This window comes from Oryctolagus cuniculus, chromosome 19 (assembly GCF_051225735.1).
Source record: "Oryctolagus cuniculus isolate XC-2025 breed Fujian yellow rabbit chromosome 19, ASM5122573v1, whole genome shotgun sequence".
Taxonomy (NCBI): Eukaryota; Metazoa; Chordata; class Mammalia; order Lagomorpha; family Leporidae; genus Oryctolagus; species Oryctolagus cuniculus.
Window position 1 is genome coordinate 31,218,840 of NC_142885.1, and position 72,089 is coordinate 31,290,928.

Sequence of the window (72,089 nt, forward strand, 5' to 3'; positions counted from 1 at the left end):
GCTCATGTCATCACCCTCCAGGGCTGGACCCCGCTCCCTTCCTCGCTATCCAGAGCCTGGGCCCCGCTCCCCTCCTCACTCTCCAGGGACGGCACCACTCCCACCTCACACTCCAGGGCCGGTGCCGTGCTCCCCCCACCGCCCTCCAAGGCTGGGTCCTGCTCCCTTCTTTGTCCTCCAGGGAGTGGGCCCCACTTCCTTTCTAGCCCTCCAGGGCCTGTGCCATGGTCCTTTACTCGCCCTCCAGGCACTGGGTCCTGCTCCCCTCCTTGCCCTCCAGAGCCCAGCCTGGATCCCCTCTTCACCCTCCAGGGCCTGAGCCCTGTTCCCTCCTCTCCCTCCAGGGCCTGGGCCCTGCTCCTCTCCTCACCCTCCAGGGCCTGGGTCCCGCTCCACTCCTCGCCCTCCAGGGCCTGGGCCCCGCTCTACTCCTCACCCTCCAGGGCCTGGGCCCCACTCCACTCCTCACCCTCCAGGGCCTGGGCCCTGCTCCCTTCCTCGCCCTCCAGGGCCTGGGTCCAGCTCCACTCCTCACCCTCCAGGGTCTGGATCCAGCTCCCTACATCGCCCTCCAGGGCCAGACCCCGCTCCCCTCCTCACCCTCCAGGGTCTGGGTCCAGCTCCCTTCATCGCCTTCCAGGGCCAGACCCCGCTGCCCTCCTTGCCCTCCAGGCACTGGGCCAGCTCCCATCCTCCCCCTCCAGAGCCGGACTCAGCTCTGCTCCTCATTCTCCGGGCAAAATCCCGCTCCCCTCTGGCCCTCCAGGGCCTGGGCCCCACTCCCCTCCTTGCAATCCAGGGGCAGACTCTGCTCCCCTCCTCAGTCTCCAGGGCCTGGGCCCTGCTCTACTCATGACCTCCAGGTCCGAAGCCCGCTCCCCTCCTCGCCCTCCAAGTCCTGGGCCTTGCACCCCTCCTTGCCCTTTTTCATTTTACCTGCTCTGACTCCCCATACTGAAGGCCTCAATGAACGCCCATGCAAATACAGCCTGTTCAGGCTGCACTGCTTCACTCTGCAGTCTGTTCATCAGGAACTCCATGCAGTCACTGCCACAATTCTCCTGCTTCTTAAAGTTGTTCTGACCCACAGCTGATTTTAATTTCCTCCCACTCTACCTCGTTAATGAGCTCTACCCTCTTCCCACCAGCCCTCCAGCCCACTACTCTCCTAAGATAGAGAATCTGCAACAATCTTGCCTCACTGCCAGCCATTCACAGCCTGTCTTCCTACCAGGTGTGAGAAGAGCAATTTTTAACTAGAAAAAATTATATCCCTCTTAAAACCTATCACTATTCACCAAATCTATCGATTCAGATGTAAGCAATTATTTTATTTCGCTCTCAACCATTCAGAGAACATACAGATGTATGCACATATGACATTCCTGATGGATGTATCTAAAAATAAATTTCTATTTAATATTAACCTATGAAAACAGATCGTAACAATATGCTCCTGAATTATTTGGAAACAGATTCACTAAGTAGTTTCTATAGAAGTGTTACCTATTAAATCTCCTTTTTATAATTTCTTTCAGTGCTAGTTGTTTATAGCACTCGTAAAAGTATATAATCTGTGGCCAGCGCTGTGATGTAGCAGGTAAACATATCACCTGCAGTACTGGCAACCCATATGGGTGCTGGTTTGAGTCCTGGGTGCTCCACTTCTGATCCAGCTCTCTGCTATGGCCTGGGAAAGAAGTAGAAGATGGCCCAAGTCCTTGGGCTCCTGAACTCCCATGGGAGACCCAGAAGAAGCTTCTGGTTTCTGGATTTGGATCAGCTCAGCTCCAGCTATTGTGTTTATCTTGGGAGTAAACCAGAAGATGGAAGACCTCTCTCTCTCTCTTTCTCTTTCTCTTTCTCTGCCTCTGCCTCTCTGTAACTCTTTTAAATAAATAAATAAATAAATCTTGAAAATATAAATCATCTAATATGGTTTCCTCCTCCTATCATGAATCTGAAACATACTTCATTGTAAATGTTCACTATCTTGTGGTTAAGAATGTTCATTATTCACGCATTTATTCCATAAATGGCTATTCCGTAAATGGTAAATAACATTGTTAAGTTTTAATAAGTAGCTAATAAGTAAAACATAGGAAGAGAGTCAGTAATAAACATAGTAATTGAGTCAATAATACAGCGCAATGGTGAATCTGGGATTTTGCACACTTGTAAGTTAAGAAGTTGCATACCCTATAGCCTGTTAGTGTTTGATAGCTGCTGGCAGAAGACATGAGAGTCCTGGGTCAGAGACACAGCACAGCATGAAGATTATTGTCATGTCTTGTTTCCCCCTTGGGAAATTGTGCAGATGGGCCCAGATGGGTGCCATGCATTCCATGGGTTTCTGTCACAACTGAGGAACACTGAGTGTGGGGAGATCACCTTCTTAGGACAAGCAGAGTGCGGTCATCTCTTGGTCTCAGAGATGAACATTCAGTTCTCCCTCACGAATGTTTGCGATAAACCTGACTTCAAGACACATCCCAGGTAAAAGAAAATCAGGCTTTGCATTCTTGGCATAACCGGTGAGATGTGTAGAATCACAAGTGGCCCGTGAGAGGTAGCAATGGATGTGAATAAAACATAAGCTGGACAGTGGCCATGGGGTAGGGAATGGAGGGAGAGCTGATGAGCTCAAGGTGGGAAGGCTAGGTTAACACTGTGACTCGCAGGGTTTTATAGTAACAGATTGCTGGTTTACTCACTGTACAGGTCCATCATTTGTGGCAGGGGACTCTGCTCACAGAAGTCATACTATCTTTGTTACCCAGGCGTGCCAAGCAAGAATAGTAGAATCCTGTCCCATGACAGCACAAGGAAAAGGGAACATGGTAACACAAAACCTATCCCTTTCAACTTCTGCCTCACATGGCTCTCATTAGTCAACACAAGTTAATCAAGCCTAACCTACACCTGGGAGGGGAAGTGGCTGCTGATCAATGTATCTTTTTAAAATCGAATTTATTTCTTTGTATTGCAGATCAAAAGCAACATTGAGAGAAAAAGGGAGACAGAGATTTTCCAACTGCTGGTTCACACTCCAAATACCTGCAACAGCTGGGACTAGGCTAGGCCAAAGTCAGGATCCAGGAACTCACTCCACAAGGGTGGCAGGAACCCAAAGACTTGGACCATTTTCTGTGTCTCCCGGGCACATTCATAAAAGCTGGAAAAGAAGAGTAGCAGGGACCCAAACTAAGCATTTGATACGGGACATGGGCACTGTAAGTGTTGACTTAACCTACTGTGCCACTACGCTCACCCTAATAAAGTTTATTTTATGAAAGATTCTATGTGCAGCAAAACTCATGTTCAATTCATATGAATATGAATTATGAGCATGTTCTTAATTTTCGTTGTTGTTTTCACCTGAATCTTTTCTGTTTCTGAAGATAAGTTCTTTCTCTCACTAAATAAAAAGCTTAAAATTTTAAGAAAAAAAAAGGACAAGTGCTAAAACTCTTCCCATATTAACCTACATAAGAATTTAGAATTCTATATCTTCCCACTGAATTGATAACTATATCATTATGAAATCTCTCTGAATATATCTAGTAATAGTTCCTGCATTAAAGTCTGTCTTCTCAGATCACAGGAGAGTCTTCTATTCAAAATGTGTAGGTATATTTTCAACATTTTTACTGTTAAACATTTAAGGGTTGTATCTTAAATAGCAAATAATTAACTATTTTTCCATTGTAGGACCCCAAAAGCGGTGTCCTCTTGTGACGACCCCAGAAACACAGACTCCAGACCAGACGATGCAATAGAGCAGGAGGTAAATTTTTTATTTCATTTGCGCAAATGGGCCCCCTACTGTTGCAAACAGCAAGCAAGTGAGAGGAGCCCCGAGCAGTTATCTTCTACAGCTTTTATAAGGCAAAAACCACAGAATTAACATATTAAAGAATTTTCAGTAGCGGGCCTTTTATGGCAGTCTGAAGTGCTAATGTCGGTGGAAAAGTACTAGGTCAAAGGGATACATTAGGGGAGGGGGTTTCTAGGAGACAGGAGTAGGTTGCTACATGCCTTGTAACTTTCTTAGTTAACCTTGAGCAAGAGGAAGGAAGGGGGTTTTATCTATAAGGCAGGTGTTCTGCGTATCTCTGGTCAGTAGCTGACTGCTTTCTCTGTGAACCAGTTTACTCCCCATTTTCCAAGGCCGTCTCTGGAACAGTTTGTCTCAGGAGTCTTATTATTTTATTTCTAAGAGGCTATTTTTATGGTGGCTCATAGCCGCCTCTTTCACCATTAAATAAGAAAATTTTGATTTCTAGCTGGATCACTTAATTTACATTTAAAATTTTGTGATATGTTTTACCTGAATTTAGCATCTTACTTTGTTTCCTGTTTTAGTAGTTTCCTTCTTCTCGCTCATTTTGAATCTATATAGTTTGTTATTTAATTTCCTCTCCATTGGTTTGTTAGTTATGTATTCCTTAATTTTTTTTCTTTTTTTAAAATTTTTTATTTAGTAAATATAAATTTTCAAAGTACAGTTAATGGATTACAATGGTTTCCCCCCCCCATAATTTCCCTCCCACTCACACCCCTCCCATCTCTTGCTCCCTCTCCCATTCCATTCACATCAAGATTCATTTTCAATTATCTTTATATACAGAAGATCAATTCAGTATATATTAAGTAAAGATTTCATCAGTTTGCACCCACACAGAAACACAAAGTGTAAAATACTGTTTCAGTACTAGTTATAGCATTACTTCACATTGGACAACACACTAAGGACAGATCCCACATGAGAAGTAAGTACACAGTGACTCCTGTTGTTGACTTACCAATTTGACACTCTTGATTATGGCGTCAGTAATCTCCCTAGGCTCTAGTCATGAGTTGCCAAGGCTATGGAAGCCTTTTAAGTTCACCGTCTTTGATCTTATTCCAACAGGGTCATAGTCAAAGTGGAAGTTCTCTCCTTCCTTCATAGAAAGGTACCTCCTTCTTTGATGGCCCCATTCTTTCCACTGAGATCTCACTCGCAGATATTTAGCATTTAGGTCTTCCTTTTTTTTTTTTCCAGGGTGTCTTGGCTTTCCATGCCTAAAATACTCTCATGGGCTCTTCAGCCATATCCGCATTCCTTAAGGGCTGATTCTGAGGCCAGAGTGCTATTTAGGACATCTGCCATTCTATTAGTTTACTGTGTATCCCACTTCCCATGTTGGATCATTCTCTCCCTTTTTGATTCTATCAGCTAGTATTAGCAGACACTAGACTTGTTTGTGTGATCCCTTTGACTCTTAGACCTATCAGTGTGATCAATTGTGAACTGAAATTGATCACTTGGACAAGTGAGATGGCATTGGTGCATGCCACCTTGATGGGATTGTATTGGGATTCCCTGGCACGTTTCTAACTCCACCATTTGGGGAAAGTCAAATTGAGCATGTCCCAAATTGTACATCTCCTCCCTCTCTTATTCCCACTCTTATATTTAACAGAGATCACTTTTCAGTTAAAATTTAAACACCTAAGAATAATTGTGTGTTAATTACAGAGTTCAACCAATAGTACTAGAACAATAAAAATACTAAAATGGATAAAGTATTACATTGTACACCAATAGTCAGGACAAGAGCTGATCAAGTCACTGTTTCTCATAGTGTCCATTTCACTTCAACAGGTTTCCCCTTTGGTGCTCAGTTAGTTGTTGCCGATCAGGGAGAACATATGATATTTGTCCCTTTGGGACTGGCTTAATTCACTCAGCATAATGTTTTCCAGATTCCTCCATCTTGTTGGAAATGACCGGGTTTCATTGTTTTTGACTGCTATATAGTATTCTATAGAGTATATGTCCCATTATTTCTTTATCCAGTCTACTCTTGATGGGCATTTGGGTTGATTCCAGGTCTTAGATATTGTGAATTGAGCTGCAATAAACATTAATGTGCAGACTGCTTTTTTGTTTGCCAATTTAATTTCCTTTGGGTAAATTCCAAGGAGTGGGATGGCTGAGTTCTATGGTAGAGTTATATTCAGGTTTCTGAGGAATCTCCAGACTGACTTCCATAGTGGCTTAACCAGTTTGCATTCCCACCAACAGTGGGTTAGTGTCCCTTTTTCCCCACATCCTCTCCAGCATCTATTGTTGGTAGATTTCTGAATGTGAGCCATTCTAACCGGGGTGAGGTGAAACCTCATTGTGGTTTTGATTTGCATTTCCCTGATTGATAGTGATGTTGAACATTTTTTCATGTGCCTGTTGGCCATTTGGATTTCCTCTTTTGAAAAATGTCTATTGAGGTCCTTGGCTCATCTCTTAAGTGGGTTGTTTGTTTTGATGTTGTGGAGTTTCTTGATTTCTTTGTCGATTCTGGTTATTAACCCTTTATCTGTTGCATAGTTTGCAAATATTTTTTCCCATTCTGTCGGTTGTCTCTTCACTCTCCTGACTGTTTCTTTTGCAGTACAGAAACTTCTCAATTTGATGCAATCCCAATAGTTGATTTTGGCTTTGACTGCCTGTGCCTCCCGGGTCTTTTCCAGAAACTCTTTGCCTGTGCCAATATCTTGAAGGGTTTCTCCAATGCTCTCTAATAATTTGATGGTGTCGGGTCATTGATTTAAGTCTTTAATCCATGTTGAGTGAATTTTTGTGTATGGTGAAAGGTAGGGGTCTTGCTTCATGGTTCATCACGTGGAAATCCAATTTTCCCAGCACCATTTATTGAAAAGACTGTCCTTGCTCCAGGGATTGGTTTTGGATCCTTGATCAAATATAAGTTGGCTGTAGATGTTTGGATTGATTTCTGGTGTTTCTATTCGGCTCCATTGGTCTATCCATGTTTCTGTACCAGTACCATGCTCTTTTGATAACAACTGCCCTGTAGTATGTCCTGAAATCTGGTATTGTGATGCCTCTGGCTTTGTTTTTGTTGTACAAGATTGCTTTATCTATTCAAGGTCTCCTGTGTCTCCATATGAATTTCAGCATCATTTTTTCCAGATCTGAGAAGAAGGTCTTCGGTATCTTGATTGGTATTACATTGAATGTATAAATTGCTTTCTGGAGAATGAACATTTTGATGATATTGATTCTTCCAATCCATGAGCATGGAAGATTTTTCCATTTTTTTATATCCTCCTCTATTTCTTTCTTTAAGGTTTTATAATTTTCATTGTAGAGATCTTTAACGTCCTTGGTTAAGTTTATTCCAAGGTATTTGATTGGTTTTGTAGCTATTGTGAATGGGATTGATCTTAGAAGTTCTTCCTCAGCCATGGCACTGCCTGTGTATACAAAAGCTGTTGATTTTTGTGCATTGATTTTATATCCTGCTACTTTGCCAAAATCTTCTATGATTTCTAATAGTCTCTTACTAGAGTTCTTTGGGTCCCCTAAACAAAGAATCATATCATCTGCAAAGAGGGATAGTATGAGTTCTTCCTTCCCCATTTGTATTCCTTTAATTTCTTTTTCTTGCCTAGTAGCTCTGGCTAGAACTTCCAGAACTATATTGAATAGCAGTGGTGAGAGTGGGCATCCCTGTCTGGTACCAGATCTCAGTGGAAATGCTTCCAACTTTTCCCCATTCAATAGGATGCTGGCTGTGGGTTTTTCATAAATTGCTTTGATTATATTGAGGAATGTTCCTTCCAAACCCAGTTTGCTTAGAGTTTTCATCATGAAATGGTGTTGTATTTTATCAAATGCTTTCTCTGTGTCTATTGAGATAATCATATGGTTTTTCTTTTGCAGTCTGTTAATGTGGTGTATCACATTGATTGTTTTGTGAACATTGAACCATCCCTGCATACCAGGGATAAATCCCACTTGGTCTGGGTGGATGATCTTTCTGATGTGTTCTTGCATTCTCTTGGCCAGAATTTTATTGAGGATTTTTGCATCTATGTTCATCAGGGATATTGGTCTGTAATTCTCTTTCAATGCTGCATCTTTTTCCGGCTTAGGGATTAAGGTGATGCTGGCTTCATAGAAAGAATTTGGGAGGATTCCCTCTTTTTTGATTGTTCTGAATAGTTTGAGAAGAATTTGAGTTAGTTCTTTAAATGTCTGGTAGAATTCAGCAGTGAATCCATCTGGTCCTGGGCTTTTCTTTGTTGGGAGGGCCTTTATTACTGTTTCAATTTCTGTCTCAGTTATGGGTCTGTTTAGGTTTTCGATGTCTTCCTGGTTCAATTTAGGTAGGTTGCGTGTGTCCAGGAATCTATCCATTTCTGATAGATTTTCCTGTTTGCTGGCATACAAGTCCTTGTAGTAATTTCTGATGATTCTTTTTATTTCCGTGGTGTCTGTTGTTACGTTTCCTTTTTCATCTCTGATTTTATTGATTGGGGTCTTTTCTTTTTTTTTTTTAGTTAGTTGAGACAATGGGGTGTCAATTTTGTTTATTTTTTTAAAAAACCAGCTCCTCGCTTGGCTGATTTTTTGTAATGTATTTTTGGATTCAATCCTGTTGATTTCTTCTCTGATTTTAATTATTTCTCTTCTCCTACTAGATTTGGGTCTAGTTTGGTGCAGATTTTCTAAATCTTTGAAATGCATTGAAAGCTCATCTATTTGGTGCCTTTCCAATTTCTTGATGTAGGCACCTATTGATATAAACTTTCCTCTTAGCACTGCTTTTGCTGCGTCCCATAAGTTTTGGTATGTTGTGCTGTTATCCTCATTGACTTCCAGAAAATTTTTGATTTCTCTTTTAATTTCTTCTATGACCCATTGTTCATTCAGGAGCATGTTGTTCAATCTCCATGTGTTTGCGTATGCTCTAGGGATTCCTGAGTTGCTAATTTCCAACTTCATTCCCCTATGGTCTGAGAAGCTGCATGGTATGATTCTAATTCTTTTGAATTTGCTGAGACTTGCTTTATGGTTTAGTATGTGGTCAATCCTAGAGAAGGTTCCATGTACTGCTGAGAAAAATGTAAATGCTTTCTGTGTAGGATGAAAAGCTCTGTATATATTGTTAGATCCATTTAGTCTATAGTGTCATTTAAATCTACTGTCTCCTTGTTGATCTTCTGTCCTGTTGATCTGTCTATTTCTGAGAGTGGAGTATTGAAGACCCCCAGTACTATTGTATTGGGTTCTAAGTCTCCCTTTAAGTCCCTTAACAAATCTTTTAAATAAACCAGTGCCCTGTAATAGGTGCATATATGTTGATAATCGTTATATGTTCCTGTTGAATTGATCCCTTAATCATTATATAGTGCCGCTCTTTGTCTCTCCTAACAGTTTTTGTGGTAAAGTTTATGTTGTCTGATATTAAGATGGCTATACCCGCTCTTTTTTCATTTCTGTTGGTATGGTATATCTTTTTCCAGCCTTTCACTTTCAGTCTGCATGCATCTTTGTTGGAGAGATGTGTTTCTTGTAAGCAGCAAATAGATGGGTTTTGTTCCTTAACCCAATCAGCCAATCAGTGTCTTTTAACTGGACAGTTCAGGCCATTAACGTTCAATGTGACCATTGATTAGTAGTAACTTTGCCCTGCCATTTGCCAAAGATATTTTCTAATATATGTTTTGAACTTCCTGTTATCTTTTGCTGTGAGGTTTCCTTCCTTTACCTTCTTTCATATTGATGACCATGTTTCTGTGTTTCTGTGTGTAACACATCTTTAAGCATCTTTTGCAGGGATGGATGAGTGGCGACAAATTCTTTCAATTTCTGTTTGCTGTGAAAGGTCTTTATTTCACCTTCATTCAAAAATGAGAGCTTAGCAGGATATAATATTCTGGGCTGGCAGTTGTTCTCTCTTGTACCTGGGCTATATCTCGCCATTCCCTCCTAGCTTATAGGGTTTCTGATGAGAAGTCAGCTGTGAGTCTTATTGGAGATCCTCTGAGAGTAATCTGACGTTTCTCTCTTGCCCATTTTAGGATATTTTCTTTATGTTTCACTGTGGTGAGTTTAATTACAACGTGTCGTGGTGAGGACCTCTTTTGGTCATGTTTATTAGGGGTTCTATGAGCTTCCTGTGCTAGGATGTCTCTGTCCTCCAAACCTGGGAGATTTTCTGCTAGTATCTCACTAAAAAGTCCTTCTAAGCCTTTCTCCCTCTCCATACCTTCAGGAACTCCTAGAACCTGAATGTTGGTTTTTTTAATAGTGTCCTGTAGATTCCTGACAATATTTTTGAGATTTCTAATTTCTTCTTCTTTCCTTTGGTTTGACTGTATACTTTCCTGTTCTCTGTCTTCTAAGTCCTATATTCTCTCTTCTGCTTCACCCATTCTGTTTTTAAGGCTCTCTAATGTGTTTGTCATTTGATCTATTGCATTCTTCATTTCATTATGATTTCTCATCACTATCACAGTTTCATGTTCTACTAGTTGTTTCATTTCATTTTGATTCCTCCTTAATATTTCATTTTCATGTGAGAGATTTTCTATCTTGTCTAGTAAGGATTTCTGTAGTTCAAGAATTTGTTTTTGAGAACTTCTTAATGTTCTTATCAATTTTTTAGATCCACTTCTTGCATTTCTTTTATCTCATCATCTTCATAATCTTGAATTGGGGTGTCTTTTTCATTTGGGGGTATCATAGTGTCTTCCTTGTTCTTGTTACCTTGGTTTCTGTGTTTGTTTGACATTGTAGAGATATTCTCTGGTTTCTTTGCTGTGGTGCTTTTTCTCATTATACTATGACTCTAGATTAAGTGGACTGTCTGCTTTTGATGGATCCTTAGAGGCTGTGATGGGTGTGGCCAGAGAGCTCTGTTTGGTTCTTCAGGGTTAAGGTCGTGCCAAAGGTGACTCACCCAGATTGTTCTCTCACTCGCTTGCTCTCTCTCTCTCTCTCTCTTTTTTTTTTTTTTTGACTCAGTTGGGAAGTAATTCTGCACAGCTGAACAGCTGAGTGGAATTGAGGGTAGTTGATGTATGAAATCAGGCCCCTGTGGATATTCATTTGCTCTACCCCTGGGACCACGCAAAGAGTTTATGCAGCCTCAAATTTCTCCACAGTCTCTCAACGGGTTGCCAAGGTTACCGAGTTTGTGTACTCAGTGAATTCTCTCACCCCCCTCAGATTTTCACAGTCTCAGTTCGTTAGCTCCACACTTTCACTAGGTCCTAACCTTCTGTTATTTCTCCCCACCAGAGTCAGGTTTTTCTGCTTGGCTAATGGCAGGCGCCGCTTTACATATGTAAAATGGCACCTGCTCTTTGTCGTGCTCGGCTTTGTAAGGTGAGTGGAGAGAGAGGCTAGTGTCCGTGCCAGTTCCCCTTATTTTATTTGTTTTTTTCTCTCCTCCAGTCAGCCTGGTGAACTTTCTCCAGTGGGGCTTCAGGCCTCGTTCCCTCTAGGCTCTTTCTGCTTTTCCCGCCAATGTCTTGGGTTACTGAGGTTTTTGTCTCACCTCCCCTTCCAGCGCTGGCGTGCAGATTCTGTGGCTGGGCTTCCATGCGGCGGGTGACCTTGCTCTCCCTGTAGGTCCTCTGTGTCACATCCACTAGATCTGGAAGAGTTCCCTCTGCAATTTTTTCCTGAGCCTTTTCCTGAGGCTACAGTAACTCCACTTTTATTGAACTATCTTTTCCCAGACTATCGGTGCGCACCCTCACTATTCTGCCATCTTGGCTAAATCTTAAAAAAAAATAGCCTGCTGTAGCTGTATTGAATTTTAAATTCTGCCTGCAGTTGCATTTGCATGGGCGGACACAGTGGTTTCACATTTGAGGCCTGACATTCCCCAAATGCCCTGCCATAAGGACTGTTTGAAAAATGCAAACTGGGCTCCCACTATCCCCCACCTCACTCCCACCCTTCTGGTTCAAGATGCAAATACCAGCCTCGACACATCCTCCAACCATTGCCAGTGCCATCACCACCTGCCACAGGGCCCTCTCCAGAACTGAGATGATGCAGCCATCCTGCCCTTAAAACTCCCAAACCATGAGCTAAATAGATCCCTCTTCTTCCAGTAGTACAAGCTCACTAATTTTGGGCAGGTGCTCAGCCTCATAGCTTTGATGCCTGCCTCCCATATCAGAGCTCCTGGGTTTAGATCCCCAGCGCTGGCTCCCAACTCCAGCTTCCTGCTAATGCACACTCCGGGAGGTAGCAGTGATGGCTGTGCTAACTGGGCTCCTGCCACTCATGTGGGAGACCTGGACTGAGTCCCCAGCTCCTGGTTCTGGCACTTGAAGGCTTCTGGGGAAAGAACCCAGCAAACGGAAGCTTTCTCCTGCCCCCAACCTCATACACAGAAAGCTGACTCATACAAAATCTGAGTTTATGATGTATTTATGTCTTCTTTTTCCCAAAGCGAATCCTGCAAACTGACTGAGCTGCAAGCCTCACACATTCTCCTGCTGGTTTCCCAAATCTTCATTTTAGTAGATGCTGAGCCATGGCACTGGGGGAGGCCCCTTTCAAAGACAGGGAGCCCCAAACCTCTGAGAGGCAGCTCGACATGATGGACTGGAGAAGGCACCTGGAGTCTTCAGCATGTGCATCATCAGCATGCCATACGTGGTACAGCTCCTCTGGCCCTCCACAAGGCAGCCACTGCTCTGGGAACATCCACTTGGCTGGACCAGTCATGTTTCTCCTTCATTTCATTGAAGGGAGAGACTCTTCTCTTTTAATAACACATGTCTACATGTTCCATTCCAGGGACATTTTTGAGCTTAAGAAAAAAAAAAACTTTGAAAATGGCTTTCAGAGTTGAATCATGAATCTTTGTACCTCCCCCACGAAATTGAAATACTGTCTCTTTTTGCGAACTACAGAAACATCAGATGTCTTCCCTCGGTCATCTGTCTGACTGACACATTTTAGGGACAGACAGTGACAGTGCTTGATTTATGCACTGGTACAGTTTAACAAGCTTTGCACAGTCATTTGGACATGGGAGTTGCCACAGAGCCACGGATGCAGCTCTCCACAGTCTGAGTGTTTGTTCGCAGTCTCAGCACCTGTGGAGGTGCCGTTCCTCTTCCTGCTGCCCATGCTTTGTTTTCTATCTGCTGATTCCCTTCCCACACCACCCTGGTATTAGCTGTGCTCCATATGGGAGCACTCCACGAGCCTGGTCCTCCCTTTAGTATCATGTCTGTCAGGGCTGCACCTGTGCAGGAAGTGCTGCAGCTTGGGCACCGTTGCCATGTAAATGGGTGGCAGGGCCCTGGATTCTGCAAGCTTCAACAGCACAAGTCAACCTCTCTCCACCTTCTAGGGTCTGCTTCCTCCAGCTCTGCTTCCCCTGCTTCCTCACCCAAAGTCAGGGTCCTTCCCTCCCCCACCCCACCACAGACAATGCCAACTCCTCCCTTTGCAAAAGCCACAGCCACTTCCGCAAGCAGAAATCTAATGCATGATTCATAGGACGCTCTTGACCAGAGAGAGTAGGTGCCAGTGGACAGGATTGGGAGGCCCACAGAAGCACTTTGGTGCAGGGAACATTCTTTCATTGATGAATATCTGTGCTGCCTGGAAGTGCATTAGAAAGAATCAGATGTGCTGCCACTTCTAAAGTAGCTTTTATCACTGTGTTATTTGTCTAGCAACTCATCTTTATATCTCACCATTGTATAATGCTAATCTCCAGGATTCCAGTCTTGTTAACTATTCTATTTTCAAATTGCCCAGTGCCAACACATAAATAGGTACTCAATAAATAGTTACTGAATGAGTGTGTGCTGGTGTTTGCCTTTCTGTTTTTAAAAAGACTTTTAAGTTTGAACCAATTTATACTTATAAGAAGGCTGCAATATCATGTTTCTGTATCCCACTCACCTGCTTACCCTAATGTTAACATTTTATATATCCATGGTGCAATGATCAAAACCAAAAAGCTAACATCAATACAGAACAATTAACTCAAGCTATTCACACATTTCACCACTTTCTCCATTAATGTTCATTCTCGGTCCAGCATCCTACATCACATTTACTTGATTCTGTAGTTGCCTCCAATCTGTAACAGTTCCTCAGGCTTTCTGTTTTTCATGAACTTGATACTTTGGGGGGGATTTAAAAGCATTTGATGAGATGACAAATATGAGGGGGCTTCAGAGTTTATGGAAAATGGAATTAAAAGCTGTTTAGTTTGAGGCCAGCACCATGGCTCAATAGGCTAATCCTCCGCCTGCGGCGCTGGCACCCCCGGTTCTAGTCCCGGTTGAGGGCCGGATTCTGTCCTGGTCGCTCCTCTTCCTGTCCAGTTCTCTGCTGTGGCCCAGGAGGGCAGTGGAGGATGGCCCAAGTCCTTGGGCCCTGCACCCACATGGGAGACCAGGAGAAGCACCTGGCTCCTGGCTTTGGATCAGCGTAGTGCGCGGGCCGCAGTGCGCTGGCCACGGCAGCCACTGTGGGGGTGAACCAACAGAAAATGAAGACCTTTCTTTCTGTCTCTCTCTCTCTCTCTCTCACTGTCTACTCTGCCTGTCAAAAAAAAAAAGCTGTTTAGTTTGGTTAGTACATAAACATTTTGAAATCTATACAGTTTTTCATGAAACACCTTTTCCATGAACTTGTTGAATATGTCTGATAGTTGACAGGGCAAGAATTGAAAGGTACATGTGGGGAGCAATCCGGACTAGACTAAGTTACTCGAATTAAGACTTATTCTATGCATCTGCTCTCCCACAATATGGCGCTGGGAGAGAAGTAAACAGCTTCCGCACAGCTGCCTCCAGTTCAACCAATTAACTGTAGGACTTGCTCCTGATTGGAGAGCAGCGTACTCGGCGTGTGGGCAGCCGAGTTGGGATTGGCAGAGAAGGACTATAAAGGAGGAGAGAAACGGCATGCACCGGGAACATCTATGGGGAACATCTAAGGGAACCCGTGCAGCCCCCAGAGAGCCGGCCGGCGGTGTGCCGCTCCCCTGCGGAAGTGGGGAATGCGGCCAGGGGGAACTGCCCTTCCACGGAGGTGGAAGGGATAGTAGCCAACCCGGGAAGAACCAGCAGCGAACCCGGGGAGGGCCGAGCAGACGAAAGAACAGCGCAGGGTTCAGTGTTGCTCCTCCACGAAGAGGGGGAGCGACATAATGGTGCCGTGACTCGGATAGGAAACCTGACTCGGATAGAAAACCTAGGACGGATAGGAAACTTAGGACGGATAGGAAACCTAGGAGGGAAGAAACGGGAAGAACTGGGAAAATATCGGAGAGAGAGACTAGCAAACAGCCTAGGGAAAAGCCGGACGAAAAAGGAGCCGGAAGAAGCTATTGAAAGCCTAGGCATAGACTCGGATTCGGACTACGGGGGGAAGCTGGGAGAAATCTCTAAGGTCGAAAGCGAAAGTGAAAGCTAGAACAAACAGACTCGGACGCGGACTGTGGGGAGAGGCCAGGAGAAATGAGGGAGGAGTATTGTTGGAAGAAAGCTTGGGGAAACATACCGGGTAGAGAAAAATGTTAGGGAAATTGAAGCCGCGGGGGGCAGGCCAAGGCGGAAACGAAAGCCACTTTGGGGTTCTCAAGTTAGCCCGGGAATAGGGGGCGAAAAGTTGAAGCCAGAAGCTGAAACGTGAGCCAGGTTGGGATCCGTCTGGTTAGCCCGGGGAGCAAAGGACGGGAAGCCAAACCGTGGGGCGGAGACGTACGCTGGGTTGAATTCGCCAGGCTAGCCCGGGGAACTTAGATTGAATCCTAGTGGCGGAGACGCAAGCTACGCTGTGTTACTCGCGGAAGCCGCCGCGTGCAGAGAGAGCACGGGGCGTGAATAGATAGGGAACGCTGGCGTAGGCCGTGGTTCAGACGCGAAAGGGTTAAGCGTGGAGACCGCGAAGCCGAGCCGCGCAATGCCGGAAAGCTGCGGGGATAAGAGAAACAGAAGTTTTAGAAGTAAAGTGAGAGAAATAGGAATGCTGGAAGATAGAAGTAAAATGGGAGAAATAGGAATGCCCGGAGATAGAGAAATAGAGAAAAATAAGGCCTCCCCTCAACATGCCAATTAGAAGGCTTGGATTCGGTCTGCCTGATTTGAGGCGGTGGGCGCCAGCAAAGCTCGACCAGAGTATGAGCTGCAGGTCACCGAAGATAGGCACGAACCAACACTAATAAGTCTCCCCCACAATACGGCAATGAGAGGGCTTGGATTCGGTTTGCCTGATAGGTTTTGTAAACACCTGCAGGCAGTTCTAGCAGAGTAGAGCATGCGCTGCAGGGCACCGAACACAGGCACGCATCAGCGCCTAAAAACCTCCTCACAATGGCGGGGAGAGGACCCGGATTCGGTTTTCCTGATTGATAGGACTTGTGAGAGCCTGTGGCAACGCTAGCAAGTAGAGCAGAGTGTGTGCCGCGGGACACCGAAGACAGGCGCGTATCAACGCCAAAAATAAAAAGAAAGGGGGATCTGTGGGGAGCAATCCGGACTAGACTAAGTTACTCGAATTAAGACTTATTCTATGCATCTGCTCTCCCACAATATGGCGCTGGGAGAGAAGTAAACAGCTTCCGCACAGCTGCCTCCAGTTCAACCAATTAACTGTAGGACTTGCTCCTGATTGGAGAGCAGCGTACTCGGCGTGTGGGCAGCCGAGTTGGGATTGGCAGAGAAGGACTATAAAGGAGGAGAGAAACGGCATGCACCGGGAACATCTATGGGGAACATCTAAGGGAACCCGTGCAGCCCCCAGAGAGCCGGCCGGCGGTGTGCCGCTCCCCTGCGGAAGTGGGGAATGCGGCCAGGGGGAACTGCCCTTCCACGGAGGTGGAAGGGATAGTAGCCAACCCGGGAAGAACCAGCAGCGAACCCGGGGAGGGCCGAGCAGACGAAAGAACAGCGCAGGGTTCAGTGTTGCTCCTCCACGAAGAGGGGGAGCGACAGTACAGGTCAAAGAACTGAGCACCAGGCCTGAGTCACCACCTCCTGGCCTCTTGGGTTAATTCCTTCCACAGCATTTTGAAAACCCGTCACTGCAATAACTGAAGCCACAGAGAATTGCCAGGCTATGTATCAAATGGCAGAGTGATGAAGTAAGTTACGACCATGGGAATGCAGGAGCCATTAACACTCAGTCACATTACTTTGTCTAGTAAATGGCTTCGGTTCCACTTGTATACTTACCAAGGACTTAAAGAGTTCATCATTCCCAGTGCAATAGTTTTATTGCACTTTATACTCAAATTATCTCAAACATACAATGTATTTCAGCAAAACAAAACAAAACTATGGGTTTCTTGTTCTTTCTTGTACAGCGCCATTCTAAGCGGTCATATCGGTTGATGCAGAAAATCTCAAGGTCGGATGTGAGGGCTGCGAGGGCTGCATTGTGTGCTGGCGTGCTGGGCTAACCGGGAGCTGCATGCACTGCACCTGCTGGCAGATCCTGGTGCACGGATCTATTTAGTAAAGGTTAGACCCACCGCGGTCACTTCACTCAGGACCGCCTAGCAGGAAAGACAGACACAGGGCAGGGCGTGGGGGAGAGGCTTCCGTGCCCTCTGTGGGCATCACACCAGGAGACTAGGGTTTCACTACAAGGGTGGGGAAGCTCATTTCTATAAAAGATCAAAACGCAGACGAGGCACAGGGCAGCGGGGCACAGGGACGCCTCGAGGCAGGCCGGGGTCCCACAAGGACCACTGCCCGGGGCGCCCGCCGTTCCCGCACCCTCAGCCGCCGCCTCGCCTCACTCAGCGGCTCCACAGAGGCCAGGCCGCTCTGGGCGGCTCCGCCCCTGACGCTGCTGCTGCAGGCCTGGCCAGGGCGGGAGAAGGCGCTGAGGGCTCCGCAGCCTGAGCCAATGAAGCCCGCCGACTGGGCCCCGGGGGCTGGACCAGCAGCTGGCGGTGGCTGGAGCTGATGACAGCCTTCCCGCAATGGCGACTTGGCGGCACTGCTCCGATTGCCTGATACACATGCGCCGGGGGAACCTGGGCCACAGCTGAGGAGGCTGGGGCTCTGCACTCCCACCTGCGCTTGGCGTTTGCACCTCATGAGGGCCGCGGTGACCCCTAGAGACCTGGGCTTGTGTCCTCGGCCCTCAGTTCCCGGAGAGGTCAGGACCTGTCCGGAGGACCTGTTCCACAGCCCCTGGCAACCAGCCGGCCTCCTGCCTCAGTGCTGGAACCTATTCTCCACGCCCATCCTCCCTCCCCATGTATAGTGATGAAACTAAACCATAATGATTGAATAATACACATGTTTGCACGTCTTCAGTGAGAAGAATGGAATTTTTAATAGGGGTAACATTTCCTTTAATTGGGATTCAAAACTACTCCTCCGCCTGCAGCGCCAGCGCTCTGGGTTCTAGTCCCAGTTGGGGTGCCGGTTCTGTCCCGGTTGCTCCTCTTCCAGGCCAGCTCTCTGCTGTGGCCCAGGAAGGCAGTGGAGGATGGCCCAAGTCCTTGGGCCCTACACCCCATGGGAGACCAGGAGGAAGCACCTGGCTCCTGGCTTCGGATCAGCACAGTGCGCCAGCCGGAGCGGCCATTTTGGCGGTGAACCAAGAGAAGGAAGACCTTTCTGTCTCTCTCTCTCTCTCACTGTCTAACTCTGCCTGTCAAAACAAAACAAAAACTACTGCACCCTGCTCGCCAAAATGGATCGCAAAGGTTCATCTGGAACCAAAAGCCAAACACAACTTGAAAAGCAAAGGCAGTTTTGTTCCTGAAGAACAGTTTTGCGAACAGGGAGACTCGGGTTCCGTTTAGCTGAGGGGAAGCAAAACTGAAGTTTCGTTTAAGAAAATGGGTCGGGGGACTGGGGAGCTGAGCCGCCTTTGGAGATGAACAAGATGGAGTGAGCCGGCTGTTTGGAAACCGGCTCCAATCAAGCGGTTACAAAAGTTGCAAGTCCGCTCAAACATCCGGGAAAGGAACGGACTGTTCTCTCTGGAATCGCCCAAGGTCTGCTGAGTGTTGACAAAATCTGTAAAACTCTTGCCTTTTACGTTCTCAACGCACTATAGAAGCAGCAACCTGTTCCCCCCAGCACATCTGTAAAGGCCCACACAGGGACTCTGGCTTTCCTCTTCAGCATTCTGCACTGGTGTTGACCCCCACCCCCATTTCTCCCTTTTCCTCAAAGGTCTTCATTGAAGACCATGCAGATGAAGTTATGTCAGGAGTCAGTGTTGCCCACTGCTCAGGGGAATCCCCGGCACGTCATTTCCAGGATGCTACATCCCACGGAAGAAAGATTTGGTGATTCTAAGAGGTGTGCAGAAAAAGGTCTTGAGAGAAAATGTCAACGAGCAACGAAGAAACTTATTTGACTGGGGGCGCGCCCACTCTGAAGAGGAATGGCTTGGTTTAGGCATATGTGTAAAATACCAAGCTTCAGTTTTGTTTTATTTTTTTTTTTCTGGAAAGCATAGTAGTCAATGCAACTTGTTGGGCAATAATAATATAGGCAGAGATTTTGTTCCTAGATAGACAAAAGTCAGAAAGACAGGGAGTACAAGGTATAATGACAACAAAAAGTAGAAAGATACAAAGTGAAACTGTCAGAATCCTTGTTCTTTTTTACTGAATAAAGAAGCTTTCTCTTTGAGTAAGCAGCTAAATAAATCATGTTGGTCTGCATGCTTTGTTACTTCTTATAAACAGCGAGCTTCTGGCTGACTCTACCAGTCTGCACTGCCCCAGAAGTGTTGATATAGATGGATTTGATGTCACACACATTTCTCTTTGTTCTTCTAGTAGGAACATAGAGCAATTCTATTATCTCACTACCTGGGCATTAAAGTCTAATGATTTTTGTTGAGCGGCTATATTCTTGATAATATCTGCTGCTATTTCACCTAATTTTTTTCTTTCTGATAATAGCTGTTCTAGCTGGAGTGAGGTAATCTATCACTGTGATAAATCATTGCATTTCACTGATGGCTAGTGCTATGGAACATTTATTTGTTGCCCATTTGTATGTCTTCTTTTGAGAAATGTCTGTTCAGATCCTTTGCTCCATTTTAAAGTTTATTTGTTGTTATTGCTATATTTTTTGAGTTCCTTACATAGTCCGCAAATTGTTCATCAAGGAATAGTGTGCAAACGTTATTTCCTACTCTGTTGGTTGTCTCTGCATTGTTTCCTCTGCTGTGCAGAAGCTTCTTGGTTGATACAGTCTTGTTTAGTTTTGCTTCTGTTGTCTGTGCTTTTGGAGTGTTAGCCAAAACATTCTTGCCTATACCAATGTTTGGAAGCATTTCCTTCTAGTAGTTTCATGTCTTGCATACAGGTCTTTGATCTGTTTTGAATTGATTTTTGTAAAGATTGAGAGGTAGGATCTAGTTACAATCTTCTGCAGATGGATATACAATTTCCCCAGCACCATTTATTGAAGATATTGTCCTCTCTGTAATTTATGTTTGTGGTGTCTTTGCCAAGGATCAGTTAACTGTAGCTGTGCATATTTATCTCTGGGATATCTATTATGTTCTATTGATCTGTGCATCTGTTTTTAAACCTGATTACTATAGTTCTGCAGTGTGTCTTGATACCCAGGTTCTTTTTTTTTTTTAAAGATTGATGTGGCTATTTGGGGTATTTCATGCTTCCACATGAATTTCTGTATTTTTTTTCTAGTTTTGTGAAGAATCTTACTGGTATTTTGGTGGGGACTGTTGAATTGGTAAATTGCTCTGGATAATACAGAATTTGATTCTTGCAATCTATGAACAGGTCGTTTCACTTTTTTTGTCTAATTTTTCATTGTTTTTATAATTTTCATTGTAGCAGTCTTTGTGCTTGATTGAACTTATTCCAAGATTTTTTAAAAACTTTAAGGTACACAAATTTAATGTATTTAATATATATATAGACTTAGGAACATAGTGATACTTCCCACTGTACCCTCCCTCTCAACCCTGCTCCCACTCCTCTTCCTCCTCCCTCTCCTATTCCTACTGTTAATTTTTATAAAGATATATTTTCAGTTCATATTCATAGAATTAACCCAACACTAAGTAAAAAATTCAACAAATATGAAGAAAAAAAGGACAACACTATTTATAAAAAAAAAAACACTCGTCATCTCAAAATGTTGCATTTTAAGTACTATTTAGGTACTTCATTAGTTACCACAGGTCAGGGAAAACATATGGTACTTGTCTTTTTGGGATTGGCTTATTTCGCTAAGTATAATGGGTTCCAGTTGCATCCATTTTGTTGAAAAAGAAAAAAACAGGATTTCATTTTTTTTTCACCACTGAGGAGTATTCCGTGGTGTTTGCATAACATAATTTCTTTATCCAATCATCAGTTGATGGACACTGGGTTGATTCCATATCTTAGCTATTGTGAATTTTTTAAGTTATTTTTGATAGAATTGCTTTTATAACTTTTTCTTTCCTTCTTTCTTTCTCTTTCAAGATCTACTTTATTTATTTGAAAGAGCTACAGAGAGAGGTAGAGACAGAGAGAGCTCTTCCATCTGCTGGTTCACTCCCCAGATGACCACAACAGCCAGGGCTGTGCAGATCCAAAGCCAGGAGCTTCCTCTGGGTTTCCCACATGGGTTCAAGGGCCCAAGGACTTGGGCCATCCTCCATTGCTTTCCCAGACCATAGCAGAGGGCTGGATTGGAAGAGGAGCAGCCGAGACTAGAACCAGCACCCATATGGAATGCTGGCCCTTAAGGCCAGTGCTTTAGCCCATTGTGCCACAGTGCCGGTCCCTATAATTTCCTTCTCAGCAAGTTCATTATTGGTTTGTATAAGTGCTACTGATTTATGAAAGTTGATTTTGTTTCCTGAAATATTACTGAATTGGTTTATCAGTGCTGGCAGTCTTTTGGTGGAATCATTACATTTTTCTGCATGTAGAATCATATCATTTGAAATGAGGATAATTTGAATGTTTCATCAACACATATTGGAATATAATTTTTTTGACAGGCAGAGTTAGACAGTGAGAGAGAGATACAGAGAGAAAGGTCTTCCTTTTTCCATTGGTTCACCCCCCAAGTGGCCGTTATGGCCGGCGCATTGTGGCCGGCGTGCTGTGCTGATCCTAAGCCAGGAGCCAGGTGCCTCCTCCTGGTCTCCCATGCAGGTGCAGGGCCCAAGGACCTGGGCCGTCCTCCACTGCCCTCCCGGACCGCAGCAAAGAGCCGGACTGGAAGAGGAGCAACCAGGACAGAATCCGGTGCCCTGACCAGGACTAGAACCTGGGGTGCTGGCGCCGCAGGTGGAGGATTAGCCTAGTGAGCCACGGAGCCAGCCTGGAATATAATTTTTAATCCTTCATTTTGTTGATGGGATTATATTGATTGATTTATGTGTTTTGAACTATCCCTGGGACAAATATCACTTGATGGTGGCAAATGATCTTTGTGATGTCTTGCTAGATTCAATCTGATAATATTTTTTTGAGAAATTTTCTACCTACGTTCATTAGGGATGCTGGTCTGCAGTTTTGTTTACTTGTCATGTCTTTGGTTTTGGTTTTAAGATAATGTTGGTTTTTTAGAGTAAGTTTGGAAAGTTTCCATCCCTTTGAATATATAGGAGTAGTTTCAGAAGAATTGGTGTTCTTCTTTGAAAGATTTGTGTAACAGATTCAATCTCATTGTTATTTATCTGTTCAATATTTTTGTGGTTAAATTTTGACAGATTATATAGGTTTATTTTTATTTATTTATTTATTTATTTTTTTGACAGGCAGAGTGGACAGCGAGAGAGAGAGACAGAGAGAAAGGTCTTCCTTTTGCCGTTGGTTCACCCTCCAATGGCTGCCGCAGCCGGCGCACCGCGCTGATCCGATGGCAGGAGCCAGGAGCCAGGTGCTTTTCCTGGTCTCCCATGGGGTGCAGGGCCCAAGCACCTGGGCCATCCTCCACTGCACTCCCTGGCCACAGCAGAGGGCTGGCCTGGAAGAGGGGCAACTGGGACAGAATCCGGCGCCCCAACCGGGACTAGAACCCGGTGTGCCAGCGCCGCTAGGCGGAGGATTAGCCTAGTGAGCCACAGCGCCGGCCAACAGATTATATAGGTTTAGAAATCTATCCATTTCTTCTAGGTTTTCCAATTTGTTGGCATTTACTTGTTCATAATAATGCCTAATCATCTTTTGTGGGATCAAGAACCTAAAGCATTTCTTCATAAAATTTTAACAGCAGAGGAAACATAGATCTTATTATTTAAACATAATTTGGCTTCCAAGTTCCTACATGATTTTTAATGACAAAAATCATGAGTTAATGGTACTACAGACTTGAACTTAATCCAATTACTGTGTTTAGGAGGTAGGCCTAGCCGGAGGTTCTTAGAAAATTGGGGATATGTCCTCAGAAGGCAGTTCTCATGAGAAGGTTGATTTAAAAGCCTTGTTGGCCATAGATAGCCACTGCTTCCTGACTTGTCACGTGACTTTTGTCTGCATACACTCTGTGATTGCCATCTGCTATCCCTACCAGATGCCCAGCCAAAAGGACCACCTGATTTTAGACTTGAACCCCCACAATTGTGAGCTAAATAAACTTTTTCCTTTATAAAATGAGCTGCATGGCTATTTCATTGTAGTAACTGTGCATTAGTAAGCTTTTTGTTACCTTAAATAAACTACCTGAGAGGAGCTACTTAAGATGGAAGGTTTATTTCAACTTACAGTTTTGGAAGTTTACAATCTAACATCAAATTGCCTCATTGGTTTAGGGAGCTAGTGAGGCTGGAGGGTGGTGGATGGATGATCACATGATGAAGCAGAAAGAATACAGAGAATATGCCCTTCACTTACCATTGTCTACATGTTCTTCCCTTACAAAGCAAGCATGATTCAATCATACGTGTCATTCCATCAGTCTAATATGATCACTTTCCAAGGCCCCACTTGTAGATACAATAATTAAGTTCCATCTGTAATCTGTTAACCATTAAGATATTGAGGAAAAATGTCTCTAATAAATGGGCCTTTCAGAGACATCCAAATTACTATCCAAAATAAAACATTCTGTCCCAGCCCACAAAGATTCATGTCCATCTCACAACATCAAATATATTCATTCCACTCCCATTGCAGGAGAAAGGGTGGGCATGGGAATCTCAGGAGACTCCATTGCCATGCCTGTGATTCTAGCTATCCAAGAGTTTCCAATCATCACAGCTGTAGCTCAGTTGGAGAGCTACTGAGAACCTTTACAATAGCTTTGCTTTAGAGAAGGTTGTCTCCTACACCTCCCAAGCTCCAGAGCCCAGGATGACAGTCCAACAGCATCCTAAGAAGAAAGCCATTGTCTGAATTCATACTGTTCTAGGGGTCAGAAACCTGTGAATATCCCATTCCTGAGCATCCCCAGATCCGAGACATTCTACCACACAAGTATGGGGGACAACACCCTTCAAATGCAACTTGGTCCAGAAGAACAGGTGTGACCCCAGGACCCAAGCCTGCACAGAGCCCTTCGTTATGGGAGGCAGGTGGTTCAGCCAGCATGGGGGGTGCTGTGTGAAGATGTGAGACACCAAGGCACTTGTCTTCTGGGACCTGAAGCTTGTTTCCCTTCACTCACCACCACTGCTTCCCACAGCCAGCTGGCCATGGGCCTGGACCATCATTGGGATTGAGAGTGAGTATTGTACGTCCCCCAGTACAACTTCCATCTGAGGCCGCACATTCATGGTTCCATACTACTGCTGGGACTGAGGACGTGTACTGAATTCTGCTGCTGCCTCTTCCCAGGACCAGTTGCTTGTGAGGCCTCACTACCACTTGACCTTAGGGTAGATGGTGCACTCCCTGGCCATTGCCTCCTTCCATGGCCATCTACTAGTGGGCCCACATCACTTCTGAGACTAGCTGAAGGCATTTAAACACCCCCCCCTCCCTTGGTCACCACCTCCCCCTGTAGCCAGCTACTGCTCATTGGCCCAAACCACTGGGACTGAGAGTGGGCACTGCACTCCACAGCTGCTGCCCCTCCTGTGGCAAGCTTCTCATCGGCCCACACCATGAGAATAATACTGGGACTCAGAATAATGCTGAAGGTCCTTGCCAACAGCACAGTTGACTTACGCTGCCTGAGGAAGCACATACCATTCTTGTGGTATACCCGCTGTTATTGCTACAGTGGCCACACAGCAGGCTCCCAGATCCACTGTTGTGTGCATTACATTGGCCTGGACTGCTACAATGTTGTCCCCACTGTGTGGTCTCCAGAGACAATGAGTCTTCCTGACTTGCCATCAGATGCATCACATCAAAGACCATACATTGAAGCCCAAAGAGATACAGGTAGACTACACTATGGCACCTAACTGTAAGGAAAGTGAAGGTACCCCATCAAACTGACACCTCAAGGCACCTTCAGGCATTAGCTATTTTCTATTAAAACCAATGTATAAAACTGATCGAAACAGCCATCTACCAGATGTGAAAATCTCAATGTAGTCACAAGAAAAAATGAAAGAAACAAAGAAATATTATGCCTCAAAAGGAATATAATAACTTTCTAGAAACAGAATTGCTATCCCCAAACCACATTGATGAAATGCATGATAATACATTCAAAAGAATGTTTGAAGGAAGCATTGATATTCAAGAGAGTACAGACAAGGGTTAGCATTGTGGTGCAGTAGGTTAGGCTGCTGCTTGCAATGCTGGCATCCCATATTAATGTGCCAATTTGAGTCCAGCTGCTCTGCTTCTGACCCAGCTCTGTGCTGATGCCCTTGGGAAGACAGTGGAGGATGGCCAAAGTGCTTGGGTCCTTGCAACCCATGTGGGAGATGAGGATGGAGTTCATGAATCCTGGCTTTGGCCTGGCCCAGACTGGGCTGTTTTGGCCATTTTGGAATTGAACCAGTGGATGAAAGATCTTTCTCTTCCTCTCAATCTCCTCCCTCCCCCCTCCTCCCCTGTCTCTCTCATTCTTTCAAATTAGTTAATTAATTAATTAATAGTTTTAAAAAGAGAGTACAGACAGTGCAACAAAATCATTCATGATATAAGTAACAAGCTCAGCAAAAACACAGCAATGGTAAAGAAGAACCAAACAGAAACCTTGCAAGTGAAGGATTCAGTAACTCAGATACAAAATACGTGTGAAAGCCTTAGCAGCAGCTTGGTTCAAGAGAAAAAAAAAATATCTGAACTTGAAGACAGGTCTCATGAAATGTTCTACTCAGACACACAGAAATAAAGAATAAAGATAGCCTCAGGGATCATCGGCAAGCATTACATGAACTAATATTCTAATTTTGAGGTCCATGAAGGGAAGAAAATGGAGAAGGTGCATGAAATCTATTCAATGAAAGAGTCCTATGAAATTCCCAAATCATGGAAAAGATACTCTTATTCAAGCACAGGAGTCCCATAGGAGCCAAAATAGACATGAGAAAAAAAGATACTCACCCATAGCATGTGACAATCAACCTGTCAAAAGTCCAAGGCAAAGGTAGAACTATAAAAGGAGCAAGAAAAATAATATCAAGTCACATTTAGGGGAACTTCCATCATACTAACAGCAGATTTTTCAGCAATGACATATTTCATATTCTTAAAGAAAATTTCCTGCAAAACTATCCTTTAGAAATAAGGAGAAATAAAGACTTTCCAAGGCAGACAAGCACTGTAGGAATTCATAATCAAAAGCCAGCCTTACAAAGGGTACTAATTCTAGAAGTGAAAGATAACTACCATCATACAAATATGTGTAAATATTAAATCCATAGGAAGAACAGATGCACAAAAGAGAAACAGAAAAGAATAAATCCTTTTCAATAAAGTAAGTGACTAAACCATGAAGATGAACAGCCATAAAACAAGACTAGAACAAAAGATATTTAAAAATAGAAGAAATTTAGGAAAATGATAGGGGTCTTTACATAATTATAACCTTGATACAGACTGAGTGAATGGATATAAAAATAAGACCCATAGATGGTCAATGAACAAAAAACTCACATTACCAGTAAAGACTCAGATTGAAACTGAAGGGTAGAAGAAAGACACTTCATACAATGGAAATCAAACTCAAGTAGGAACAGCCATCCTTCTGTCACTGAGAACAGATTTTAAGACACAAGCTTTAAAAAGAGACAAAGGTGGCCAGCATATCAAGGGATCAGTTTAACAGGAAACTATTATGATGATAAATATAAAATGTACCTAATTCTGGAGCACCCAGTATTTTTAAAAGAACATTATTAGATCTAAAGGCAGAGATAGAATCTAACACAACAATAGTGAGACATTTCAACATCTCACCTTCATTGATGGACAGGTCATCCAGAAAAACTCAGTGAGGAAACATCCGTGATAAACTGCACTATAGCCCAAGTGGAGCTAACATTGACAGACATTTCATTCAACAGCTGCAGCATTTACATAATTTCCATCAGAACATGGAATAGTCCCAAGAAAAAAACATATATTAGGCTACAAAACAAATCTAAACCAACTCAACAGAATCAAAATCATAACATCAATATTTTCTGAGAAAAACTGAGAATCAACACTAGAAATGGTAGAAATTATACACATACATGGAGATTGAACCACATGGCATCGAAGGAACAGTGGGTCATTAAAGAAATTAAACAAGACATTTAAAAAGATCTCAAAACAAAGAAAAATGAAAACAATATACCAAAACTTATGGTACAAAATAAGTACTCAAAGAAATGTTTATAAGAATGGATGCCTAAATTAAAAAATAACAATATATCCCAAGGACCAAGAAAAGCAAAACAACAACAATCCCAAAATCAGTAAAGGAAAGAAAGATCAGAGCAGAAATTAATGAAACAGAAATGAAAAGGCACACAAAGATCAATGAAATAAATGATTCTGGAAAGGCAAAGTTGGCTGGACTTGATACCAGAGAAACTAGGGCTGGGCTGTTGGTCCCTGGACAAGAGTTTACCAGGGAGAAGGAGTTGATACAAAGAAACAGGTTTATGCAGGAGGCTAGCAGTCTTGGGAGAGAAGCAGACAGCTTTGTGTCAATGCTTTTCCTGTCTTGCCAGTTAACAAGAGCACATTTAAAGGAGAAAAGGAGCTGGAGGAAGTGAGAGGGGATAATGGGCAAACTGGGAAGGCCAGTTTGAAAGCAGTTGGAGGTGGTTCCTTTGATGTAGGGCTTGATTGTTTACAAGGGGATGGTGTGGTTCCTTCCTTAGCTGAAGTCCTGTGATTCTAGCCATTTTGCAGTAGTCAGTCTTCAAATTCTTTTTGTTTTAAATTTTTATTTATTTAAAAAGCAATGACAGAAAGATACTGAGGGAGAGAGGGAGGGAGAGAGAGGAAGAAGGAAAGATCTTCCATCTACTGGTTCACTCCCCAAATGGTGGCAATAGCTGGAGCTGGGCTAGGCTGAAGCCAGGAGCCTGGAACACCATCTGGGTCTCCCACATGGTTAGCAGGTGCTCAAGAACTTGGGCCATCTTCTGGTTCTTTCCCAGGAGCATCAGTAGGCAAATGGACTGGAAGCAGAGCAGTGGGACTCAAACTGGTGCTCGCATGTGGGATGCTGATGTCACAGGTGGCTGCTTAACCTGCTGCGCCACAGCACCAGCCCCAGTCCCTAAAATTCTTAGGAAAGTTGTATTTTTTTTCTGTTGAATTAAACATAGTTTTAATTAGCCACAAGATCAGAAAATTAGCTTTTGGTAAGCAGAATGTGTAAAGAGGAAATAAAATATATTTATTACAGTTACAGACTAGGAAAAAAAAAAAAAGAAAGTGAAACCAAGCTGCAAAACAGTGCCTTGAATGCAGACTAGATGCCCTCAGGCCCGTCTCCTAGCCTGCCTCCCTTAGTTTCAAGTATTCTTGCCCTGCCTTTTGAAAGCATTAAAATTAACTCTGACGTGAGAGAGTGGGACAGCTGGCCCCACAGGCTCCAGTGCCTAGATTCACAAGGTCATTTGCCTCTCTACCAGAGGAAACCTGGATGCCCAGTATTACCTGATGAATCTGGCTTTGGGGAATCCCAGGTCCAGGGCAGTCATAGCCACCTGTATGGATAGCAGGTACATACTTCAACATCATAGAAGTTTTCTGAGTAAGACAAAGAACCAACATCACCCTGAATGGGGAAAAGATGAAAACTTCTGGGGCTGGTGCTGTGGCATAGCAGGTAAAACAGCCACCTGCACCCCTAGTATCCCATATGGGTACTGGTTCAAGTCCCAGCCACTCCACTTTTGGTTCAGTTCCCTGCTAATGTGCTTGGGAAAGCAGCAGAAGGCAGCCAATACTTGGGACCTTGTACCAATGTGGGAGACCTGGAAGAATCTCCTGGCTTCTGGTTTCAGATTGGCACAGCTCCAGCCATTGTGGCCATTTGGGAGTAAACTAGCAGATGGAACATTTCTCTCTCTCTCCCGCTCTCTCTCTCTCTGCCTTCAAATAAATAAATAAATCTTAAAAACAAAAAGATGAAAACTTTTCTTCTAAAATCTGGAACAAGAAATGAATGTCTGCACTCACCATTCTTATCCAGCACGATAACAGAAGTGTTGGCCAAAGCAATTAAGCTATAGAAAGAAATAAAAGGCACAGAAATATGTCTGGAGGAAATAAAATTATCCTCACTTGCAGATGATTTGACACATAGAAAAATGCAGCCAAAAGACTATTAGAACTAATAAATGAATTCATGCAGGAAACATGCAGGATTTGAAATCATCATACAAAAATAAACAGCATTTTTATACATCAATAACAAACTTGTGGAGGAAGGAGGAAACTATAAAAGTATTTCTACCTGCAATAGCTACCAAAGCTATCAAATGCATAGAACCAAATTTAACCAGGAAAGTGAATGACCTCTATAATAAAAATTTACAAACACTATTGAAAGAAATTGAAGAGGACCCCACACCCCTGGCCCAGAAGAACATTCTCCTGTGTTCATGGATTGGGAGAAAAATGCAGTTAAAATGCCCATACTACAAAAAGCTGTTTACAGATTTAATACAGTCACCATCAAAATATGGATGGCACTCTTAATGAAAATAGAATAAGCAATCCTTTTTCAAAAACATTTATTTGAAAGGCAAAGTTACAGACAGAGGTAGAGACAGAGAGAGAGGTCTTACATCCATTGGTTCACTCCCCAAATGGGTGCAATGACCAGGGCTGGGCTAGGCTGAAGCCAGGAGCCACTAGCTTCTTCTGGGTCTCCCATGTGGGTGCAGGGGCCCATACACTTGGGCAATCCTCCTCTGGTTTCCCAGGTGTATTAGCAGGGAGCTGGATTGGAAGTGGAGCAGCTGGGGCTTGAAGCAGTACCATAGGGGATGCTAGCACTGCAGGCCAGGGCTTTAACCAGCTGCACCACAGCTTTGGACCCAAAATAAACAGTCCTAATAGTCACAGAAGCAAAAGAGACCCTGAGCAGCAAAAGCACTATTGAGCCAAAAGAACAAGGCGGGAGCATCACAATACCTGATCTCAAAGCACACCATACTATACTAAAACAGCATGGTACTGGCATATAAATGAACATATATAGCAGAATGGAGATCCTGGAGATATGTCCACACCTCTACAGCTATGTGATGTCATCAGATTTACCTTGGAGAAAAGAGAGTCTTTAATAAATGGTGCTGTTAAAACTGAACTCACATGCAGAAAATTGAAATTTGACCTCTAGGTTTCACACCATACAAAGATTGACACAAAATGGATTAAAGCCCTAAATGTAAGACCTGAAACTATGAAACTTCTAGAAGAAAACCTAGGGAGAACACTTCAAGATATCAGTACAGGGGCCGGCGCTGTGGCTCACTTGGTTAATCCTCTGCCTGCGGTGCCAGCATCCCATATAGGTGCCGGGTTCTAGTCCTGGTTGCTCCTCTTCCAGTCCAGCTCTCTGCTGTGGCCTGGGAGGGCAGTGGAGGTTGGCCCAGGTGCTTGGGCCCTGAACCCGCATGGGAGACCAGGAGAAGCACCTGGCTCCTGGCTTCGGATCAGCACGGTGCGCCAGCCATAGTGGCCATTTGGGGAGTGAACCAATGGAAGGAAGACCTTTCTCTCTGTCTCTTTCACTGTCTATAACTCTACCTGTCAAATAAAAAAAATTTTCTAAAAAAAAAAAAAGATATCAGTGCAGGCAAAAGCATTTTTGAAACTCCTCCAAAGTACAATCAATAAAAGTAAAAAAATAGGCAAATGGAATTATATCAAACTGAAAATCTTCTGAGGTCAAAGGAAACAATAAACATAGTATAGAGACAACCACAAGAATGAGAGAAAACATTGAATACTGTTCTTCTGACAGAGGATTAACATCCAGAATAAAAAATAAAAAAACTCACCACCAACAACAACGGCAAGAAAAAGTACAGGTAAGAAGTAGGTATAGTATCTGAATAAATATTTCTCAAAGCAGAAATAAACTGAGCAACAAACATACAGAAAAAATGCTCACTATCACTAACCATTAGGAAAATGGAAATAAAACCCATATGTGGCATCATCTATCTAAAGGGAAGATGGAAATCTGACCTTTGCCCTTTGCTGCTGGGTGGTGGTCTCCTAGAATGTGCTGCCTGCTGGGATCTTTGCCTGGGAGTTTACCCCCTGGCAGTCCACCACTGTGATTTGTGTTGGGGCCTTTGGAACATGCCCAGTCGCTTCCAACCCCTGAGTAACTGGAGACTGAAGGTGTTAGCTCAAACCTTCAGGAGGGGATGGAGACTAAAGGCAGCAGGTGGTCAGCATGTGGTTGAGCCCTAATTAAAACTCTACACCAAAGCATCAGATGACCTACTCTCCAGAACCTCAGGTGTTGAGCTGAGGTGGGGGTTTTGCGTTATATATATTCAAATGCTTCAAGAGCATCTGTTGGAAAGATAGTGGTGACGTAGTGGGTAAAGCTGCCACCTGCAATGCTGGAATCCCATACGGGTGCCAGTTTGAATCCTAGCTGTTCCACTTCCAATCCAGCTCTCTGCTAAGGCCTGGGAAAGCAGTAGAAGATGGCCCAAGTCCTTGGGCCCCCACACCTGCATGGGAGACCTGGAAGAAGCTCCTGTCTTTGGATCGGCCCAGCTCTGGCTGTTGCAGCCATTTGGGGAGTGAACCCTTGGTTGGAAGCATTTTCTCTCTCTCTCTGCCTCTGCCTCTCTGTAACTCTGCCTTTCAAGTAAATAAATAAATCTTTAAAAAAAGAAAGGATAGTCAGAACTGAAGACGTCCATGGGAACTCTTGAACTGTGGGCTAGTTACAGCAGTGAATCAAGTCTTGTGGTGACTGTGTCCTTAACCTGTGATGTTTCACTGCACTCTGGGTAAAAGATTCTTTATATTTACACTATTAGAAATTGAAATCTAAATTTTTAACTGTTTCATTATAACATAACAATATTAAGTTCCTTGCCTAGTAATATGAATGTAATATGGTTTTATGAGCAGTAAGTATATTTTACCAAGGAAAATTTAGTGAGAATTATAATTTTTCTTCCTTTTTAATTAAAGATTTGTTTATTTATTTGAAAGGCTGAGTTACAGAAAGAGGGAGAAAAGGGAGAGAGACACAGAGAGAGCTTCCAACCACTGGTACACCTACCAAATGGTTGTAATGGCTGAGGCTGGGCTATGCCAAAGGCAGAAGCCAAGAGCCAGATGCCAAGAGCTTCAGGTGGGTGGCAGGGATGCAAGCACATAGGCTGTCTTCCACTGCTTTCCCAGGTGCATTGGCAGGGAACTGGATTGGAAGTGGTCTAGAACATTTCCTCATATGGGATGCTGGTGTTACAGGTGGCAGATTAACCCACTGTACCACAATGCCGGCCCCCAATATTTTTTTCAAATCTATTAAAGTTGTAGCTTAATCAAAGATATCTGATAAAAGAAATGAAAGAGGATCCATGTAAAAAGAAAAAAATTCTGTTTATTTTTAAAAAACTGAACATTGTTGAGATATCATTATCCAAAATGATCTACAGATGTATTGCAATTCCTGTGAAAATATCAATATTTTATCCAAAAATAGAAAAATCCATGTTAAAATTAACATGGAATCTTGGGGGACTCTGAATATCCAAATATTCTTGAAGACAATTATGAGTTTCACAGTTGCCATTATCAAAACGTACTACAAGCCTAGTGTGATGCTTATAATAGACATATAGACCAATGAAGCAGAACAGAATCACCAGAAACAAGTCTTCACACATATATTAAAATGATACTTTTATGATTTATTTATTTATTTCAAAGGCAGAGTTACAGAGAGAAAGAGAGAAAAGGTTTACTCCCCAGATGGCTACAATGGCCAAGGGCTGGGCCAGGCAGAAGTCAGGAGCCAGGTCTCTCATGTGGGTGACGGGACCTCTACACTTGAATCATCTTCCACTGCTTTTCCCAGCCCATTTGCAGGGAGCTGGATCAGAAATTGAGCAGCTGTGGCCCAAACTGGTATAAATGAACTGCAATACAATGATAGTTGAGGACTTCAACACCACACTTGCAGCAATGGTCAAATCATCTAGACAGAAAATAACAAAGAATCGGCAGAGTTAAATTGCACTCTGGATCAATTAGACCTAACTGACAACTACGGAGCATTCCATACAACAGCTGCAGAATACACATTCTTCTCAACTACACGTGGTGCATTAACCAGGATAGGTAATATGTGAGCCCACAGAAAAGCCCAACAATTTTAAGAAGATTGGATTCATATCAAGTATCTTTCATGACCACAATTATATAACACTAGATCTCATTTACAGTTAGAATTTCAGAAATACACAAAAAAATATGTATTTCTTTTAAAAAGCCAATGAGTCAATGAAGAACCTAAAAGGAAATTTAAATTTTTCTTAAGATAAATGAAAATACAACATACTGAAAGCTATGGATGGAATGCAGCAAAAGCAATTCTAAAAAAAAAAAAAAAAAGATAACAGCAATGAATATCTACATCAGAAAAGAACAGAGACCTCTCACAATGTTGCAACTCAAGGAACTATAAAAAAGGAGGAAAAAGCTCACACCAGGGGCTGGCGTGTGGTGCAGTGGGTTAGGCAGCCACCTGTAAGGCCGGCATCCCATATGAGCACTGGTTCAAATCCCGGTTGCTCCACCTCTGATCCAACTCCATGCTAACGCACCTGGGAAAGCAGCAGATGACTTTAGTACATTGGCCCCTGTCACTCACGTGGGAGACCTGGATGGGACTCCTGACTTTGGCCTGACCCAACCCTAGCCATTGTGGTCATCTGGGAAGTGAACCAGCAGATGGAAGCTCTCTCTCTCTCTCTCTTTTTTCACTTACTCTTTCTATAACTTCAATAAATAAATAAATAAATCTTTAAAAAAATCGCCTTGGGGCCAGTGCTGTGGCATAGTGGGCTAGGCCTTTTCCTGCAGTGCTGATATCCCATGTGGGCACTGGTTCAAGTCCCAGATGCTCCTCTTCTGATCCAGCTCTCTGCTATGGTCTGGGAAAGCAGTTGAAGATGGCCCAAGTGTATGGGTCCCTGCACCCACGTGGGAGACCCAGAGGAAGCTCCCAGCTTCTGGCTCCTGGCTTCGGATCAGTTCAGCTCTGGCTGTTGTGGCTAACTGGGGCATGAACCAGCAGATGGAGGATCTCTCTCTCTCTCTCTCTCTCTCTCAATCTCCTCTGTCTGTAACTCTACATCTCAATAAATAAAATCTTAAAAAAAAACCACCTTGAACCAAATTATTAGAAGGAAAGGAATAATAAAGATCATGACAAAAACAAATGACTAGAAAAATAAACACTAGAAAAATAGATTTTTTTTGAAAAAAAGAAACAATTGGCAAAACTTTAGATAGACTAAGAAAAAAGAAGACTCAAATAAATAAAATCAGATATGAAAAAGGAGACATTGCATCTAATATGACAGAAATATAAAGAATCATAAGAAACTACTATAGGCCGATGCCGTGGCTCACTTGGTTAATCCTCTGCCTGCAGCACCAGCATCCCATATGGGTGCTGGGTTCTAGTCCTGGTTGCTCCTCTTCCAGTCCAGCTCTCTGCTGTAGCCCAGGAGGGCAGTGGAGGATGGCCCAAGTGCTTGGGCCCCTGCACCCGCATGGGAGACCAGGAAGAAGCACCTGGCTCCTGGCTTCAGATCGGCGCAGCGCTGGCCATAGCGGCCATTTGGGGAGTGAACCAATGGAAGGAAGACCTTTCTCTCTGTCTCTCTCTCTCAATGTCTATAACTCTACCTGTCAAATTAAAAAAAAAAACTACTATAACAATCAATGCTAATGAATTGGATAAATCAGAAGAAATGGATGAAATCCTGGATATGTACAACTTACCAAGATCAAATTATGAAGAAACAGGAAAAATGAACAGATAAATAATGAGTTAGGAAATGAAAATAGTGATTAAAAGTCTCCCATATAAGAAAGTCCAGGATTCTGCGAAACATATTTTTTTAAAAAAATTTTTATATGTTTATTTGAGAGGCAGAGTTACAGAGAGAGGGAAAGACAGAAAAAGTCTTCCATCTGCTGGTTCACTCCCCAAATGGCTGCAACGGTTGGAGCTGGGCTGATCAGAAGCCAGGAGCTGGGAGCTTCCTCTGGGTCCCCTACATGTGTGAGGGGCCCACTGCTTTCTGAGGCCATTAGCAGGGAGCTGGATCAGAAGTGGAGCAGCTGGGACTGGAACTGGTGCCCTTATGGGATGCCGGCACCGTGAGGCGAAGCTTAGCCTCCTATGTCACTTCATGGTCCCCAGTCTATCAAATATTTAAAAGAGAACTAATTTCAATTCTCAAACTGTTAAAAAAAAAAAAGGAAGAGAATGGAATATTCCCAAACTTACCTTATGAGGCTAGCATTACCATGATATCCAAACCAAAGACACAACAAGAATAAAACACAATGTAAATCATAGCATCTGAATCCAGAGGCACATTGACATGATCATTCACCATGATCAAGTGAGATTCACTCCAGGGATGCAAGATTATTTCAACACATACAACTCAATGAATGTAACACATCCCATTAACAGAATGAAGGACAAAACCACACAATTGTTTCAACAGACGCAGAAAAAGCATGTTACAAATGTCAACATCCTTTCATGGAAAAACTCTCAAGAAATTAAGTACAGACAGAATGGATCTCAACATAATAAAAGTCATACAAACATGACAAATCCACAGCCAACATCATTCTGAATGGGGAAAATTTGAAAGTTTTTCTTTTAATTTCATCACTTAAATATTGCACCAGAAGTGAAAGCCAGAGAAATTAGGCAAGAGAAAGAAATAAAAGGTAGCCACATTGAACAGGAAGTTTATTGTCCCTGTTTTCCCAACATGATCATATTACAGAATACTGAAAAGACTCCACCAAGAGCTGTTAGAGCTAATAAATGAATTCAGTAAAGTTGCAAGATACAAAATCAATAACAAAAATGAGTAACACTGCTGTTCACCAACAATGAACTATCTGATGAAGAAATAACAAAAATCCCATTCACAATAACTTAAAAAGTACTTGTGAATAAATTTAACCAATGAGGTGAAAGATCTCTACATTGAAACTATAAAACAGTGATGAAAAGAAATTGAAGAATGTACAAAAAAAGATATTCTGTGTTCATAGACTGGAAGAATTAATACATTAAAATATCCATAATACTCAAAGCACCCAATATATTCAATGCAATATCAATAAAAATATACCTCACATAAATATAAAAAGCAACACAAAAATTTGCAAGGAACCACAACAGACCCCTAGTGTGAAAGTAGTACTGGACAAAAAGAACAAAGTTGAAGGTATCAGTCTACCCAGCTTCAAAATATACTACAAGGCTTGACCGGTGCCGCGGCTCACTAGGCTAATCCTCCGCCTTGCGGCGCCGGCACACCAGGTTCTAGTCCCGGTCGGGGTGCCAGATTCTGTCCCGGTTGCCCCTCTCCCAGGCCAGCTCTCTGCTGTGGCTAGGGAGTGCAGTGGAGGATGGCCCAAGTGCTTGGGCCCTGCACCCCATGGGAGGCCAGGATAAGTACCTGGCTCCTGCCATCAGATCAGCGCGGTGCGCCAGCCGCAGCACGCTGGCTGCAGCGGCCATTGGAGGGTGAACCAATGGCAAAGGAAGACCTTTCTCTCTGTCTCTCTCTCACTGTCCACTCTACCTGTCAAAATAAATAAATAAAAATATATAAGGCAGTAATAACCTAAAACAGTGTAGTATTTACGTGAATACAAACAGAGAAATGGAACAGAATGGATAGCCCAGAAGTAAAACCATGCATTTCTAGTTAACTCATTTTCAACAATTGTGCCAGAAATCCACAATGGAGAAATGATGTTCTCTTTAATCAAATATCTTGGGAAAAATGGATATTCACATTCCAAAGAATGAGATTAGATCCTTAGCTCCCAGTACTGCAGACATTAAGCCAAAATGAATGGAAGACTTTATTCTAAGTCCAGAATTGATAAAACTAGTAGAAGAAAACATATGGAGAAGTTCTATGCCATTGGTCTGGTCAGTGATTGTTTTAGATATGACCTCATAAGCAAGGCAACTAAAGCAAAAAGACAAAAATGATTCCATCAAGCTAATAAGCTACTCACAGCAAAAGAAACAATCTACAGGATGAAGAGAGAATTTACCAAATATGAATAATAAATATTTGTGACTTATGCTTCTGCAAGTGGGTTAGCATATGAATTACACAAGTTACTCCAACAGTTCAATAGCAAGAAAACAAATAACTCAATTTAAAAATGGACAAAAGTCCTAAACCAACATTTACTAAGGGAAGACATAGAAAATGCCAAAACATAACGAGAAAATGTTCAACTTCACTAATCATAATGGAAATGCAAATCAAAACCGCAATGAGATATCATTTCACTCCTACTGGAGTGGCTATTACCAAGAAGATGAAAGATGGCAAGTGCTGGCAAGGATGTGGAGTAAAGAGAACACTGTACACTGTTGGTGGAAGTGGAAATTAACAAAGCTTTTATGAACAGTATGGCGGTTCCTCAAAATATTAAAAATGGAACTTCCATAGGGTCCAGCCTTGTACTTCTGTGTACATATGCCCAGGAAATGAAACCAGTAGGTTAAAGAGACATCCACACTCTGTATTCATTGCTGTACTATTCACAATAACCGAGACATGCAGTCAACTGTCCATCAACAGATGAAGAGATCATTAAAATGTTGCACATATACACAGTAGAATATTATTCAGCTATAAAATGAATGGAATCCAGTTTTGCAATAGCACGGATGAACCTGGGAAATATTACATTAAATAAAATATGGCAGACACGGTAAGACAAATACCTCATGATTGCACTAAGGTGTAAAATCTAAGACATCCGATCTTGTAGAGGACAGAATAGCATGGTGGTTACCAGAGGCTTGTGTGGCCAGTGGGCAGGGGAAAGGTGGGATGTGGGCACAAAGAAATATAATTACAGTTAGGCAGGAGAGGTAAAAAGCCCAGCAGAGAGAAATCTAGAGAGACACAAACTAGAAAAGTGATTTCTTGGGACTGGGAGTCAGGGTTGGAGAATGGGGAGGGAATAGTTAGCTGAGAGAGCAAGAGAAAGTGGGAATGTCTGCTAGTGGCTATGGAGTTTCTTTATTTTTTTAAGATTTATTTATTTATTTGAAAGGCAAGTGACAGAAAGGAAGAAACACACACAGAGAGCGAGCGAGTGGGGGTGGAAGGGGAGGGGAGAGAGAATCTTCTATCTCTGGTTCACTTCTCAAATGGCAACAACAGCCAGGTCTGGGCCAGGCCAAAGCCAGGAGTCGGAAACTCCATCTAGGTCTCCAAGGGTGCCAGGACCCAAGTACTTGGACCATCTTCCACTGTCTTCCCAGGTACATTAGCAGGAAGGTGAATTGGAAGCAGAGTAGCCATTACTTAAACTGGCATTCATATTGGATTGACTATATAGACATATGGGGGGGGGGGGAGACCGAGCTGCGCCAGCAGAGAGTGAGGCACTGCTTAGCAAGAGTCGGTCCTGTTAGTTACACTCTGCGCCCCCACCCCTGCAGAGGGATGGATGGGTGGGGGAGGGGCTGCTCCCCGACAGGCTAGGGGGCAGGGGAACAGAGAGGGCGATGTGCAAGCCAGAATCAAACGTGGCCGTGTGGGACCTATGAGAAAGATAATACATACCTATTGAGTCAGCGCCGGGACTAGAGCAGGCATGCAGCTCTGCCCGCCCAGGCGGGGAAGCCGTCTCCAAGGCAAGGCAATTCAAGTGGCAGAAATCCCTGCAAATCAGGAAACACGGAGGTTTGGGGCTTTTGTTTTTTTAGTGGTTTTTTTTTGGGGGGGCGGTATCTTTTTTTGTTTGTTTTTGTTTTGTGAGAGGAACCGGGCGGGCGGGGAGGGCGAGCCCGGTTTGCCATACATACATCCCTTGGATGCTGGAAGCCAGGCTGTGCTCTCCAGTGCCAAGCATCATGCACCGCTAGGGGAGGGGCCGCGCGGGCCGGGCCAGGGTCTCGGGCCTTTCTCCGGAGGAGGGGACATAGGCCTGTCTCCAGACCCCAGGCCAGGCTGGGGGCCACTGGGGGAGGAGGGACGGGGACACGCCCCCCCAGTGTCGCCTGGAGGGAAGAAGTCGGCAGAGGCCAGGAGGGGTCCCTGCATCCGGGCTCCCAGGCCCTAGGACACCTCACGCCCCTCGCCGGTCTCCCCTCTCCTGCCAGGAGGGGTGGGGGTGAGGATGGGGCCGGGGTCCCTCACTTAGTGTTTTAGGTGTAGCTCAACTGAAAAACGCGTGGGACCCCTCCTCCCCCAGCCAGCCCCAGGGCCAAGCCAGAGGCAGCTTGGGACCCTGTCTCAACTCCAGGGCTGACCAGAGGCAGCTCTGGCCTGTCTCCCTAGACTCATGGGCTGGCAAGTGGGGGACGTAGGCCTGTCTCCTGACCCCAGGGCTGGCCAGGGGAAGCTCAGGCCTGTCTCCCTCTTCTCCAGGGCTGGGGCGAGGGGCAGCCCCGGGCCCAAATCACTAGACCCCAGGACCGACCAGGGGCAGCTGGGTCCAAAATCCCTACACTCCAGGACTGGCCAGTAGGGGGCTTAGGCTTGTCTCCTGACCCCAGGGCTGGCCGGGGACAGCTTGGGCCGACTCCCTAGACCCCAGAGCTGGCCAGGGAACCTGGGCCTGTCTCCTTCTCCAGGGCTGGGGGGTGGTGGTGGCCTGGGCCCATCTCCCTAGACCCCAGGGCCGGCCTGTGGTGGGCTTAGGCCTTTCTCCTGACCCCAGGGCCAGCCAGGGAACTTGGGGCTGTCTTCCTCTACTCCAGGGCTGGGGGGGGGGTGGCTTGGGCCCGACTCCATAGACCCAAGGGCTGGTTGGGGGCAGCTCAGGCCCGTAACCCTAGACCCCAGGGCTGGCCGGGGACAGCTTGGGCCCGGGTCTCGACTCCAGGGCTGGCTGGGGACAGCTCGGGCCAGTCTCCCTAGAGCCCAGCACCTGCTAGGGGCAGGTTGGGCCTGTCTCCCTCTTCTCCAGGGCCAGGGGGGCGGCCCAGACCTGTCTCCCTAGACCGCAGAGCTGGCTGGGGGCAGCTCGTGCTCATCTCCCTAGACCCCAGGGCTGGCCGGGGGCAACTTGTGCCTGATTGTGACCCCAGGTCTGGTGGGGGGGGGGGCTGGGCCCATCTCCCTTGACCCCAGGGCTGGCTGGGGGCAGCTCGGGTCCATCTCCCTAGACTCAAGGACTGGCAATTGGGGGACGTAGGCCTGTCTCCTGACCCCAGGGCTGTCCAGGGCAGCTTGAGACCCCAGGGCTGGTCGGGGGCAGCTTGGGCCAGTCTGCCTAGACCCCGGGGCCGGCCAGGGGCAGCTCGGGCCAGTCTCCCTAGACCCCAGGGCCGGCAGGGGCACCTCAGGACTGTCTCCCTCTTCTCCAGGGCTGGGGTGGGGACGGCCCAGGCCATCTCCCTAGACTGCAGGGCTGGCCGGGGCAGCTCAGGCCTGTGTCTTGACTCCAGGGCTGGCCAGGGGCAGCTTGGGCCTGTCTCCCTCTTCTCCAGGGCCAGGGGGCGGCCTGGGCCCATCTCCCTAGACCCCAGGGCTGGCCGGGGACAGCTTGGGCTCATTTCCCTAGAGCCCAGGGCAAGCCAGGGGCAGCTCGGGCCCGTGTCTCAATTCCAGGGCAGGCCAGGCAGCAGCTCTGGCCCATGTCTCGACTCCAGGGCTGCCTGGGGTCAACTCAGGCCAGTTTTTCTAGACCCCAGAGCTGGCCAGGGGCAGCTCAGGCCCGAGTCTCATCCCCAGGGCTGGCCAGGGGCAGCTCGGGCCAATCTCCCTAGACCCCAGGGCCAGCTAGGGGCAGCTAGGGCCTCTTCTCCAGGGCCGGGGGGTGGGGGCAGCCTGGGCCCATCTCCCTAGATCACAGGACTGGCCAGGGGCAGCTCGGTCCTGTCTCCCTCTTCTCAAGGTCTGGGGGGGTGGGGACGGCCTGGTCCCGTGTCCCTAGCCCCCAGGGCTGGCTAGGGGCAGCTCAGTCCCATCTCCCTAGACCCCAGGGCCAGCCTGGGGCAGCTCAGGCCCATGTCTCGCCTCCAGGGCTGGCTGGGGGCAGCTCAGGCCTGTCTCCCTAGACCCCAGGGCTGGCTGGGAACAGCTCAGGCCTGTCTCCCTAGACCCCAGGGCTGGCTAGGTGCAGCTCAGGCCTGTCTCCCTAGACCCCAGGGCCGGCCAGGGGTAGGTTGGGCCTGTCTCCCTCTTCTCCAGGGTGGAGGTCGGGTGGCCTGGGCCCATCTCCCTAGATCCCAGGGCTTGCCAGGGGCGGCTCAGGCCCTTCTCCTGACTCTAGGGCAGCCAGGGGGCAGCCCAGGCCATCTCCCTAGACTCCAGGGCCGGCTGGGTGGCAACTCAGGCCAGTGTTGGACCCCCGGACTGGCCAGAGGCAGTTTGGGCCTGTCTCCATCTTCTCCAGGGCTGTGGAGGTGGCATCCTGGGCCCATCTCTCTAGATCCCAGGGCTGGCTGGGGTCAGCCTGGGCTTGTGTTTCGACTCCAGGGACGACTGGGGGCATTTCAGGCCCAACTCCCTAGACTCCGGGGTTGGCCTGTGGGGTCTTAGGCCTGTCTCTCTCTCTCTCTCTCTCTCTCTCTCTCTCTTTTTTCTTTTTTTTTTTTTTGACAGGCAGAGCCTGCGGGGAAGGGTTGCCTTTCCGTTGGCAACCAGACAGACTCTGGGTGTGACCCTCTCCAGTGGACAGCCTCTGCCTCCTGTGGCCTGGCCGCGGCTGCCCACGTGGCTTCTGGCATGTGACCCTGGCCTGCCTTGGGCGCTCCTGGGGCCAGTGGGCAGCTGGGGGCTGGGGTGCCCAGGTGAGCCCAGCTCAGAGGGCTAGGCACATGCTGAGGGTGGGGGTGGAGATCAATGGGTATTGACTGGGGGAGGGGCTGCAGAGGAAGGAGGCTTGGGGGCGGGTGGGGGCTGAGTAGCACACCACCAATGGGGACAGAGCCGGAATCAGCCCTGAGGCGGCCCAGAGTGGGGCTCTGGCTTCCTGCCCCCTCCCCAGCTGCAGGGAGCAGGCAGCACCTGCCCTCACACCCCCCTCCCAACAGTCACAATCTGTTGCAGTGCCCTGACCCACTGTGGACCCCCCTCCCCTCCCTGTACCCCGGCCCCCCACCCCATCCTCACTGGGGCCTTGCTTGGCTTGGTTTCCCTCTGCTCTCAGGCATGTGGTGGAGGAAGAGTTAGGGCCAGGCCTGAGCCCTATTAGCTTTGGTTTCTGAATCAATTAGGAGCTCAAAGCCCCCACTGGAGGGGGTCTGGGCCCGGTCAGTGCCGCCCCGGCTCCCAGTGACCTGGGTGTGGGAGCTGCTGGCCCCTGCCCTGTGCCCGAGGCCCAGAGGGGTGCAGCAGGGTCCAGCCACAGCCTCGGGGACCTCCCCCACATGACCTGGAGCTTCTGGACTGGCTTCTCTGTGCATCTGAGACCCCTTCCCCAACAACATGGTCAGGGGCAGGGGCTCTGGGGCCCCCTCCTACTGTCTCAGGCCCAGGGTCCCCTAAGGCGGGCAGGTTGGGGGACACATGGGCCCCGGGGTCACTCACCTCCCTGCTCTGAGCCCCTCCCTGGAGCAGGGTCTCCCCCCAGGCCTTGGGTCTGGGGCACGGGGTGGGGGTGAGGCAAGTTCCAGCCGATGGCTGTGTGACCCTGGGCAGGTCCCCGGCCTCTCTGGGCCTCTCCCCATATGGACAGATGTTGGGCAGGAGGCAGGAGGGGGAGCCCAGGAGAAGCCAGCCCGGGCTCGCTCGAGGCCCCCGGAGCCCGGGCTGTGGCCAGCGGCGGGGGCGGGCGGGCTCGCCTCTCCTCTCCCTGTGCCCCCCAGGCTGGCCCCTCTGCCCGGCTCCCCGCCCCCCTCCGGCCGGCCTCTCGGCCCCTACCTCTGCCTGAAAGCTGCCCACAGGATCGCTTGGTCCTAATCCCACAAAGGAAGGCTTTACAGGGAACGTGTTGGGCACAGAGTAGGCTGCAGGGAGGAGAGAGACCAAGAGCCCGTTAGCGAGGGGCCGGCCAGGTCCAGAGAGGGTGTCCACTGCCTGGGGTCACACAGCCAGCCCTTTGCACACACTCCCGTGGCACCCTGCGCCCTGCGGTCCTGGGGCCGCCTGTCACCAATGGCATTTGGTAACTTCCAAACTGCTGCGTGGAGCAAGGCAGGGCGGCAGCAGGTCTGCAGGCCTCACTCCCTCACTCTAATCACACCCAGGGCACTTGGTCAGGGGCTACAGAGGGGGAGGGGAACAGGGGCCTGGCCAGGCCTGGGGGTGGGAGCCCGGGTTTGTGGTCAGAACCCCGTGCGGCTTCCAGGGAGGGGATCTACGTGCTGTCCACATCTATTAAGTGCCTACTGCATGCCAGGCCCTGGGCACTGCCCCGTTCACCCCCAGGGGAGTCTTCACAGGACACAGTTGCCCTCCCCCACCTCACAGGTGAGTGGGTGGGGAAAGCCTGGGCCTTCAAGCCAGCTGAGGCAGGATTTGAATCTGGGGCCGGCTTCCTGGCAGTTCAAGGGAAGCTGGTTCCTGGCCTGGGTCTGAGAAGGGGCGGGGCAGGGCAGGCAGAGGCCACCAAACTGTGATCAGGGTTCCCAGCTGGAAAAGTATAGAAGGGGGTAGGGGGCTTCCAGGGCCAGGCAGGACCCTCACAAGGCGAGATGTGGCCCATGGCGGGCTGTGCACAATGCCAGCACCCATGGAGCGCCGGTTCGAGTCCCCGCCGCTCCACTTCCCATCCGGATCCCTGGCTGAAGGCCGAGGTGCCCAGGCCCCTGCACCTTCGTGGGAGCCATGGATGGAGCTCCTGGCTCTGGCCTGGCCCTGCCCCAGCCATTCCGGGAGTGACCCAGTGGACGGAACACCTCTACCCCCCTCTCTCTCTCTCTCTCTCTCTCCTCTCTTTCCACCCCCCACTCTGCCTTTCAGATAAATCATAAATGTATCCTAAAAACACCCAGAATGGCGCAGGCCGGCCCAGGGCTCCGTCCCCCTGAGCCCCCAGCGCTGTGAAGTCCGGATCCTAGTTCCCGCTGCCCACAGGGGCCTGAGACCCCTGCGCCCCCGGTGCTGCCCCCGCCTTGGCCCCTCTGGCCCTGACCACGTGGCCCTGGGCTCTCTGGAGGGCAAACCGCGGGTCCCGCAGGGGAGCCCTGATTCCCACCGGCTTCCTGGGAGGCGGCTCCCCCTAGCAGGTGGGGGGGAGATGGGGAAGGCGCCCAGTACGTGCTGGGGGAGGAGGAGGGAGGAGTGGACACGCGCGCCGCCCCTTCCGCTGGACTAGGGCCAGAGCCTGCGGGGAAGGGAGGAGCACTGCGTGCCCCGGCTGAGCGGGGGTGGGGGGCGGCCTCGGAGGGACCAAGACGCCGGCAGGGCTATGGGGGTTGGGCAGGCCCGAGACTGGCTGGAGGTCCAGGGGGCTGGGACCCCTGCACCCCGCCTCCCTGTCTGTTCACAAGGTGCCACCTCGCCCGCCACTCCCAAATGCGAAGCTCCCAAATGCGAAACTCCCAAATGCGAAACCCCGAGGGCAGGACGCGCATCACTGCGGGGGCCTGGCAGGAGCCAAGGAGGAGGAATCTGCGGCTGCCCGCGGAACCCTGTCCGCGGACCCCTGCCCGCGGCACCGCGCCCCTCCGCCGCCCCGACCCTTGTCCGCGGCGCTACGCCCCCTCCGCGGCCCGTCGGCCACCCCGCACTCACCGGTCCAGGCTGCCGGCTGGCCGGGTCGCAGGCCAACGACATGAGATCTTTGAGCGGGTCCTGAGGGTTGAGATGCGGCGGGTAGCGGATGGCCGTGTGCGGGAAGTAGGTGGACGCCATCTGCTGCAGGATGGACGTGGTGGGGAAGTGCAGGGCGGAGGACGGGTGCGGACTCCGGACGATGCCTACGCGGCGGGGCGGTGAGCGCGGGGCTTGGGCCCAGCGCTCCGCCCTGGCCCCGGTCCCGCTCCGCGCCTGTGTGTGCGCTCTGCCCCAAGCCTCTGGCCCCGGCCCCGCGCCGGTGTGCGCGCTCTGCCCCTGGCCCCCCGCCCCGCGCTCACCGCTTTGTACCGCAATCACGGGCCAGTGGTACTGTGTGAAGCTGCACAGGCGCAGCGAGTCCTGCGGCGAGGGGCTGTTGAATGGCGACTTGTCCATCCCCGTCTTATTCACGGGCGACGAGATGCCTGCGCGGGACGGGGGCGCCGCTGAGCCGCGAGGAGCCCCAGGCCCCGGCCCGCGTGAACGCACCCAAGGCGCGTCTGCTGCTCACTCCCCAGCCGCCGGCCTCAGCTGGGAGCTCCGCCACCCGCGGGTCTCCCCGAGGGCGAGGCGACCCCAGCAAGAAACCGCCCCGGGCCCGCCCTGTGGGGCCCCAGGGTCTGTGCCCCAAGCCCGCCCTGCATACTCCCTTCCATCCTTGGCTGCCTCCCCTTCCCCAGGCTGCACGCCGCCCCCCACACAGCCCTCCGCTGGGAGGGGCCCAGACCAGCGGGACTAAGGGCTGAGCCACTCCCCGGGTGCCACCGCCCTAGGGTCTGGGGTTCCCTGGGTGGGGGAACCCTAGGGGAGAGGAAGCTGGGCTGGCCCTGCAGACTGCGCGTGTGCACCCGTGTGTGCGTGCGTGTACCTGTGTGCACCCGTGTGCATCCGTGTGTGTTCACCCATGTATGCATGTGCACCTGTGCGTGTGTGTGTACCTGTGTGTGTGCATGTATGTGTGCGGACGCTCGCTAACAGGATCTCCCAGCAGAGTTCCCCCGAGTGGAAGCAATGCCAGGAACCCACGGGGCCGGACTGGGGCTGGGGGAGCTGGGTGGAAGGGGGGGGGCGAAGAGGGCGGGGCGGGGACGGGGGGGGGGAGGCGGGGGCGGGAGCGATCCTGGGGTCCTGAGTTGACCAAGGGGAGTGGCAGGAAATGGCTCCTCTAAACATTCCTGGAACTGCTGGGGGGGCGAGGCTAGGGTCCTGGAGGCCTGGGTGGGATGGCCAGGGGGCCAGGACCAAGCCCCCCTCCCTCGTGCGTTTCTCCCTCGAGCTTCCTGCGCCTTTATTCCCAGTTCCCCCTTCCCCAGTGACCAGGACACCGGCTAGAATTCTCCTCTCGGGGAGGGCTTCGCCTGCGTCCTGGCTCTGCTCCCCTGGGCCCTGTGCCCGCATGGGGGACCCTGATGGAGCTCCTGGCTCTTGGGTGCAGCCTGGCCCCGCCCTGGCCATGGTGGCCACCTGGGGAGTGACCCAGCGGGTAGAGGACCCCTCTCTCTCTCCCTCCCTCCCTCTATCGTTATCTCATTAAATAGATAAATAAACCTTAAAAAAAGTGTATATTTGTCATAATCACCAATATCTTTGGATAAGTTTTTAAGTATTGGGAAGCTGTCAAGATTATAATGATGGATAGGGGCTGGCGCCTTGGCTCACTTGGTTAATCCTCCATCCGCGGTGCCCGCATCCCATATGGGCACCAGGTTCTAGTCCCCGTTGTTCCTCTTCCAGTCCAGCTCTCTGCTGTGGCCCAGGAGGGCAGTGGAGTGCTTGGACCCTGCACTGGCATGGGAGACCAGGAGGAAGCACCTGGCTCCTGGCTTCAGATCCGTGCAGTGCTGGCTGTAGCAGCCATTTGGGGAGTGAACCAACAGAGGGAAGACCTTTCTGTCTCTCACTGTCTATAACTCTACCAGTCAAATAAATTAAAAAGAAAATAGATAAAAATTCTCCAAAAACTCAAACTTTAGCTTTAAAGCTCAAATTTAATCAGTTACAGAATATATTTTCAGTTATGTTATTACATTTTAAAAATTTATTTGAGGGTCAAAGGGTCAGAGAGATTTGGAGAGAGAGAGAAAGAAAGAAAGAGAGAGCAGGCTGAAGCTAGACTGGTCCAAAGCCACAAGCCAGGAATTCAGATCTGAGTCCCTCATGTGGATAGCAGGAAGCTAATCATTTCAGTCATCTCCGCTGTCTTTCAGGGTCCTCACTAGCAGGAAGCTGGAGTCAGGAGCCAGAACTGGGTATAGAACTCAGGTACTCCGACATGGCATATGGGTATTGTCGCTCCCCCTCTTCGTGGAGGAACGACACAGAACCCTGCGCTGTTCTTTCATCTGCTCGGCCCTCCCCGGGTTTGCTGCTGGTTCTTCCCGGGTTGGCTACTATCCCTTCTACCTCCGTGGAAGGGCAGTTCCCCCTGGCCACATTCCCCACTTCCGCAGGGGAGCGGCACACCGCCGGCCGGCTTTCTCGGGGGCTGCACGGGTTCCCTTAGATGTTCCCCATAGATGTTCCTGGTGCATGCCGTCTCTCTCCTCCTTTATAGTCCTCCTCCGCCAATCCCAACTCGGCTGCCCACACGCCGAGTACGCTGCTCTCCAATCAGGAGCAAGTCCTACAGTTAATTGGTTGAACTGCAGGCAGCTGTGCGGAAGCTGTTTACTTCTCTCCCAGCGCCATATTGTGGGAGAGCAGATGCATAGAATAAGTCTTAATTCCAGTAACTTAGTCTAGTCCGAGTTGCTCCCCACAGGTATCTTAACTGGCATCTTAATCACTGGGCCAAAAGTCGACCCCTTGGTTATTTTTCTTGATGTTTTATATCACACTTCATTTATTTCCCAGAAATTGTCTTGAGACATCCAAACCCAAATACCAGTGTTTGTCAGTTTTTCTTACAATTGACAATGTTTCATAAAAAAGAAATACCTATCTCTTGCCACTCACAGAATCTGTTGTTCTTGGTAGCTTTGGGAGCCACAAGGAGGGAAGGCCTACACTTCCGGGTAAGAAAAGTCCTTGTCAAGGTCCCCGCAGGTGCCTAAAGGTCAACCAATGAGGATCAGACCCGCCTCAACATTTAACCCCCATGCCCCAAATCTATAAAAGGAGCACTCCCAATCTCTGACGCGAGACTTTCCGGGCCCCCGCTCTGTTGCTCTGTTGGGGCCATGGAACTTCGCCCGGGAGTGGAACCCCAATAAAAGCATGTGAATTAATTGAGTCATCTGCCTGGGAAGATTTGTTATGCGCCAGACACCTTGTAGTTCTCAAGACAACCAACATGTCTATGTACAACATAAGTGCTTTATGAGGGCTTGTTCTACATTATTTCCTGTTGTTATTGTGAATGTGTGTGGGAAGTAGCACAATGAGCAATAATACAATTTTGTGGCACTGCCGAGCTGAAGATCAGCAGGTGTCTTTATCCACCATTGCTTTTGAACTGTCACTGTAAGTGTTATCACAGTGGGAAAGGCAAATTACACCTTGGTATTGTTAAAAAAAAAAAAAAAGAGCATTTTTACCTCCTGAGCCCTGTCAAAAAGTCTCAGGGATTCTCAGGGGCTCAGGGACCGTATTTTGAGAACTTTTGCTCTAGTCTTTTTTTTTTTTTTTACTTGAGACGTAGAGTTACAGAGAAAGGGAGTGACAAAGAGAAAGGTCTTCCATCTGCTGGTTCACTCCCCAAGTGGCTGTAATGGCTGGAGCTGGGCAGATCTGATGCCAGGAGCCAGGAGCTTCTTCAGAGTCTCCTATATGGGTACAGTGGCCCAAGAACTCAGGCCATCTTCTACTGTTTTCCCAGGCCATAGCAGAGAGCTGGATTGGAAGTGGAGCAGCTGGGAGTTGAACCAGCACCCATGTGGGATGCTGGTGCCACAGGTCACAGCTTTACCTACTCTGGCACAGTGCTGGCTCCTCAACCAGCTCCTCTTAACTGCAAGGCCAAAAGGTCTGAGTTACCAAGAGAGAGGGAGAGATAGAGATATTCTGTCTGCTGCTCCACTCCCCAGATGATCACATAGGCAGGGGCTGGGATGCTGGCATTGCAGGTGGCGGCTTTTCCTGCTATGCCACAATGCTGGTCTCCTGCAGTTCATTTATAATTGGGTTTTGAAATACACACCAACCAATGTCTGGTTTTCAAACTAGACTTGGACAGATGTGCCAAAATATACAGAAACAGATACTGTTGAATTTGTAGTAACTTACTTACATTCTTAGTGAATAAGAAGTTAGGGAGCAACCTTTTCCCAGTAATTTAAATGTTTATTACCAGTTGTAATTAAATGACTAGAAGTTACTGTGATGCCCAACATCAGCAAATATAGCGTCTTTGTATAGTCTATGCTAGAGTAAACCATGCCACAGTACAGAATGTTATCTATAGAAGAGAACCCATCTAATGTTCAGGAAAATGAGAGAACTTACATATTCTAAAGGGTAGCAATTTTCAGAGTAGATCCAGGGAAGAGACCACCACACAGAGCTGCTTTTTTTGGTTTAGTTAATTTTTCTTTTTTATGTTACCCATATATATTTCCTCTTAAAATAAGCCTCCTAGTCTTCATATCTTTGTGCTATTGTTCTCAAAAGTAGGGCAGCAGGGCCATCGCAGGCGGTCCTGCTGGGAAATCAGCACACAGGACTCCCTTGTATCCACCCCCCCTTTTTTGCAACTGTTGCAAACACAGGAAATGGTGATTTGGTCCACAAGTGTGGCCAGTAGGAAGAACACCAGCTTTGGGACCAGTTCAGACCTGCTGGACCTCTGGGCAAGTAAGTTCCTTTGGCTTTCTGTGTCTTTTTTCCTCCTGGCAGATGGCAATGAAAATCTGTCCACCTCAGGGCTCCTAGGAGCACTAAATGAGGTTAAGCACAAGGCTCCGGGCGCAATGCCGGATGCATAGTAGGTGCTTTGTGAGAATTATCATTATGTTAGTTCAGTGTCCAAGGGACTCGTTTATATTCTATAAGCTCTGTCTTTCTAATTCTCCTTCAGTTGTTGTACTCTAATGCCCCAGACTCCCCTGGTAAGCTGTACTGGAAAGTTAAGCAATTATGCAGGCTTCTTGGTTGGTTTAGCATGGATTAAAACAAAAGTCTCTAGTTTCTCATGACTGTAGAGTCCTTTAATGAAGAGTAACTGCTCTTTGTCCTCTTGATTTCAAAAAGGAAGTTACCTTTCCTAGAATGCTTTTGTGTTATGGTTACATGCATTACCACATATCTTGAATGTATATTATTTATTGTGTAGAAGCCTCTGCAGCAAGACAGCTGCAACTCAAAACAGGTCCGTGGTGTTATAAAGCAGGAATGTAACCTTTGTAAGAACATTTTTAAAGACTTTATTTCTTCATTTTCAGTTCTTTCTGCCTGACATGGCAGAAAAACCAACATGTATGCCTACAAAGAAACCTAATGATGAAGAGACAGTTAAGTATATCTTCCCAATAGAACTCTGTGGCTTCAGTAAAATTGGAAACTATTGACTGAGTACACTGGTGTAGACCCAGATGTCAAAGGCTTGCTTTTTATGGTTGCATATGAATTAACTTTTCTTAACTTTTATATTCCTTGCAGTTAAATATCAATGACAGTTTAAATCATGATTACATTTTTGAGTCTCCTGATTTTGTTAGTAATTCAGAAGACTATTCCTATTTAACAGCAAAGGAAAACATATTAAAATTCCAGAACTTATCAATAGGTGAGAAGAAAAATGCTATCTTGAGGAGTATATTTGTACAGTTTATGTACCAAAAATGAATACCTTTTATTTTTAAAGTTTTATTTTATTTATCTGAAAGAATGGCAGAAAGAGAAAAAAAGGAAATGAGAGAAAAAAGAGGGAGAGATTTTGCTCATAGCTGGTTCACTCCCCAAATGAACACAACAGCCAGACCTGGGCCAGGCCAAAATCAGGAGCCGGGAATTCCATCTCCCCACTTGGGTGGCAGGGACCCAGGGACTTAAGCCACTACCTGATGCCTTACCAGGTGCATTAGCAGGAAGCTGGATCTGAAAAAGTGCTGTAAGGAGTCGGGGAGGGGGAGGAGAGAGGTTACCTGGTTGAGTGGAGAGATTACACCTGGGCAGGCAGGTCAGGTGGGCGGCTCAGCAGAGAGGCAGAGGGCTGAGCACACCCCATCCAGTTGAGGTGGGGGTGGGGTGGTTTAAGGAGATGGGTCTTTGTCTTCACACATCTCTTCCTGAAACAAAGGATTTTATGGATGTAAATATTAAGAAGCTCCTGTCTGAGTTTTCCCCTGAAGGTATCAGACAGGAGGAAGCCTAGCTGGTGCTGTCCTGAGTTTAGAGGAAAGGTGAGCAAGACCCCCTGGAGAATTGGGATCCAGAGCAGGGTATTTGAAATGCAGATACTGGGCTGCATCTGGAAGATTATCAGGCAGAAGGGTTGGGGACCCCCACCTGGCAGGTTATAGGGTAGGAGGGAGCAGGGCAAGATGCAGATACTGGGCTGCCCCTGAAACATTATCAGGATGACTTTGAGATGCAGATGCATATCCTGGACATAGACATCTTCTCTTTAGGCCTTTGTCACACACACATAAGCTCATATCTGACTTCCTACCTAACAGTTATCCCACATGAAGTGCCTACATTTGATTCTCAGTTTTGGCTCCCAGCTACAGCTTCCTGGAATCCAGACCCTAGAAGTCAGCTCTGATGGCTCAAATGATTGGGCTCCTGCCACTCAGCTCGAAGACTTGGATTATATCCCTGGATCCTAGCTCCAGTCCTGGCCACTGCAGGCATTTGGAGAATGAACCAGCAGATAGAGTGCTCTCCCCCCCCACTTTCTCCTTCTCAAATGAATAATAAAAAATTCTTAAATTTACAAATTAAGTGTGTCCACTTAAGCCTTAAATTCACATAGGAAAGGAATGAAAAACAGGCATTGTCACTAATGAAGAGAGTGTATCTTGGCATAGTATCGACAATGATTACACAATTTTATACATTTTCTTACCCAACAATTCCATTTATAAGAAAATAGCACAAAATATACTTGAAAAGATAGGTATTTTCAGTGCTGCAGCATTATAAGAAATAGGGAAAATATCATCTTACAACTACCCAGAGGGGACTGGCTACTAAAGAACAAGACATCTATGCACTGAGAAAGTACAGAAGTGTTAAAAGGAATAGGTTGACTTGTATTTGCTGATACAAAAAGGAATCCAAAGATTAGTCATTGCTGGAAAAAGCTGAGTTAAAAAGATGTTTTCTCCCTCCTATTTTTTAAAATTCTTTAGTAATGTGAGAATGGTATTTTTTAATACTTAAGACTAAGTTGTCCAGTTGTAAAAGCATTCAATAAACAGTTGGAAGATTACTCACTGCTGTGGTCCAAAATGTTGAGTTCCCCCAAAAATTTGTATGCTGAATGGCAATCCCCAAAGCAGTAGTGTCAAGGAGTAAGCCACTGGGAGGGGATTAGGCTGTGAGAGTTCTGCCCTCATGAAAAAAGCTTAATGGAAGCTGTTCCTTCTGCTGTGTGAGAATGGGCCATCTTTGAAGCAGGGAGCGAGCCCTCTCCAGGCACCCAATCTTCTGGTGCCTTGATCTTGCACATCTTAGCCTCCAGGCCCATGGCCAATATTTCTTCTGCAGATACTGTACATCTAAGGTATTTTGATAGTGCAGCCCTAGGGGCCTAAGACAGAAATTAGGACCAAGAACTCAGAGAGGTGGCTTTTGGAACTGGGTAATGAGTAGAGGTGGAAGATTTTTGAAGTGATGGCTAGAACAAGCCCATATGGCCATGACAAGAGCATTAAGCTGATTCTGGTGAGGGTTCAGAAGAAGTAGGCTATAAAGTGGGGCCTCAGTGATCTTAGACAATACCTAAGGGGAATAATCGGAATATAGAGATATATCCATGTCATATGAACAAGGAGTGTGCACCTGTCTGGAGAGGTGCCCATCTGTTCTTACAGATGTCCTTTTCCCTAATAAACTTTGTTACTTTACTTTCCACTACTCTGTCTCATGCCTGAATTCTTTCTTGTGTGAAGACAAGAACCCTGCCATTCACCGGTAACATAACCACTAGGCTAAATGCTCATTCCTCCACCACTATTCAATTACTGAATGACTTTATGATAAAGTCCCTTTCATATGTTATAGAAAATTAGTTCTTTGGAACTTGCTCTCCTTTTGCCATTCTTTTGGGTATCCCACAATAAATGTAATATCTTTTCCATATGATGATCTTTATGCATTTTCAGGCTTTATTCCTCTAAAACGCTTGTTTTACTCACTCTCCAAGTCTTGAGTTTGGATATACAAAGTTCTGTTATGCAGCTAAGCACTCCACTTTGGGTTCTTTCCATCATTTTCCCTGTCCCTCCTCCCTCTTCCTCTTCTTCTTTTCCTTTCTTCCTCCCTTGCAACCTTTCTTCTTGGTTATTTAATAAACAACACTGTATCAGGAACTCTGCAAAATATGGGATGACAGCAGTGTTCCAGTGTGCCCCTTAGAGTTGAACATGAATTTCCTAAAATTTTGACCAGCAGAGACAAGTTCAGCTGGTTGCATCCTTTTATCTTGTTACATGGGCTATCATAGTTTTTGAAATTGTTATATATATATATATATATATATATATATATATATTTACAGGCAGAGTGGACAGTGGGAGAGAGAGACAGAGAGAAAGGTCTTCCTTTTGCCATTGGTTCACCCTCCAATGGCCGCCGTGGCCAGCGTGCTGCGGCCAGCGCACCGTGCTGATCCGATGTTAGGAGTCAGGTACTTCTCCTGGTCTCCCATGGGGTGCAGGGCCCAAGGACTTGGGCCATCCTCCACTGCACTCCCTGGCCACAGCAGAGAGCTGGCCTGGAAGAGGGGCAACCAGGACAGAATCCAGTGCCCCGACCGGGACTAGAACCCGGTGTGCTGGCACCACAAGGCGGAGGATTAGCCTAGTGAGCCGCGGCGCTGGTGAGGAGTTTTTCATCAGAGATATTGGCTTCTTAGTTTCTTGTGATTTCTTTCATTTATCAGTGTAGTTAGAAACTGAATTGGGGAGTGTGCCAGGTTATATTTATTGGAAAGGTTTGTGAGGAATTGACATTTCCCTCTTAAAAAATTTTGTTGAATTTAGTGGGGAAACTGCTCATCTCTTTGTGTATGATTTTTTAAAATTCTAACTCACTCCTTCACTTGTTACAGTTTATTATCTGTGTTTTTTTGACTCAGTTTGGTAGTCCTTATCTTCTAAACTTTTTTCATTACCTCTATGCTGTATAATTTTTTGAAGTAAGATTTTTGAGCATATTCCTGTATAATCCCTTTTATTCATGTAAAGTTGATAATGATATCTGTTTCATTTAAATTCTACTAAATTGCGAATTCTCTTTTTATCCCATCAGTTTCATTGATTTTTGAAGGCTTTGAAAAAGAGTCTGATATTCCAGTGTTTGTATCTATTCTATAGTTCATTACCTTCTACTTAAATCTTTATTATTCCCTTCCTACTATTTTCAGGTTTGGTTTGATTTTCTTTTTGTAGTATCTTAAAGTGAATGGTTAGATTACTTACTTGAGATCTTGTTTCTTCTTTATACAAGCATTTTTAGCTATAAATTTTCCCCTAAGCATTGCTTTGTACATATACTTTAAGTTTTTGTGTCTTTTGCCTTTATTTCTATTAATCTTGGTGTATTTATGTTCTCCGTTCTGTTTTTTGGGGTTCAGATATTTAGACTGTTGTTTAATTTTCACATATTTGTGAGTTTGGACAGGGCACAGTGGCCGTCTTGCGGACCAAGGACTTCTTGGCGAGTGGCGCCCGGCCTCCCTTGTTGCTGGCCGCCAGCCCCTTCCTCTTGGCGACAGCCATGGGTCCGGCCTTGGGAGCGGCCGTGTGGGAGTCAGGCCGGGTCCTTGGGTCCTTGCACGCAGGGGCCACGTCCTCCGGTGGCCGGGCCAACGTGGGCCAGGGGGATGGGGTGACCTCCTTGGCTGGCACTGCAGTGCCCGTGCCCCCAACCCTGGCCCAGGATGCCCCTGGGAGAGCGGACACGTCCCAGCCCAGCACCCGGATGCGTGGGCACGGGGAGCCACAGCGCCCACCCTGCGACCCCCTCGCGGACACCATCGGCAGTTCCGGCCCCTCTCTGACACTGCCCAATGGAGGCTGCCTGTCAGCCATGGGGCTGCCACCAGGGCCAGGCCTGGAAGCCCTGGAAAAGGCCCTGGTCATCCAGGAGTCAGAGAGGAGGAAGAAGCTACGGTTCCACCCCTGGCAGCTGTACCTGCTGGTGAAGCAGGGGGAGCTGCAGAAGGTGATCCTGATGCTGCTGGACAGTCTGGACCCCAACATCCAGAGCGACAGCAGAGCAAACGCACGCCCCTGCACGCAGCCGCCCAGAAGGGCTCCGTGGAGATCTGCCACGTGCTGCTGCAGGCTGGAGCCAACAGCAACGTGGTGGATATTATTATGTGTCATAAGTTATGTCTAAGAGCTCACAAAAGAGGTATCATCCTTAGGGTCTTCTTTAAAGACAATTAAGTTTTGAAAAGGAAAGGAGGGAGAGGAAGGAAGGGAAAAGAGAAAGGGGGAAAAAAGTGCAAACACCTTAGAGAAGCAATAACATAGAACAGCCCTTGTCTAGACTACTGAGGAAGAGTTCTGTTAGTTTTTTATTCGATTTTTTTCTTTCTCTTTTCTTTTTCTTTCTCACACAAAACAGGAGAGGGAGGAGGAGTAGGTGGGAGGACAGGTACAGAAGAATTACTGTATTCCTAATGTTATATTTATGAGATGCATACAAATCAAATAAAGAAAATTCAATTAACTTCAACTGAACACGGAAATAACTTTATTCTCTGATAGAACGAAGTAATTTCAACTATCAAACATGTCTTTCAACTGAAATGTAAACCACATGAAATGAAAAATGTGATAGAAGACATCAACTGCAGGAGAGATGAAACATAAGAAAGAATCAGCTACTGAAGATGGGTTATGAGAATACACAGAAAGAGAAGGGAAAAATAAAAATTAGCCCAAAGGAATGAGGAAAGTTCCTGAGAACCTTGTGACAGTGTGGAAAGAGCAATGGTTTCAGTGATTTGTCTTCAAGAAGGGCTTGAAAATGCAAAGGGGTGGAAAGTGTATTTGATAATACACTTTGTGTACAATTTGTAATACAGGGAGATAGACTCCACTAAATAATATTAGGGGACTTAACAGCCCACTTTCATAAGTGGGCAGATCATCCAGACAGAAAATAAGCAAAGAAACAGCAAAGTTTATTGCAACCTGGATCAGCTGGATCTACGAGGCATCTGTAGAACATTCCATTTAGCTGCAGAGTGCACATTCGTCTAAACAAATGGAAATTCTCCTGGATGGAGCACATGATAGGTCACAAAACAGTTGTCAGCAAGGTTTTAAAACTGGAATCCATATCAAGTATCTTCACTAAAAACACTACAATAAAAGTAGACAAAATAACAAAACACTTTGGAAACTTAATAAACTTCAGAAACTAAATAATGTATTCATGAACAAACAATTGATCAAGGAAGAAATTAAGAAGGAAGTTAAAAATTTCTTGAAATGAATTAAAATATTGGGGCCAGTGCCGTGGCTCAGTTGGTTAATCCTCTGCCTGTGGCACCGGCATCCCATGTGGGTACCAGTTCTAGTCCCGGCTGCTCCTCTTCCAGTCCGGCTCTCTGCTGTGGACTGGGAAGGCAGTGGAGGATGGCCTGGGTGCTTGGACCCCTGCACCTGTATGGGAAACTGGAGGAAGCACTAGGCTTCTGGCTTCGGATTGGTGCAGTTCTAGCCATAGCGGCCATGGAGGGGGTTGAACCAATGGAAGGAAGACCTTTCTCTCTGTTTCTCTCTCTCACTCTCTATAACTCTACCTGTCAAATAATAATAAAAAATAAATTAAAATATAACATGCCATGACCTGTGTAATACAGGTATAGCAGTGCTAATAAGGACATTTAGAGCAATTAGTGTGGCATAACAAACAGAAATATCTTAAGTAAACAAGTTACCACCTCACTTTACAGAACTAGAAAAACAAGAAAAAAAAATCAAACCCAAAAGTAGTAGAAGAAAAGATGTAATAAAACTTATAGCAGAAATAAGGCCAATAGAGGCTAAGAAAACATAGCAAAAAGTTAACAACTGTATCTTTGTTTCTTTTTAAGGATTTATTTTATTTATTTGAAAGACAGAGTTACAAAGAGACAGAAGGAGAGGCAAAGAGAGAGAGAGGTCTTCCATCCACTCATCCACTGGTCCACTCCCCAGTTGGCTGCAACAGCCAGAGCTGTGCCGATCTGAAACCAGGAGCCAAGAGCTTCCTCCGGGTTTTCCCATGAGGGTGCAGGGGCCCAAGGACAGCAGAGAGCTGGACTGGAAGTGGAGCAGCTGGTCTCAAACCAGCGTCCATATGGGATGCCGCCAGCACTGCAGGCAGCGATTTACCCACTACATCACAGCACTGGCCCAAAAGCTGTCTCTTTGAAAAGTTAGAACTTCAAAAGCTCTTATAAATGCTAAGTAAGAAAAAAGGCATTTCAAATAAATAAAAATCAGATATTAAAAGAGACACATTGCCTCTGTATTACATAATACAAAAAATTAATGGAGATAATTGTGAACAATTAAACAGCAAAATATGATAATCCAGAAGAAATTGGCAAATTCTTAGAAGCACATGCCTTACTAAGATTGATTCATGAAGAACTAGAATGCCTAAGAGACCAGTAAGGACTAGGGAGACTGAATTGGCAGAGTTAAGTTAGCTTGTCGGCAAGATTTTGCCTTTTTCTCTCTAACTCTACCTGTAGGAGCTCAATTATAGGGAATACTTACAAGGAATAGTTTTTTATCATGACCAATTTTTTGACTAAGAAATGTTAATTATTCAACATTGCCATAGTACTTGATAATTTTGCATTTAGACATTTCCTTTATAACAGCTTCTATTCAGGTGGACAAATACACATAAGTTCCTATTGATCTTGAGCATATTTTAAATATTCCTTTACATCTTGTCCAAAACGTACTTTTACCTTCTATTTTCTTTTTCACTTTGACCATCATCTTCTCAAATATCCCTTTGATTAGCACTTTTGAGACATCCCCAGCCTGGAGAACCTCTCTGTCATGAGCCATAGAGACCCCATTTTGCTCTAAATTGCAGTTCGAATTTCCACTAACATCCAGAACCATACAACTATATCCACAGCCAATATAGTTCTTGAAAGTTTAGCCAGAGACATTAGAGAAGAAAAAGAAATCAAGGGAATACAAAATGGAAAGAGGAATTCAAATTATCACATGATCCTATGTGTAGGGGAACCAAAATTCTCTACTATTCAATATAAAAAAAGTCCACTAATAAAAAGAGAGCTTGGTAATGTTGCATGATATAAAATTGACACACAAAAATCAATCACATATATATATATGGTAATAACATATATATATATATATATATATATATATATATATATATATATACAAACAATGCCATGACTGAGAAAGAACTTGTAAAATGAGTCCCAGTCACAATAACTACAAAAATTCAAATACCTTGGTATAAATGAAACCCAGGATGTAAAAAATATCCACAATGAAAAATTTTAAAAAATTAACAAAAGAAATAACAGACAAAACTAAAGCAAAAATATGCCCTATGTTCATGGATTGGGAGAATTAATATCATGAAAATATTCATAGTACTCACTATGATCACAATCAAAATGCCAGTGACATTCTTCTCTGACCTAGGAAAAAATGTTTCTAGAATTCATATGAAACAGAGAAGACTCCAAATAGCTGAAACAATTTTTTAAAAGATTTTATTTAATTTATTTGAGCAGTAGAGTTACAGACAGAGAGAGAGACAAAGAGAAAGGTCTTCCTTCATTGGTTCACACCAAAATGGCCACAACAGCTGGAGCTGTGCTGAACTGAAGCCAGGAGCCAGGTGATTCTTCCTGGTCTCCCATGTGGGTGCAGGGGCCCTAGGAGTTGAGCCATCTTCTACTGTTCCCCCAGGCCACAGCAGAAAACTGGATTGGAAGAGGAGCAGCCAGGACTAGAACCGGCACCCATATGGGATGCCAGCACCGCAAGTGGAAGATTAACCTAAAGCGCCACAGTGCCAACCCCTGAAGCAATCCTAAACAGCAAAAACAAACCCAGAGACATCACAATATCAGAGGATTTCAAGTCATACTACAGGACAGTTATAATCAAAACAGCCTGGTACTGGCACAAAAATAGACATAGAGATCAATGGAACAGAACAGAGACCCCAGAAATCAATCCATGCATCTATAACCAATCTTTGATAAGGGAGTTAAAATCAATCTCTGGAGAAAATATATAATATATTCTCTTCAACAAATGGTGCCAGGAAAATTGGATCTTAACATGAAGAAGCATGAAACAAGACTCCTGACATACATCTTATGCAAAATCAATGAAAATGGATCAAGGATCCAAATCAATGACCCAATACCTTCAAATTACTAAAGGAAAGCATTGAGAAAACTACAAGACAATGGTACAGGCAAATCATTATTGTAAAAGACTCTAGAAGCCCAGGCAATAAACGTAAATATAGAGAAAATGGGATTGCATCAATCTAAGAATCTTCTGAATTTCAAAGATAACACTCAAGAAAATGAAGAGACAATCCACAGAATGTGAGAAAGTATTTGCAAGCTATACAACTGATAAAGGAATAATATCCAGGCTATATATTTTTCAAAGATTTATTGTATTTATTTGAAATACAGAGTTACATACAGTAGTAGAGCTGGGATAGGGAGGTCAGTCTTCAATCCACTGGGTCTACCCCCAAATGACCACAATGGCCAGAGCTGAGCTGTTCTGAAGCCAGGAGCCAAGAGTTTCTTCCAGGTCTCCCATGTGGGTGCAGGGGCCCAAGGACCTGGGCCATCTTCCACTGCTTTCCCAGGCCACAGTGGAGAGCTGAATCAGAAGTGGAGCAGCCGGGACTTGAACTGGTGCCCATATGGGATGCCGGTGCTACAGGCTGGGCTCTAGCCCACTGTGCCACAGCACTGGCTTCAATGTCCAGGATATATTAAGAGCTCAAGAAACTCAACAACCACAAAAGAGTCAAACAATCCAGTTAATAACTGGATTGGGCAAAGGACATGAACATGAATTTTTCAAATGATGAAATTCAAGTGGCCAACAGACAGATGAAAAGAATCCCAGGGTAATTTTCCATCTTAGGAATGTAAATAAAAGCACAAAGAGATATCACCTTGTAATGGTTATCATACAGAAATAAAAATAAATTCTGGAGAGGATGTGGCCAAAAATGTACCATGATTGACGGTTTCAGGGAATGCCAATTAGTTCAACCATTATGGAACAGAGTATGTTGATCCCTCAGGAATGTGAAAATAAATCATCCATATGACCCAGCCATCCCACTCCTTGGAATTTACTCAAACAAAATGAAAATGAAAATGACATATGAAAGAATTATTTGTATCTCCATGTTTATGACAGGTCAGCTAACAATAGTTAAGACATGGAATCAATTCAACTGATGAATGGAAAAATAAAATATGATACACACATGTTATGAAATGCTACTCAGCCATAGAAACAATGAAATCCTGGCTTTTATAACAAAATGGATGCAGATGCAACTGGAAACCATTGTGTTTAGGGAAATTAGCAATCCCAAAAAGGCAAATATCATATTTTTCCTGATCTTTGCAACTAAGATAGAATACAAAAAAGTATGTAGGAATGAGATGGACACTTTGTGATATAATTGCCATTTTTAGTATTTGTTCATACTATTAATGTCCTTAGTCTTCTCACTTTTTATTGTTGAATATTATGGCTAGCCATAAATGAAGCCTGTGAATATAGAATGGTTTAAAATTATGTCTTTGCAAAAGCTGATGTAAGAAGACAGGGGAAGGAGGGAGGAGTTTGATGGAAAACAAGGGAGGGCAGTGTGGTATTCTACTTTAACTTTACTTGAACATGTTAAATGCATGACATCTGTTTTGTTAATATCCAGAGGAAACACCATTGAATTGTCACAAGGCTTCAATTTTGATGTCATAAACCAATCATTATCTGTTCATAATCACTTGGGATATCCCCAGACACCATTGGTGGCATAATACTTTGTGGTGTCAATCAATTGTCATGTCATAAAAAATATTATTATGATGTCATAAACCAACACTTATATATCATGAGCCAAACTTTTGTTGTATTTTGAGAACATTTGTGTTTTCCTAAACAATTTTTAAATCAACAATCTATTGGAATGTTCTTCATTTGTGTTGTAATGATCAATAGCAACATTATAAACCACCACTTTGGTGCCATCAATCGTGGTGTTATTAAACTGTTGTGATTTTGTAACCAATTTTGATGTTATAAGTATATATTTAGATGTCATAAACAAACATTGTGATGTCATGAAATATCTCTGTGGTGTCATAATCAATTATGATGCCATAAACCTTTGTTGTGGTGTCATGTTCAACTGTGATGTCATAGACCACATTGCAATGACAATAAATTGTGATGATAACAAAAAACATTGTGTTGTCATTAACCACCATTGTGATCTCATAAGACAACCATTAAGGTGTCATAACCAAAACATTTTATTATTAAAAGTAGCTATTAAGTCATAAATCCACATCCTGTTACTATAAATCAAATAGTGCTGACATTGTCAATTGTGATGATATTAACTACCATTATAATACTAACATTTTAACACTGTGATGTCAGAAACTGACTTCTGTGTTGTCATAGTCAATTATGATGTCCTAAACCACCATTGTATCATTATCATGTCAATTGTGACATCCTAAACCTAATGTGATATTATTGACCACCATTATGATGTCGTAAAGCTACTGTCATGTTATCTCAATCAACTGTGATGTCCTGCTCAAGCTGACTTACCTCAAACGGTAGAGTTAGAAACATACCAGGGGATTCCAATTCAATCCCATCAAAGTGGAATGTACCAATGCCATCTCACTAGTCCCAGTGATCAATTTCTGTTCACAATTGATCATAATGATAGACTAAGAACCAAAGGGATCACACAAACAAGAATAGTGTCTGCAAATACCAGCTGATAGAATAAAAAAGGGAGAGAATGATCCAACATGGGAAGTGAGATACACAGCAGACCCATAGAATGGCAGATGTCCTAAACAGCACTCTGGCCTCAGAATCAGCCCTTAAGGCATGCGGATCTGGCTGAAAAACCCATGAGAGTATTTCAGGCATGGAAAGCTAAGACACTCTGGGGAAAAAAAAAAAAAAAACCTAAATGAAAGATCTCCGCGAGTGAGATCCCAGTGGAAAGAACGGGTCATCAAAGAAGGAGGTACCTTTCTCTGAAGGGAGGAGAGAACTTCCACTTTGACCATGACCTTGTCTATATATGATCAGAGTCAGTGAACTCAGGGGGCTTCCATAGCCTTGGCAGCTCATGACAAAAGCCTAGGGTGATTACTGAGGCCATAAACAAGAGTGTCAATTTGTTAAGTCAACAACAGGAGTCACTGTGCACTTACTCCTCATGTAGGATCTCTGTCCTTAATGTGCTGTACATTGTGATTTAATGCTATAACTAGTACTCAAACAGTATTTTTCACTTTATGTTTCTGTGTGGGAGCAAACTGTTGAAATCTTTACTTAATGTATGCTAAACTGATCTTCTGTATATAAAGAGAATCGAAAATGAATCTTGATGTGAATGGAAGGGGAGAGGGAGTGGGAAAGGGGAGGGTTGCGGGTGGGAGGGACCTCATGGGGGTAAGCCATTGTAATCCATAAGCTGTACTTTGGAAATTTATATTCATTAAATAAAAGTTAAAAAAAAAACCTGTGATGTCCAAAACATCCATTGTGATATCATAATGAATTATGATTCCTTAAAAGCAATTGTGATATCATATTCAATGTGAGTGATAAAATTCATTGTGATGTCAAAGTTTATCATTGTTATATTCTAAATCTGGCATGGTTTTGACTTAATCAATTGTGCTGACATAAAACATCATTATGATAATATAACTGTCATGAATCTTCCATCATTATGACATGAAAACAATTATGATGTCACAATTGTGATATCTGGATAACCACTGTGATGTCTTAATTCTACCGTTTAATTGGCAAAATCAATTGTGAAGTTATGAAATCCATTGTAATATTTATAAAGCCAGCATTCTGATATTATGATCTAGTGTTTAACTGGCATCATGTCATAATAAGTGATTGTGATGCTGTAAACCAATATTGTGATGCCATAAACCTACGTTGTGATTTCATACACCAACCATTGTGTTCTCACAATAAATTGTGAATATAAACAATGACTGAGATGCCATAAACCACCATAGTTACAATTAGTTACAATTAGTGTGATGTCATATACAACCCTGTTGTTTCTCATAATAAATGTTGATGTACTAAGACATGGTTTTGATGGCATCAACCTACATTGTACATGACAATAAATTATTATGTAGGGAACCACCTTTGTGCTGTCATAATCTGAAATAGTGATGTCATAGTCACTTGTGATATTAATAAGGCCATTTTAGTATTACAAACAGAAATTTTGAGATCACAAATCTAGAAATGTGATGTCAACATCAATTGTGAAGTCATAAAATGAACTGTGATGACATGAAGTAACCATTGTTGGGACAGAATTGGTTGTGCAGACATATAATTCACTGTGATCTCATAAATCTACCATAGTTATGTCACAATCATTTGGAATGTCATAAACAACTATTGTGGTTTCATAATTAATTATGATGCCATAAAACTTTTTGATGTCATACATAGACCATTGCAATGTGATAAAACAATCTTTGTTTTCATAATTAATTGTGGTGTCATATACTACAATTGTGATATTTAAGCAATTGTGAAACCTTAAAAATATTATGTCAAACCTTTTGTCATGTCAGTGAGCAATGATATGTTATAATCACTTGTGATGTCACAAAAGATTACAATGCCAAAATCTATTGTGATGCCATAAACTAACACTGTGGTGTCATAATCAATTGTGAATTCAAAAATATCCATTGTGATGGCATAAGCAGTGTGAACTCATGAAATGTTATGTCATGGGGCTGGCACTGTGGCTCACTTGGTTAATCCTCTGCCTCCAGTGCCAGCATCCCATATGGACACCGGGTTCTAGTCCAAGTTGCTCCTCTTCCAGTCCAGCTCTCTGCTGTGGCCCGGGAAGGCAGTGGAGGATGGCCCCAGTGCTTGGGCGTCTGCACCCATGCGGGAGCCCAGGAAGAAGAACCTGGTTCCTGGCTTCAGATCGGTGTAGCTCCGGCCATAGCGGCCATTTGGGGAGTGAACCAATGGAAGGAAGACCTTTCTCTCTGTCTCTCTAAATGTCTAACTCTGTCAAATAAATAAATTAAAAAAATAAGCAATGTGAAGTCATAAAATGTTATGTCATAAACCTAATATTGTTATATATCCACCCTTATTTTGTCATATTCAATTTCGATGCCATTAACAAAATTGTGATATTATAAACTACCATTGTGATAACAAAACTTAATTTTTAGCTCCAAAATCCATTGTGATGTCATAAACAATTGGTTTATAACATGTCACCATCAGGAAAACAAAAACCTATCTCTGTCATGTCATAACCAATTCTGAGGTTATTGGTCTGCATTTGTGACTTCATGATCAATAATAATCACATAAAACAGCATCATGATGTCATAATCATGTGTCATGTCATGAAACATTTCTATGACATAAATCTACCATTTGATGTCATAAATCAATCATTTTGTCATCAATTGGCTTTTCATAACTAATATTATGATGTCAGAAGCCACTATTGTGTTATAATAAATCATGATGTCCTAAAATCACTGTGATATTTTCATGCATTGTCATGTAAAATAAAACATACTGTTGTCATAAACATCAATTATGTGGTCACAAAAACAATTTTGATGCCCGTATCAATTGTAACATCATGATAAGCCAGTGTGATATAAAGCTAATATTGTGGTGTCAAAACCTATTTCAATTTCATAAAAATGTTTGATGTCATTATCAATTTGGATGTGATAAACAACCATTGTGATATTATAAATGTACCAAGTGATATACTCACTACTGATGTCATAAAGCATTATTGGGATGTCATAATCAATTGTGATAACATTCTGATAATCATCCCATTGTAATGTAATGAAATGGTGTTATAAACCAATTTTATGCCATAAACCTTCCATCATGATGTGATGATCAATTGTGATGAACACAAAATTCACTCTGATATCAAAATCAATGATGTCATGAAAGCACTATGATATGATAATCAATTGAGAATGCAAAAATCTGTGTGACATAATATACTATCATTATGATGACATAATCAATAGGGTGTCAGGAAAAACCATTATGATGTCATAAACAACAACATTGAGAAGACATAAACCTAAAAGTCCAATATAATAAACACCATGGCGTTTGCATAATCAATTTTGATGTTATGAAAACATTGTTATGTCATATACTAATAAGTGATCACATAAACCTATCACTGTGATATAATAAGCAAACCATGGTCATGATATATTTTTCTGTTGTAAATGTTTAGATGTCATCAAACCATTCTGATGTCATAAAACATCACTGTAATGTCACATCCAAGTGTATATCATAAACCACTATTGTGATATCATAAATTTTGAGGTCATAAGTCACTATTATGATGTAATAATCAACTTTGATGCCATATACTATCATTGTTATGCCATAAAACCACACCACAATTATGATGTTGTAAATCAACCATTATGTCAACATAAAGAATTTTGATATCATAAACCACCTTTGTGTGGTCATAAAACAATATGATCACTTCACCATTCTGATATCAAATAGCTACCATCCTGATATACTCCTCTGTGATGTAATAAACTAATCATTATATCATCATTAGGAATGGTAATGTCATACACCAACCATTGTATTGTCACAAAAACATAGTGATGTCATAAACCTTTCTCATATTGTAAATATAACTTTATTATGTCAGTATCCCTCTGAGGTCATGAATCAAGCAATTTGCCATCAAAATCAATTTTGATGTCATATCATTATTTTATTTTTATAAGATCATTGTATTGTAGTATTGATTTTTGATAGTATTTGTGATAGTATTGATTTGAGATAAATCATCATCACCATACATTTGTGATAAATATATCATACTAAGAGGGGACCATCAAAGAAGGAGGTACCTTTCTCTGGAGTGAGGAGAGAACTTCCACTTTGATTATGGCCCTGTCTAAATAATGTCAGTTTGTGGAATCTAAAGGCTTCCATAGCCTTAGCAGATCATGACAAAAGCCTCGGGTGATCACTGATGTCATAAATAAGTGTGTCAATTGTTAAATCAACAACAGGAATCACTGTGCACTTGTTCCCCATATAAGACCTCTGTCCTTAGTGAGCTGTACTATGAAAATCAATGGTAAAACTAGTTTTCAAATAGTACTTTATACTTTCTGTGTCTGTGTGGGTGCAAACTGTTGAAATGTTTACTAAGAGCTGATCTTCTGTATATAAAGGTAATTAAAGGGGCCAGCACGGTGGCATAGTGGGTAAAGCTGCCACCTGCAATGCCAGCATCCCACATGGGCACCAGTTCAAGTCCCAGCTGCTCTACTTCCAATCCAGCTCTCTGATGTAGCCTTGTCATGAGTTGCCAAGGCTATGGAAACATTTTGAATATGCCAACTCTGATCTTATTTAGGCAAAGTCATAGTCAAAATGGAAGTTCTCTCCTCCCTTCAGAGAAAGGAACTTCCTTCTTTGATGGCCCGTTCTTTCCACTGGGATATCACTCACAGAGATCTTTCATTTAGGTTTTGCTTTTTTTTTGCCAGAGTGTCTTGGCTTTCCATGCCTAAAATACTCTCATGGGCTCTTCAGCCAGATCTGAATGCCTTATGGGCTAATTCTGAGGCCAGAGTCTGTTTAGGGCATCTGCCATTCTATGAGTCTGCTGTGTATCCGCTTCCCATGTTGGATCTAAACTCCCTTTCTGATTTAAGCTTACCATTGTGCTGTCATAATCAATTGTGATATCATACATCAAAATGTGCTATCATAATCAAAATTATATTGTCATAATACAACATTGTACTGCCATAATTACATAGTGATGACATTTTGGTATCACAAGCCTACTATTGTGATATCACAGTCAAGTGTGTTGTCAAAAACCATCTATTATGCCATCCTAACCAATTGTCCTGTCATAGACCACCATAAAATATTTCAGAAGTGTGATGTCCTAATCAATATATGATATGCCACTATTGTGATCTAATAAACTTACTGGTGTGCCATCACAAATAGTTATGATGACATAAAACTACTGTGTGCCATCATAATCAATTTTGATGTCATAAACTGACATTTAATATCATAACATTGAGATATCATAATCTATTTTATGATAAACCACATTTTTATATCATAAACATACCATTGTGATGTCATTATCAATTGTGATGTCATACATAAACTATGTCATCATAACCAATTTTGATAAACTACATAACCATTGTATTGTGATAAAAAACATAATATAATCCATGTTCTGTGATAAACTGCCATTCTGATACTATAATGCTATAACTGTGATGTCAAAACTAATTCTGATGTAATATACCAATTGTTAAGATGTCATCATAGGGGCTGGAAATGTGGCATAGCAGGTAAAGCTGCTGCCTGCAGTGCCAGCATCCCATAAGGGCACTGGTTCAAGTCCTAGCTGCTCCACTTCCCATCCAGCGCTCTGCTATGGCCTCAGAAAGCAGTGGAAGTTGCCCCAAGTCCTCAGGCTCCTGCACCCATGTGGGAGACCTGGAAAAATCTCCTAGCTCCTGTCTTCAGATCAGTGCTGCTCGGGCCATTGCGGCCAATTGGGAAGTGAACCAGAGGATGGAAGACCTCTCTCTTTCTCTCTCCCTCTCTGCCTCTCCTTCTTTCTTTGTGTAACTATGACTTTCAAATAAATCTATAAATAAATAAATAAACAACCAAACAAACAAATCTTTAAAAAGAGATGTCATCATAAATGTTGGTGTTATAAGTCATCCAATGTGATATCATAGTCAATTGTGATGTCAAAAATTAACTGTTTTGTCATAAAAATTGTGATATCATAATCAATTGGTATCTAACAGCCATTCTGTAATTATAAATCTACCAATGTGATACCCTAGAGTTTGTGATGTCATAAACTAAACAATGTCCCATCATAATCAATTTTAATAAAATAAAACATCATTATATTGACCTAGAAATCTGTTGTAAAAAGCATTTTGTGGGGCTGTCACTGTGTCATAGTGGGTAAAGTTGCCTCTTGAAGTGTTGGCATTCTGTATGGGTGCCAGTTTGAGTCCTGGTTGCTCCACTTTTGACCCAGCTCTCTGTTATGGCCTGGGAAAGCACTAAAACATGACCCAAGTCCTTGGGCCCTTGCACCTGCATCAGAGACCTGGAAGAAGCTCTTTGTTCCTGCTTTGAATTGGCCCAGCTCTGGCTGTTGCAGCCATTTGGAGAGTGAACCAGTGGATGGAAGATCCCCTCCGGTAACTCTGCCTTTCACATAATAAATAAATTAATCTTATTTTAAAAAAATCAATTGATCAGCCCTTGTCCTGATTGTCGAGGAATAACTTAATACTTTATTCTTTTTAGTATTTTTTATGTTTTATTTAATATCATTGGTTGAACTCTTTAATTAACACAAAATTATTCTTATGTATCTAACTTTAACTGAAAAGTGATTCCTGTTAAATATAAGAGTGGAAGCTGGCGCCACAGCTCACTAGGCTAATCCTGCATCTTGCGGCCCTGGCACACCAGGTTCTAATCCCAGTCGGGGTGCTAGATTCTGTCCCAGTTGCCCCTCTTCCAGCTGTGGCTGGGAGTGCACTGGAGGATGGCCCAAGTACTTAGGCCCTGCACCCCGTGGGAGACCAGGATAAGCACCTGGCTCCTGCCATTGGATCAACATGGTGCACTGGCCGCAGCATGCCAGCCACGGCGGCCATTGGAGGGTGAACCAACGGCAAAGGAAGACCTTTCTCTCTGTCTCACTCTCTCACTGTCCACTCTGCCTGTCAAAAAAAATATATAAGAATGGGAATAAGAGGAGGAGATGTACAGTTCAGCACATGCTAAATCGGACTTGCCCCTAATGGTAGAGTTAGAAACGTGCAAGGGATTCCAATTCAATCCTATCAAGGTGGCATGTACCAATGCCATGTCACTAGTCAAAATGATCAGTTTCAGTTCATAATTGATCCCAATAATAGGATTAAAAGTCAAAGGGACCACATAAACAAGACTAGTGTCTGCTAATACTGATAGAATTAAAAAGGAGAGAACAATCCAACAAGGGATGCGGGATACACAGCAGACTCATAGAATGGCAGATGTCCTAAACAGCACTCTGGCCTCAGAATCAGCCCTTAAGGCATTGAGAGCTAGCTAAAAAGCCGATGAGAGTATTTCAGACATGGAAAGCCAAGGCACTATGGCAAAAGAAATGACCTAAATGAAAGATCTCTGTGAGTGAGATCCCAGAGGAAAGAACGGGCCATCAAAGAAGGAGGTACTTTTCTCTGGAGGGAGGAGAGAACTTCCACTTTGACTATGACCTTGTCTAAATAAATCTGAGTTGCTGAACTCAAGAGGCTTTCCTAGCCTTGACAACTCATGACAAGAGCCTCGGGCGATTACTGACATCATAAATGTGTCAATTGTTAAATCAACAATAGGAGTCACTGTGCACTTACTCCTCATGTAGGATCTCTGTCCTTAATGTGTTGTTCTATGTGAATTAACGGTATAACTAGTGCTCAAGCAGCACTTTATACTTTGTGTTTCTGTGTGGGTGAAAATTGTTGAAATCTTTACTTAGTATATACTAAGTTGATCTTCTGTAGATAAAGATAATTAAAAATGAATCTTGAGGAAGAATGGGATGGGAGAGGGAGTCAGAGATGGGATGGTTTGTGGGTGGGAGGTTGGTTATGGGGGGGGGGAGCAGCTATAATCCAAAAGTTCACTTTGAAAATTTATATTCATTAAATAAAACTTAATAAAAAGCAATTGGTATGTGATAAATTATTCTGGTATTATAGATGAGCATTGTGCTGTCATAATCAATTGTGATATCATAGTCCTACCATTGTGCCATCATAACCCGTCATCATACTGTCATAAAACACACTATGATATCATAATAAATTTTCAAATGATGAACCACCATTCTGATAACATAAGAATTCCCTTTTGCCAATATAATCCATTCTGATGTAAAAGCCTGCTGTTGCTGTAATAAAGTACCATGATGCAATCAGCCAGAGCATTATGACATCAGAATTAATTTTGATGCTGTTAATCACAATTGTTATCATAAGAAATTTTGATGTTATAATCAATTGCTATGTGGTAAACCATGATTCTGATATAAAATACCATTGTGATGTCAATTGCTATGTCATTAACCTACCATTGTGCCATCATAAAAATTGTGATGTTATAAACCAATCATCTTGCTACATCTACCAATTTTGATGTCATAAACCACTGTTGTATTTTCATTTAACACATTGGAAGATTATAATGTTTGTTATGTTAAACCTCATTTCTGTTATCATGATCCTGTCATTGATATCATAATCAATTGTGTTATCATAATGAAAACAATATGCCATCATAAGAAATTGTGATGTCATAGATCAACATTATATTTTCATAATAACATTGTAGTATAATCAAATGGTCTGAGTAAACAACCATTCTGATATCATAAACCTACATTTGTGATATCATCAAAAGTGATACAATCTTTTCTGCCTTCATACCAATTTTGATGTCATGTACCACCTTTATTGTCATAAAACATCATGATATAATCTATTGGTTTGTGATAAGCTATCATTCTGATACCATAATTTTACATTTGTGATTGTGATGTCAACAAATCTGTTGTCATATCTCATATATTGTGATGTCATAATTAATGAATTCATAAATCTACTACTGTGATATGATTCTGATATGGTTGTGATGTCATAATAAATTTTGATATTATAAACTTACCATTTTGGTGTCCTAAATGATTGGGATTCAATAATCCACATTGTGAAATCATAGTTAATTTTGATGTTATAATTGATTGGTTTCTGATAAACATTCATTCTGATATCATAAACCTTCCATTGTGAAGTCCTACTCATTTGTGATGTCATAATCCAAATTTTATGACATCATAATGAGTTTTGAAATCATAAATTTGCTAAACTGATCTTCTGTATATAAAGAGAATCAAAAATGAATCTTGATGTGATTGGAAGGGGAGAGGGAGTGGGAAAGGGGAGGGTTGCAGGTGGGAGGCACCTTATGGGTGGGGAAGCCATTGTAACATTTTAATCCATAAGCTGTACTTTGGAAATTTATATTCATTAAATAAAAGTTAAAAAAATGTTTCTGATGCCATAATTAGTTGTGATGTCATAAACATTATACCATATAATCAATTTGGATGTAATAAACCCCTTTATATTGCAATAATAATATAGTATCATACATTCTGGTATCAAAAACATACCCTTAATATGTCATTGTCATAACATCGTTTTGTCATAATCAATTTTGATGTAATAAAGCTACCATTTTTCTTTCATAAATTTTTTGTTAAATCATCACACATTGTGTCATAATAAAATTTGATGTCACAAATACCCTTGCTTTGTCAAAAAAATGTAATGTTGAAATAAAATGTTAAGTGATAAAACACCATTCTGGGGGCCAGCGCTATGACACAGTATGTT

General features: G+C 44.4%; 1 long non-coding RNA gene across 2 annotated transcripts; it reads right to left on the bottom strand.

The window, feature by feature from the left end:
• Positions 1-33,071: 33,071 nt before the first annotated feature.
• Positions 33,072-43,574, bottom strand: LOC127488614 (uncharacterized). Of its 2 annotated transcripts, none has more exons than XR_016226062.1 (3): positions 43,250-43,574; positions 39,002-39,099; positions 33,072-33,330 (listed from the first exon to the last, which is right to left on the bottom strand). It is a non-coding gene; the product is annotated as an uncharacterized LOC127488614 (long non-coding RNA). The 2 variants fall into 2 exon arrangements; XR_016226061.1 differs by lacking the exon at positions 43,250-43,574 and adding an exon at positions 42,500-42,592.
• Between the last annotated feature and the right edge of the window lie 28,515 nt (positions 43,575-72,089).